Below are 68,210 nucleotides of genomic sequence, written 5' to 3'. Positions count from 1 at the left end.
TGTTGGCGACTGTGATTGTCAGTGATCTCATAGTTGCATTAATTTTCAAACTATGATGAGATGCTTGGCTCGTTGATAATGACATCACTACCCAGTAATATATAACTTAAGTTCAACCTTCAAATCATGTTATAGCATAGGAAGATGAATATATAATTCATATATATTAGCATCATAATTTGGAAGTGACCGTCACTTCCATCAAGGTGGCAACCGTTAGTCCTATTGCTCTAAAAGTTCCTCTATTCTTAATAGTTAATACCAGATTGGCCAAGTGATACAGAATAAAATCTCATGAAAAAAAATATTATTCTGTAATTTTGAATATAGACCACAAATCATGCCCCAGTTCCAGATATACAAAACTCAGCAATTTGTTCTCAATTTCCCATCACTTTAATGCATGCTATTCATATAGCATTCTCCAGCACTAATGCATTCTGTTTCAGATTTGTTATTGCTTTTTCCGTCTACTGCCCAATATTAGCTAGCGCACGTTGATTGATCTGATTTCACGTTTTCAGTTATCAGTACAAATGTTTCTATTGAAGGAAAGTGAAGTTGAGTCTCCAGAAAGCAAACACAGGCGTGAGAGCGTGCTTATTTTTCTTGGGAAAATGCTGTACAAATGCAATGAACTCCTTGTAGAACAATAGAACTGCATGTGAATATATTAAAAAAACTGATGTATTTCTTATACGAATTTAAAGGTAATCTTGCAGTTACAAGGAATGAGATGTAGGATTTGAAGGGAAAAATGTAGAGTAAATGTATTCCTCCTTCAGAACTTTGCATTGTTAATTTAAATATTCATTAAACACAAAAGGCGTTCTTCCCAATTTAGGAAACGTTGCCGCTAATTAAAGTTAGCAGTTAGCACTAACAATCAGGTTGAGGAATGCGCGTGCATTTTAACCTGTACAAATCTTGGCTCTAGAACTTATTATGTTGCACCGAAAAATGTTAAACGTGCATCCCATTTTGGGGTAGATTGGAGGTAGAAAAGATACAAAGAGATAAAAGATAAAAGCAGAGAGATAAAATGATAAACATGATGTGATGTGATGGGAAAGGTTGAGAGAAATAACAGGAAAAATGATAGATAACTTTGTCCTTTAATTATGTGATCATAGAATGAATTTTAGTATCTCAAAAGATTAATGGCTGATTCTCAATAGGATCTTGGATTCACCCAAAATTATATTAAGCTCAAACTGCAAAAATAGTCTAGTTCTGTTTCAGTGGTAATTTTTTTTACAAGTTGTGAATATTCTCACATTTTGTCTTTTTATTCTAACCTTGGCATAACAGAAGAGTGGTCCTGTTGCATAAAGAGGCTTGTTGTATCAAGGGTTGTGGGTCGAAAGGAGTAACTACCTAACTCAAATGAGCACATAGCGTGCGTGTTTTCACTGTAATAGAAAAAGTAACAGCTCATGTGATGAAAACATCGAGTGGCACCGGACAAGTTCATTGCGTTGTGGTAGCATTATTTATGGCTCCATAAAGAAGCTAGAGGGGTTGAACACCCCACGGTAACGTGTGCATGCTTCCTCATAGCTACCATGCTATGTGAGTGCCCTTTATTATCTAGCTGTGATGGCATTACACATTTGCACATGCATATCAGAAAGTTTAACTATTGCTTATGCTAACCACTTTTCAATTCATCTCTATGATGAAAGGAGATTCACGTTAGGGTATCAACCACCCTGTCATTTTACTGATTAAGCACAACTGAGAGAGAGAGAGAGGGGTAGTAACTACAGTTTTTAGGGTCAATTGCTTAGGGTCTTTGGCTTGGTTGGACAATCTTGGCCTAACTTTTTGCCTTGTCCAAATTTTGATGCATGACTCTGACAGATATCTCCCACTGCCCACTGCTTAACAGTCTCAAGGGAAAAATATCACAGTATTCAAAACTTCGGTTTTGCAACCTTGAGAAATTAAGTTGCAGGCTGATATTGGATCACAAACCTAGTAGCATTAGTTTCTAACTTAAAGTCTTTCCTCTATTGTCTGCTACTTAATTTGCCAACTTTTCTCTCAACCTGGATTTTGTGGGTTCTTTTCGTTTATGAAAAAGAGGAAATCATGGTCCTATAGCATGTATCTATCAATTAAAACTTTGTGCACGCTATAATTAGCACTACCAGCGTTTCAGTTAGTTATTCATGATTGATAATAGTTGACAATAATACGAACAAGTCAAGTTCGGTATTCCTAGTATTAGGGTGTATTTAGCTAAACATAAATATAAGATAGGAGATGAAAAGTGGTTAGCACAAGCATTAGTTAAACTTGATATGCATGTGGAAATCACTTTTATTTATTAAGTGACGATCAAGGTTCGATTTCTTATTTTCTGATTTAGATATTTAGTTGCAACTAAAAGTATTATTTTATTTTTATAAGAGTCAATCTAATAAAAATGAGTTATACTTCTTGAATAACCAAAAACAAAACTAATAATAAAAGACAAATAATTAATTTTTTATTTTATTTTTTAAGGTGTAAATAAGTTCGTGTATTAAATAAGTTTATTTTAACTAAATTTTTCATTTTCTTATCAACCTTGCTCTTATTCAATTAGTGAAGTTTTTTAATGTAACTAGCTAAAAATAATAGTAATAAAGTTTATATCACTAGTACAAAAATAGGCTTTTACGTCACCTAATTTACGTTGAAAACACGAAAACCCGACGTTATAAAAGTGCGGTGGCATGTAGCGTAATTTTGTTGAATTATTTATGTCGGTCCTAATTGGGTCCGACGTAAATTTTAACATCTACGTCGGTTAGGCATTGTGTCCGACGTAGATGTTAAAATTTATGTCGGACCCAATTAGGACCGACGTAAATAACCCCCATAAGCTGTTAAAAGGTGAGGCGCACTAGTTAAATTTCAAAATTTTCATGGTTGTTCCTTCTCCCGCGCCTCCTCCTCCTTCTTCTATTTTTCTTCCTTCTCCTGCGCCTCCTCCTTCATGGCGTTCATCTGCACCTTCTTCTGTTTCTTCTTCGCGTGGTCATGGGCTTCTCCCGCACCTTCTCCTTCATGGCGTTCTATGAGGTAGCATCTTCCATCAAGATTGTGTTTTTTGTGATGTTTTTTTCTTTATAATACGCATATTTTGTGGGTATAAGTTATTGTGATGTTTTTTTCTGGGAGGTTCGAGTTTTTGAAGCTGTAGAAGGAGAAGGAAGTGATGAAGTTCAGTTTCGCAGAACGCACTCCTGGGATTATCAAGCAGAACGGGCCGTTCTCCAAGCAGAACGGGCTGTTCTGCTGCACTTGTTTTTTTTTATTTATTTATATTTTGTATGACTTTTTACGCCGGACCTTGGCATGTTTGACGTAAATTTACATCGATTTTCGTGCCCCGACGTAAAATTTACGTCTCCCGCTTCTACGTCGCAAGTTTTTCTGACGTAAAAACCCCTAAATAACCGACGTAAAATGCTTATTGTGTACTAGTGTATGTTGAGTGTGGTAATTTGAAATTGATATTTCTTAAACAAGTTTTTGATATAGCGACTAATTGTTTGGTGTTTTTATTTATCCACTGAAATCCAACTTAGTATTAGGAAATGTATACAATTCAATAGTGTGATGAATCACTAAAGTCAACTTAGTGGTAAAAGTTGGAATAGTATTCACAAAGTCTTAAATTCAAACTCTTATGGTACCTATCATTATAATTTTGATGGATAAAAATATCTGACATTGTGATAGATCACATAATTTATTGCTTTGAGATTTTATTTAAGTTTAAATATATTTTTAGTCCATCAAATTTTTGGATACATTTTTTATCCCTTAATCCTTATAATTTTTAAAAAAATATTATTTTTCTCTCTCAAATTTAAAACTTGTAACTAACTCTTAAAATATATATAAAAAAATTATTTTAATCCATCTCACATTGTCATTGATATTAGTAACTAAATATTTTTTGAAATAAAAAAGATTAAAAAAATAAATTTTAAACTTGAGGATCAAAATAATGAATTTTATATTTTGGAGATTAAAATCATAATTACATCTTTTATTTAATATACCTATGTTTAATTAAAATAACAATAAGAATTGAATTTGTTAATGGAAGAGCAAAGAGTCTTATTAAGCATAAGAATAACTACTTATTCTAATATATTTGTCTATAATATATGCAACTTAAATAACTTTTATAATATATTATTAATTCTAAATTATATATTTAATAATATAATATCTATGTAGATATTACATATATTATTTTGTAATATCAATTGTAAGCATATTATATATATATATATACATATTATTTATATTTTAAATTTGTATTAATATACAGTTTAACATATAATTTTTTTTATATATTTCTTTATACAAAATAAAAATAAAGATAATTTTAAATAAGATGAAAACTGAAATTTAAAATAAAATATAAATTTATTAAAATTTATAAATATAAAATATATTTAACATGAATATTTTTTTAAAAAATTAATAAAAAAAATAAGTCATGCAATTTAATTAATAACCTATCGATTCAACTTTTAACCCGTTAATTCTATACCTTAACCGATTTGATAACCCGTCTAGTTTTTAAAACTATGGAGACATCCACAACAAACAGACCAATAATCAATTTGAGAAGTTTCCATTGGAAAAGTTAAATCGTGAATGATAAGAGAGATGGGTTTACTTTCTTTGATACCAAAAGTTAAACTCTGTCGGTTCGGGTCAGGTGTATGGTGATTGGTTGGGAGAATTTGTCAAAGGAACAAATAACCTTTTCAAATAAATAAAAATAAAAATCTCACACGTCTGTTTTATTTTTTGTGGGAGGTTGCTAGAGCCTTCCTAATGAGATTCGAGACACAGGGCTAAACAAAATACACCTCCAATTTTTTATAAACACACTTCTAATCTTTTCATTTATTTTAAATAAAATTTCTAAAATATTTTTCTAACTAAATTTTTATTTTAAGTTTATTTTTAAACTTGTTTTTTATTCACCCCTTCTTTTATCATTTTTCTTATTTCTTTTTCTTTTTATCATTCTCCTTTTTCATTATTCTAGTCATTTTTTTGATGACTTTATATTTTTTCATTTTTATTCTTGATTTTTCTTCTTTTACAATCAACATAATTATATTTTATATTTTGATTATCAAAAAAAATTATATTTTATATTTTTATCTTTTAAATTCTATTTTTCACTTTCTATTCTATTCTTTCTTAAACCCTAATTTTTCATTCAATCTTCACTATTCTCTACATTTAATACAAGGTACAAATTAATATATTAACTTACATTCTATATTTATTTTTTTAACTTATTTAACATTATTTATGGACAACAGGAATATATAATTAACCTACTTCGATCGTAGACGATGGTGGTGGACGACGGAAATAAAGAAACACGTAAGTTAAATTTGTCATACTTCTGGAAAATAAAATTTGAAATGTTAATTTTAGCATTTCGAAAAGTATGGTGGTGGACGACGGAGATAAAGAAATACGTAAATTAAATTTGTCATACTTCTAGAAAATAAAATTTGAAATATTAATTTTAGCATTCCGGAAAGTACTTTCCGGAATAGTAAAATTATTGTTCCGGAAAACATTTTTTGGAAGTGTGTTTCTTATATAATTCCGGAAAGAACTTTCCGAAACAATAACTTTAGTATTCTGGAAAATACTTTTTCAGAATTATGTAACAAAACATTTCCAGAAAATACTTTATGGAATAAGAATTTACTATTATGGAAAGTATTTTCTGAAACAAAAGCTTTATTATTCCGGAAAGTACTTTTTAGGACAAAAACTTTACTATTTCAGAAAGTACTTTCCGGAACAAAACAAAAAAGGAAGAAGATATTGCAAAAATTGAAAAGGGTAGAAAATGAGGTAGAGAGGTCGGAGAAGAAAGTGACAAAGAAAAGAAGAAGAAAGGGATGGAAAAGAAAAAAGAAGGGAAGTGTGAGAAAAAAAAAACAAGAGAGGTACAAATCTGAAAATTATAAGTTCCAAAAAATATTAAGGATAATTTAAAGATTTAATATATTAAAAAAAAAAGAGTGTTTATATAAAAATGGAGCTGTAGCCAACAACCAATCCATTGCAGTGTGAACAGTACAACACTAGCCCAGAAAAAATTAAGAAAGAAAGGCTTATATTGTAGTAATGGGTTTCTTAGGTCCACATCAAATAGTAGAGGGCTAACTCGGTCCAAACGTTTATTTGGACTCATCTCAATGTTTTCTTCGTCTTTTCCCATTTACACCCCTCCACATTTGCTAAGTGCACTTCCCCTTCCCCTATTCTTGTTTGAATTTACCTTAATAACTTTCTATTTCCCTTCTTGAAAAAAAAAAAAAAAAACCTTTGTACGGTTCACATTCCCCTCTCTCTTGCAATCCATAGTCCATACTCCACCGTCGTCTTAAAACATTTGCAGTATTTTCTCAAAGATCCTTCACTTTTAGGGAAAAATATTTTTTTGGAACACTAGTTTACTTTTACTAACCCTACTTTCTTGATGTTAACAAATCTTTTCTTGAAAATAAGTTAACAAAAACAAGTCAAATATTCCATAAAGTGCTTTGAAGTAGTGACAACTCATCAAATCATGCAAAAAAAAAAACATAAATTTAAATACTTAAAATTAATATACAAACAGTTCTTAAATATACATACACTAATATATATATATATATATATATATATAAATAAACAATTGAAAAACATAAAAATTCTTTAATAAAATTACATTATAATCCTACACATACATCTAAATAAATCATTTAATTAATAAATTTAAATAAATGACAATTTGCAACACAATGTTACAATAATGATAGTTTTTCTTTTAATTATGAAAATCAAATTTAATATCAAATAAATTTATAATAACTCATGCATCCTATTCAACTAAATGAGTTAAATTTTTTTTTTAATATAACTTAGATTATTTAAAAAAATATATAAATATATTTTTAAAAAGTACATAGAAATTGCTTCTTTAAAAAGTTGAAAATTATTTATTAAAAAGAAACTAGACAAATGAAAACAATTTAAACAAACGATCCCTATATTATATTCCAAAAGTAAAATACTTTCATATATAATTAATGTCAAGGACTAAATCTCATACAAAATTAATGTTAGAGTATTTTCTTTGTATAAATTATTTATCACTTCAAAACGAAAGTTTGATGATTTGCATACGTGTGAAGCATCATAGGACAAAGTTAGTTCGCAAACAAATATCTTCATGAGTTATGTTAAGGTTATCCGTTGAAGTACACTTTTTCTTTTTTTGTTTCGATTCTATATTATTAGAATTTTATTTTCATTAGATGCAGACAGATGTGCATGTTGCCGTGTACGTACCATCGAATTAATTGATATAATAATGACATCCAACGCACACGTCGACATAATACAGGTTTAGAAGTTTATATCAAAATGTATATTAAATTAATTGTTTAATAATAGATGCAAAAAGACTAGACCATAAAATTATTTAGTTTGTTTATAATATATTTAAAAATAAATAATGTAAATTCAAATATAATATGCTAAGTTAAAAAACATTATTTATATACTGTCAAAAAATATTATTTATATATGAATGTTTAAAAATATGAATATTAAATTGGATTGAAAAGGCTTAAAATGTAGTCCGAATTTATCTTCAAGATTATGAAATTAAAGTTTTTAAAATGGATAAAATACCTTTTTAATTTTAATAATTATACTTATTTTATCTTTTAGTATATATATAGTTTAAAATGTTTTTTTAATTCTTTTTAGTCGTTGTAGTTTAATATAGATTTTTTAATCTTTATATTTGTAATTTTATAATTATTTTAGTTCATGTCGTTAATTTTTTTTATAACCTTGACTCTTTCATATTGACATGCAAGAAATATTAATTCAACTTTTTTTGTTTTTTAATCATTTTAGTATCTAATATTAACTTTTTTGTAATGTTGTTTTTTTTTGTATTAACGTGAAAGAAGTATTAATTGAACTTTTTGTACATGATGTTGAATTTATTTTGTTGTAATTAGTAATGATTTTATAGTTCTATACAATTTACAAATCGACAACTAGCAACGAAAAACATAAATATAACAACCTAGGTTAACATGCAACACAATTCTTGGACATACATACAATAATATATAAATATGTTTATAAACTTCATGTACTGAAATCATTAGGAAGTTTCTCGGTAGGACTACATCTATTAGATATACAATAATCCAAAACTGAAAGTGTAAACCTAAGTTGTCAATCAAGTAACAATTACCAAGCTAACTACACTAGGGTAGCCCAAAATCAACACCACCATTATCCAGCATGTCTCCCAAACTATACTCTTCCTCCAACCTATCCTTGTCTTACTCTCATGCCAAGTATGATAATTGTAATCTAACCACAAGGAAACATGCAACGGTAAGCTTATAAAAAAGCAATATAAAAAGTATAAAAGAAAACTACAACTGTACTACCAATGTCAAGCATATCCTCTTATCAATATTTCCTACTTTCAACAACAATCCATCATAACCCTACCAAGCAATTATCTTCAACTCAACTTAGCATATAAGCCACTCAACACACCAACAAGCTTCTGAGGTGACAACTTAACAACATATATCAACACATCAACATATACAACTTTACAACACAACTATGCAACTCATCAATAATTCAGTATAGCATATGAACAATATAGTGCAATCAACACATTATATGCACAACACAACAAAACATTGTCACACATTTAACTAAGAAATTTATTATAACATAAGTAGTTTAAGTGACTTGACCTTACTGAACTAACTTAAAACGTGACATTTTTGGGCTAGCTAAATCAACAACTAATTTAAATAAAAATCCACAACACAATATGGTTTCTTGGATTTCGTCACTTAAATTAGGAAAGTCTTAATATACCTATTAGGATATAATAATTTGGGTGTGAGTCTATCACAACCTTGACATTCATAACTAAGCCTCCACAAAATTAGTCCATTGACTACCCTTCAAACACTATGTTCCTTCTAGTACTTAGTTATGGACTTTGACCTCGACCCTGTATCTTACTTGATTTTGGTCACTTTGTACATGTATGGCTCAACCTCACTCCCATATGGATCAACATTTGGATGCTTATAGATAATATGGCTAAACTTGGTCCCTATATTGCATCAACTAAGGTCTTAGAGGAGACTCAACACTCCACTTCCAGAGTCAACTTCTCAAGAAGGATTTTCAACAACTAGGCTCATAGAGCAACACAACATTATATCCTCACAATGGGATATTCAGTTTTTAAAACAACCTCTCATCTAATCTTAAGTCAATCAAACAATTCAATGTCATGCCTTAAGCCTTATCAACACAACTACTTAATACTACACACATACAACTCTTACTACATTTCAACATTTTACAACTTACAACTTGCAACAAGTTAATATCCATATATATCATTCTAATTTCATATACAAGGCATTAGAATCATATAGCAACATACAACATGTGAAGGATACAACTATCATGTACATATTCAACACTTAGTCAATTAAACATGTTTTCAATTAGCAATTCACGTTAACGTGACCCTTCTCGTGCCTAGCATAATTGAGACAAAGTCTCTAGCTCACCCATGCCCAACGTGAATGAGATAGAAAGCCTTTGTGGTAATCACACCTAGCGTAGTAAAACCTACGCCAAACCCCATTTTAGGCAAAGAGTTTTTGCTTGACCCACGCTTGACATCACAAAATTGGCGCTCAGCGTCGCCTAAGTAGAGAACTTCTATCTTGACCTATGCCGCCATTCAACTAGGATTTGACATCACCAAGTCAGAGAGCTTCAAAGGCACTAACGCATGGTGTCATTCAACTCACGTTTAATGTGACCAAGTCAAAGAGCTCTCCTCTAACTTACGCTCAATGCTACCAATCTTGCGCTTGGTGTCAATGAGGTAGAGAGCCTTTGGCCTACATCTTGCTCGACGCTATAAATTTATGCCCAACATGATGATGAATTATGCACTTAGCAGAATCATGATTTTGCTCAATTTACTTGAAACTTAAATTCACCAAATAACACTTATACATCACCACAATTCCATTTTCATTGATAGAAACAACAAGTATATAAATCAGATTCACCAAGTCATCTTCAAAAATATCGAAAACACTTTAAGAATAAGGACATAATTCTCAAATAAAACAACTCAGTCAATTTATGAATGAATCAAGTGAAAAACAACACCTACAACATGAAATCAACAAGATACAAGCGTCCCTTACCTCTACATCACCCATAGTCAATGTAGAAGAAGAAGACGAGAGCTTTTAGAGAACTTCGCACGATAATCCAAAGATTCTTATTCAAAGCTCTCTAAGCTTGAATCTCTACACAATAGTTGAACTACTCTAGGAAAGATCTTAGGATACTTTCTAGTAGACTTAGAGAAGAAGAAATAAATCATAGCCCCAGAACTTATCTCTCTTGAATATCTCCTAAGTTTTTTTAAGAATAAAATTATGAAGCTCAAGTTTTAAAGAAAACCTTATTTATTTTTCTAGAAGTGGTCAATCTGATCTTTGCTCAAAATGACCTCCTAAATGACTAAAACTCATAAGAATTATTAAATTTATAGAGTTTCTCAACAACTAAACAATAAATCACAATATATAATTTAATAAAATAATGAATACATAGTGTTACATAATTACTCTAAAATTAGGTCTCTCGACGCTACATATCTTTATTGTACCCTCACATACAACTCCCATCATTAAAATATCATTTTTTTTATTCTAAAAAATTAAAGACTTCTATCACAATAACACAAAATAGATAATATTAAAAAAATTAATGATAGGAACTAAAAAATTATAAAAATACAAATAAAAAAGATTTATCTTAGATTATAAAGATTAAAAATACTAAAAATATATATGTATAAAATTTTAAAATTATTTTTAATTATGAAAACTAAAAAATAAAGTAAATAAACATATAAAGAAAAAATATTTTAACCTTTGAAAACTGAAACTCACGGAATCCATCAAGACGGGTCAATCGTAGGAAACAAAAGCGTTGAAAAGTGGGGTTCTTTCCCTACCGACATCAACGTACTAATTGTTTCTTCCAAATAACGATACACGCTTTTACACTTTTTTTCAAATTAAAAAAAAAACTTTTTTGAGATCCGCGCTAGCTAACTAATTTAATTTAATTATGGGGTTATCAATTAGTATGTATGAACTATTTTATACCGTTATATAAAGGTGATATTTTTTTAATAACTGTTTTAATTTTTATTTTTATATGAATTATTTTGTTTTTTTTTTTATTTATAAAATTGATTGTTTTTCAATTTCTTTTTCTTAATTTTTTATTTTCTTTAAATAATTGTTTAAGTAACTACTTATTACATAATTTATTTTGTTTATTCTTAATTTATTTAGAGAGACACAAAGTAATTTTTTTTCTAATATTTATAAAGATCAAATATGTTTTTAACTTTGATCAATTTTTACTATTAGTTATTATTTGATTTTAATTTTTAAATTTTCTTACATGAACAAATAATTTTGATGCAAAAAATTAAAAATATTAATGTGAATAATATTTTATAGACTAAAATTGAAAATTAATAAAAAATTTAGAAATTAAAACTAATAAAGTTAAATGGTAAAAATCGCCAAAACTTTAAAAATAAAAGATATATTTAAATTTTTTATACATAAAGTTTAATTGATATGTATTATAATTTTTCCACTGTTAACTAATACAAAATTATTATTAATATAACTTTTAAAATAATTATGTTAAAAATTATTTTTATTTATAATTAAAAATATTAAATATAATATATTTTGTTATTCTCTCGGTGTGCAAAGCGTGGACTCTCTCTGGTTATTAATAATAACATATCTTGTAACTTTTGTTGTTTTTAGTGTTTTATTCTGTTTGAGTAGAATAATATATCTTGTTATATAACCTTTTTTAAAGGCTTTTTGACCAAAGTAGGGTCGTTGACCAAGTTATTTACCTAAATGGGGCTGTTTTGAATTTATTTACGCCTTTGGGGCTGTTTACAACGGTGTCGCTATGGGCCATAGCGACACCAATGCCACGTGGCTTTTGTTGTTTTTAGTGTTTTTTTTATATATGTGCGCTTTAGGCTACAACGACTTTATTGAAGCTGTTTTGTGGCGCTATAGGCTGTAGCGACACTATTAATATGGCTTTCATGGCTTTCCTGAAGTGTAAAAAAGGCCACGTGGCATAGGTGTCGCTATGGCCCATAGCGACACCGTTGTAAACAGCCCCAAAGGCGTAAATAAATTCAAAACAGCCCCATTTAGGTAAATAACTTGGTCAACGACCCCACTTTGGTCAAAAAGCTTTTTTTAAAAGATAACTTATGTGAGACCCTTTTTTTTCTTTTCCTTTTCTTCCAGAACACTTAACTTTCTACTCACTCACTTCTCACTTGCACTTCTCTGTGGCTGATTTTGTGCTCTTTTGCTGGTGCTCCATTTGAAATTAAGGTGCTGATTGAATGTTTGATTTCTGGTTGAAAACGTGTGGAGCCTCTTCCTTCATCTTCTTCTCCAACTTCTTCTCCGTTTTTCGCCTTCCGTTTCCCGGAGCTCGGAATCTTTGCCCGAGGTAAGGGAAGTTAGATTTCTTGATGCATGTTTGGTTGGGATGAGTCAAGGAACTCATTTGGTGGCTCATGATAGTTGATTTCTGGTTGAGAATGCTGAAATGGAGTTTTTGGGGTTGTAGGGGTTATGAGAGAAAATTTGGGGATTTTCTTATTTTATTGTTTGCATGTGTAAAAAGGTAATATTTTTGAACTCTTGGATGAAAATGTGGTTTTTGGTTGGATTGCATGTGCTGGAAAGTGGGTTTTTTTTTGCAGGTTTTTGGGCAAATTTTTGAACTTGGTAAGGTTGCTGCTGAGCTTCGCGTTGAGCGCTGTTCATCGCGCTGGGCGCGTGGCCACCAGGGGACCCCATTTGGCCAAGCTCGCCGGGCGCAATGATGAGTGCGCTGGGCACGCTTGAGAATGTGGGTCTCTGGCTGGCCCGCGCTGGGCGTGACTTGGACCGCGCTGGGCGCGATACCAGTTGTAGCATGATTTTGGGTTCCTGACTCTGCGCTGAGCGCGGCCCTTGTCGCGCTGGGCGTGAGACTCCTTGGGAGTCTCTGCCTTGTGGGCGCTGGGTGCAATTTGAATTGCGCTGGGAGCGAGACCAGGGGGGAGGTCTCTGCCTTCCCTGCGCTGGGCGCAGGTTTGTCCCTGCCGGGCGCATGAGACTCCTTAGAGTCTCTACCTGGCAGGCGCTAGGCGCAAGTGGTATTGCGCCAGGCGCATGAGAGCCTTGGGCTCACGGGTTGGGTCACGCCGGGCGCAGGCATGCTTGCGCTGGGCGCGCTGGCCCCCTGGTGCTCTCTGGTTGTACTGCGTTGGGCGCAACTACGAGGGCGCCGGGCGCAGAGATGAGAATTTACTATGTACTGAATTATGTTGTTTTATGTTGAGTTGATTTGAAATGGACGAGTATAATGTGATGACTAGTAGATAATGTTGGTTGATTGATGTTGAGTTGTATCAGGTGTATATTGTTGTAAGTGGATATGTTTAGCTGTAAAGTTGTGTTGTGTTGTATGTTGATATGTTGAGTTGTAAAGTTGAGTTGTGTTGTAAGTTGATATGTTGAGTTGTAAAGTTGAGCTGTGTTGTAAGTTGATATGTTGAGTTGTAAAAGTTGTGTTGTATGTTGATATGCGTTGTTGTAGGCCATAAAGGTTGAGTTGTTGTAGGCCATAAGGGCTGAGTTGTTGTAGGAGATCTCCGAGGTGATATGCGTGACGACACATTATTTTCTAATTGCTGGTTTGTTGTGTAACGATAGATGTAGACTGACGATGTGTTGATAGTTGAAGTTGTTTCTGATTACTTAAATCTTGCTATACGTTGTCCTTTTTATACTAGCTTACCCTTTGTTGTTTCCTTGTAGTTGGACTGCTATGGTCGTACTATGTACGGGAGCAGAGCAGGGATAGGTGTGTGGCTTGTGGTGAGTCTGCAGCTGGCAGGCGGAGCTGATCTTAGTTGCTGTTGTATTGTTTCAGCTACTTGGTGTAGCGGTTGATGATGTATTTTGTTTTGTTTGGTTGTTTTGGCACACTCTAGCTCTGGTCGGATTTAGACTTTGTATATATTTATATTCTAGATCCTATATTTATATACTCGTCTTTTCTGTCTAGTATTTCCGGTATACCGTGGTGTGTGTAGTGACCAGTCGGGTCGTTACAACTTATTTCATCATTATTTGATAATGTATCCTCACTCACTCTGAAAAAATCTCAATAATGGCCTCCCAACCACAAATGTTAATTTTGCATCATCAAATTTTATTTTATTTTTCCGCATTGAATCGTGGATGAGTTTAGAATAATCTCCTTTATCATCAGAACTATTAGTACTCGTTAACATTTTTCCAGACAAGACTAACACTGTTATCATCAATTCATGATAAGTCAACCTACATTATAATTTGTTGGATATTTAATAGCTCATTTTGCACCTCGAAGCCATTTTTACCTCTTCCATCATATACCATTTATAATTTTTTTTTATTAACGAGATATAATTCCTTTTTTATTAGGTTGGATTTTATAGAAATAGTAAAATGGTATCTTTTGATCGTGATTTCATAATCAATTTAAATTTTGAATCTTAATCTTTATATATATAAAAAATATAAATGTGATTTTGATATATAATTTACATATAATACTTCACTACAATTGAGCAATTTTTCAACAAATTATTAGATTCAGTAGACATTTTCGCAACACAATAAAATAGGGTGGTTGATATCAAGTAAGCAACTCTCTCACTGAAGTAGTTGATATACACAAAATGACTAAAACACGTGTAACTTTGATCTTTTAGGCATAATATATATATATATATATATAAAAAGGAGGGATTAGCTTATTTTAAAAATAAATTTTGGTAAATTTATTTTACTTAATAATTCATATTCTACATTAAATTTTAATAATCTAATCATTAAATTAAAAAAATTTAATGTATAAAACAAGTATACAAATTTTTAAAGAAATTAAAAATTATATGATACTTCATTATATAGATTTAAATAAATGTATAAAATATTTTTATGATTATTTATTAATTTAAATTAATAAAATAAATTTTAAACTTTTAAAAAATTATAAATTTAATTTATGCATTAAGAACTTTTAATTCAATGGTCAAATCGTTAAATTTTGACAAAAAATATTAGTTATTGAATAGAATACGTCTACCAAGATTTACTTTTAGAGTAAGTGGACTCCTTCTTTTTCTCTCTCTCTCTCTATATATATGTGTGTGTATAGTGATCTAAAGATAAATAATTTGTGATTTCTAAGGACAAAATTGTGTATTGACTAAGTATCTAAAAGCATCTCCAATACAAAGTGCTTGTAGTGTATTTTATTAATAAGTAATAGTACTTATTAATAACTTTTATTGAAGTGTGATGACATGACATATAAAACTGCTTGAAAATAAGCAATGACTATTAAATAAATAATGTTGCTTATAAATAAAAATAATATTTTTTAGTCTTGATTCTTTCAAAGAACAAAAAAAAATATAAATTACTCTCACAAATAAAAAAAAAATAACCCTACATCATCAATCCTTCATCACCTACAAATCAAAAGCTAGTCATCTATCAATGTTATATATTTCTCATGGTTATTTAATTTCCTCACTCTTGATATTTAATATTTTTATACGTATTAAATTAATTATGTATATTTTTATTATTAATTTTTATATGTTAAAATATTATTTATTATGTTCAATTAAATTAATATTTAATTATAATAATTACATTAATTTTTTAAGTTTTCAAAAAGTGAAGTGTAAACAAAAAAAAAGTATAAAAGTATGAATTACTTATAGGATCCCACCATTAAAGTAAAATTTGTAAAATTATAGTGTGAGTTACTTAAAAATGATATGCACATTGGATCTCATTTAAATGCTCTAACGTGATTTGATAATACATATGCATTTTTTTTTATGCATTCAATACATATGCATCTAACTTGTCACATAAATAACTTAGGGGATTGTGATAGTAATCACAGTCCCAAGACTATTAGACACCTTTTTCTTTGAAATTAATGAAAGAGATGATGCATTAGAGCTACAAGGTAATTTTCTAGTAGAATGAAATTCCATCATCATATTCTTTGGGACTATAGACCAATTTTATTAATAGGAAACATTTATAGAATAATTGCTAAAGTTTTGGCTACAAGGTGTCATCTTGTGATGCCTAATATCATAAAGGAGACTAAATATGCATTTATTGGAGGGCGAAACATTTTAGATAGTGTTTCTATAGTGACTAAGGTGATTCATGAGGCTAAAAGTTGGGACAAACCTCCATTATTATTCAAGGTCAACTTTGAAAAAATGTATAATAATGAGTTATTCTTTTTTGTTTTATATGCTGAATAGGAAGGAATTTAGGTCAAAGTGAATCTCTTAGGTTAAGGGGTGTTTAGAGTCAACTTCTATTCCTATACCTTTGTAAATGGGTGTGCTACTATAGAGTTTTCAATTGAGAATGGTATAAGGTAAAGAGATTCAATGGCTCCCTTATTGTTTTTGATTGTTGCTGAAGGACTTGGTGGATTGGTGAAGGAGACAAGGAATTTAAAATTGTTGTCTAGTATACTTGTTAGTAAAGATAATTTGCATGTTTGTCTCCAACAATTCGTAGATGATACCCTTATCTTTTTAGAGCTTAAAATTGAAAATGTAATTATTGAGAAAAACATTTTAAGGTGGTTTGAAATTTTAGCAGGTTTTCGAGTTAATTTTCATAAGTGCTCATTAGGATCCATTGGTGTTCAAGATGGATTTGTGATTAGTTTTGCTAGACTCTTGACTTGTGGTTGTTTTCGTGTTCCTTTTGTTTACCTTGGGGTGCTTGTTGGAGTGAATGCACATAGAGAAGGGATTTGGAATCTTGTTTTGGTGAAACTATGAAAGAAACTCTTGCTTTGGAAGCAAAAAAGTTTATCTATTAGGAATTAAGTGACTCTAATAAATTCAACTTATCTTTAATCCTCTCTATTTTTCTTATCATTCTACAAGTTACCTAAAAGAGTGGCAAGAAAGATTGTCAAAATTCAACGAGACTTTCTATGAGGTTCTACAGTTGTTGATAAATCTACAGCTTTGATCAAATGAGATCAAGTATGTAGAAGCAAGGATTTTGGTGGACTTGGAATTCAAAATATATATAAATTCAACATTGCACTCATTGTAAAGTGGAGGTGGATATCTTTAAATGAAGGTAATGTCACATGAGTTAAAATTCCTAAATTGAAATATGGTTCCCTACACTTGTCATTTAGCTTATGTGGAAAGACTAAGCTATCCCAATGGTGGTTTGATATGATTAACTTGACTAGTGAAAATCTTGAAGATGATTGGTTTAATAGACAATTGTCTTGTTCTTTAGGCAACAAGTGGATGTTTAGATTTTGGAAGGATAAATGGTCTTTTGAAATTAAAACATCCCATATTATTTTCCTGATGTTTAAAGGAAAAAGGTATTAGTTGCGGACATGGAAAAATGGGAAGGTTCTAACTAGACTTGAAGCATACCATGGAGAAGGAAATTGTTAGATAGGAAAGCTGAATTGGTTGACTTGTTGATATTGCTCAAAATAAACTAGGAATTGATGGGATCGATAAGTGGGTGTGATGATGTGATGACGTGGGTTCCTACTCAGTGAAACATGATTATTCTTTATTGCAAAATGTTCATGGTAAATATGGTATTGAAGCATTTAAGTTGTTATGGAAGATTAAAGTTGCCTAAAAAATGTTGATCCATATTTGACATGTTTTCCTTAATTGTATTTAAACCTGTGATTAATTGTTTTGTTGTAGGATTTTAACAGATGTTGTTACTCTTGCTTGTCCATTTTGTGGTTTGGAACTTAAGACAACTGAGCATCTATTATTTGATGCCCCTTTTCATATCATGTTTGGCAAAAATGTTGTCGTTGGTGGGATTTGTATTCTATTTTGCCTCTAGATAGTATGACAAACTTCCTACAACATGTTGGAATCATAAGAGGTTACAAGTTAAAAAAAAAAAAATCATTACTGATTTGGTGCTTTGTCTTGTGGTCACTATGATTGTATAGAAATCAATGCATCCTTAAAAATACAAGTCCTTGTATTGAGAAGGTGTTCAAGGATGTGAAACAAAGATGTTGAGGCTAGATAAGAACAAAATTATAAGAGCTAATTTATTGTTCTATCAATTGAATGAGCAATCTAACTTGTGCTTGGAAGAATTACAATAATTCTAACATTTTTAGCTTACTTAGTTTTGATGTTGCATTTTTGCATTTTAGGAAGAGATTGAATCCAAACATTCTATTTTGTTTCTTCAATTTTGTTTCTCATATTAATAATTTATTCAAATCGTGTCACTAATGTAACTAATGGACATTAAATAGAGGATTAACAAAAATAACTTCAAAATTTAGAAACTAAATTGAAGAAAGACATACACAGAAAGACCGGACTAAAGATAAACAACTTGCTATATTTATTTTGGGACAAAACTATATATCAACTCTTACTCAATTTTGTCAGCTTATTAAAAATGTTTTTGAAAAACAAAATTTTGTTTCTTTAAAATTAAACTCAGCTAAGTCTTTCGAAATATTTGTTACTGATTAAGTCTTTTTGACAAATTAAATATAATGACATATTTGCAAATTAATTTTTTTATAAATTATTTTTGAAGAAAATTTACATTAAATATTGTGCATATATATATATATATATATATATATATATATATATATATAATTTTTGTGTAAATAAGAATACTTTTAGAAAATATTCTTTATCAAAAGTACTTTTATGAGCATCAACGTGAAAATTTCTAAGGATTTTCTTACTCTTTTATTTCACTCAATGTATCATTTCATTTTTATTTTTAAATTGTATTTCAATAATTTTAAAATAAAATATCAATATTTAAAAATAATTTTGTATCACAATATAAATTATTTATAATAAATTTTAAATATAGATTTATATATTAAGAATTATTATTTATGATGAAACATAATTTATATATTTAAAATACTTATTTACTATTTATTATAGTTTCAATTATAAAAAAGATAATTATCATGTACATTGCACAAGTTATATTAATTAGTAATAAAATAACATTTTGTCTTTAAAACATTTTTTTTTATATATTTGACTTACACTTATGAATAACTCATGAACAAAATATGTGCTGAATATTGTTTAAAACAAGATTGAAAAATTCAATTTTTTTTGTAAAGTTAGTCTAAGGATTTTTTAAAGCTATAAAATCTCATTAACAAAAGTTTACTTAGTTTCTAATTAATTTTAAAAAAAAATACATCAACATGCATAGTGTTTAACAAAAGAAAAAGGGAGAAAATCAGGCATCAATATAAGGAAATACTATTTGACTAGTTAAACATCTCATTAAATATCTTTTATCGGAGTTTTTTTTTATATTTTTTTTATCGATATTGATAATGGATTTTTTTATTTATTGACATATTGATAATATATTCACACTCGTGGTTGTAGTCGCATGCGAATTACCATTTTTAACACGCACAGCACACGCGCAAATAAATTAGACGTGTTAAGAAAGACGGTCCGAATTTTACTAAATTTAGTTAATTTATTTGTTATATTGTCGTGTATCAATGATCATCGACCTCTTTCTTATATTTCCATCGATTTAAAACACATTTCCCGGTCTTATATATTAATAAAATATTTATTCTCTCAATTAAAAAAAATGTCTTAGATAAATTGTTTATAACTATGTGCATAATGTTTTAGATTCTAATTTATATGTGTTTCTTTTTAAAAACTAGTTTTTTAACCCTAAATCATTGATCAAATTGCATTTTATTTTAACTCTACTTTTTACAAAAATATTTTGTTTTTGTTAGAGACACTCATCATCTACGTGAATATATTTAGTATAACTACATATTCAACCCTCTAAACTTCCTTAAACTTAGAAATTATTGACAATGTTGTGCTAGTAGATCTAGCAGTACATCTAATTTTAATTTAAAAATTAAAATATGAAGTTACTCCTCTCTTTTTTTCAATTAATCTTGAAAAGAACACGTAAAAAATTGTAAGTTGTAAGCGGGAGAGAAAAATAAAATGGAACACATCTAGAAGAAGTCAAGTGAAGGAGACGATTGTGCGTCCCACAAACACGAAGCGATTAGATTACCATGTTGTCCAATAATAATGTGAAAAGGTGGAAATAGTTGAATTCGTATGCATGTTTTCGCTTCCCTTGTTATAAGGAGACACTTCTCACTCACCTCCATTGTCACTGCTCCTTTCTCGGATCTCTCTCACACCCTTTCTCTCTTTTCTTCTTCTCCATCGCTTTCCCTTCACAAGTTAGTATCTTCACTCTTCTCTCTCTTTCCTCGCGCACTCTTCCTATTTCCGCCATTTCTGTTCTGAAACATCCTTGTTCTATTCTCATCCGTTTTGATCCACCCCGTCATCTGATTCTGATCTAGCTCTTTCATATCTCAAAGCTTGCATCTTTGTGTGTCATAAACTTTAGTTCCGCCTGATTTTTTTTTCTGGGTGCTTTTGCTGGTGTTTTTTTTTCTCTTCATGTTTATGTGATCTGGGTTGTGTGAATTTATGTTGCAGGTGAGAGATGGCGCAAATTCTGCTTCATGGGACTCTCCACGCCACCATCTTTGAGGTCGATAAGCTCAATGCTGGTGGTGGTGGCAATTTTTTCAGCAAGGTACGGTTATAGACCTTTTTGGATCTTGTTGAATCTGGTGATTTAATTTTTTATTTTGGGTTGCAGTTTTTTGGATTTTTAAGTATTTGTGGTTCCATTTGTGTTGACAATTCTTAAATCAAGGAAATCTCTTTGTGGTGTTGGTTCAGTGGATTTGAGCTTACAGTGTACCATGCCTCCTTTGAACGATCCGGGATTTGTTTGACTTTTAGTATTAGTATTACATATAATAATAAATTAATAATAAAAGAAACTACTCCTGGTATTGTTTTGTGTGATGCATCTGAAGGATAAGGGGAATTGAAGTTGATGTAATTGTGAGATTGTATGTGAACCTCGGTGCAAATGATTCATCGATTTAAATTTGTGATCCGGTTTCAACTTTTGTGGCAACGAGTGTTTTTCTAGTACTGCCAATTGTTGGCGAACCTGTCTGTAAATTCTATCTGGAAGTGAATTATGCTGCTATTTAGGAGCTTTTGTTGTTAAAATGTGAATGATGTTAATCTATGTTAGTATTTGTAGAGCCTTTTTCTGAAAATTTTTCATAAGCATTTCTAGGAAAAAAAATTGAACAAACTTCTCTATAAGCAAAATTTAACTTATACATAAGTTAAAAAAATATGTTTTTGGACAAACTAAGATGAAAAGTTTTCACAAATTAACTTATACATAAGTTAATTTTAACTTTTGGAGAAACTTGTTTTATTTTTCATTTTTATTTTCTTCTCCAGTTCGTGTTTATAGAAAAGTTTATCTAAATAGACTCATAGTCAAGGCTTTTGAAACAAATCTTAACTACAAATTGTGCTTTAGTTGTTTATTTCACATGCTTTATTAAATTTAAAATTTGACTGCTAGATTCTTAGTTTGGACTTTGCTTGGTAAAGAGTGACTTAACTTCATACTTGCCTTTTACCAAAAAATAAAAAGAAAGAAACTTCATGCTTGCCAAATCTGGATTGAGTCTTTGTGTGAACCAAAATGTGTCGCATTATCTATTATTTACTTTTTGGCAAGCCTCATTCATTCAATTGTGGAGCTTTACCCCCCATCCCTTCATCTCTGTATCACTACAGCCATGTTATTTTCATTGATTATTCATGAATATTAACAAATATATGTGTATGTGTCAAAAGAGAGAAATAGAATATTCAATTGATTTACATTTGCTCCTTTATTTTCCTAGTTACTATGATTCACTCATTTAATGCTTATTCTGCTACAGCTGAAGCAAAACCTTGAGGAGACTGTTGGTATTGGAAAGGGAGTTACTAAACTCTATGCAACCATTGATTTGGAGAAGGCAAGAGTGGGAAGGACTAGAATTATAGAAAATGAACATACTAATCCCAGATGGTACGAGTCTTTTCACATTTATTGTGCCCATATGGCTTCAAATATAATATTCACCGTGAAAGATGATAATCCTATTGGGGCAACTTTAATTGGAAGAGCATATGTACCTGTTTCGGAGGTGTTGGATGGTGAGGAAATAGATAGGTGGGTTGAAATCTTGGACAATGATAAAAATCCAATACAAGAGGGTTCAAAGATCCATGTGAAGCTGCAATATTTTGATGTCACAAAAGACCGCAACTGGGCTCGAGGCATTAGAAGTCCTAAATTCCCTGGAGTTCCCTATACTTTCTACTCACAGAGGCAAGGATGTAAGGTATCTCTGTACCAAGATGCTCATGTTCCTGATAATTTTGTACCTAAAATACCTCTTGCTGGAGGCCAGACTTATGAGGCTCATAGGTGTTGGGAGGATATTTTTGATGCAATCACTGATGCAAAACACTTGGTATACATTACTGGTTGGTCTGTTTATACTGAAATTTCCTTGGTAAGGGATTCTAGGAGACCAAAGCCTGGTGGAGACCAAACACTTGGTGAGCTTCTCAAGAAAAAGGCAAGTGAAGGTGTTAAGGTTTTGATTCTTATTTGGGATGATAGAACATCAGTTAGTTTGTTGAAAAAAGATGGACTGATGGCGACTCATGATGAAGAAACCGCACAGTTCTTCAATGGCACTGATGTGCACTGTGTTTTATGCCCCCGCAATCCTGATGATGGTGGGAGCATTGTTCAGGATTTACAAATTTCTACCATGTTTACACATCATCAGAAGATTGTGGTGGTTGACAGTGCAATGCCAGGTGGAGGGTCAGATAGGCGAAGAATTGTGAGTTTCGTTGGGGGTATTGACCTCTGCGACGGAAGATATGACACTGCTTTCCACTCACTTTTCAGAACCCTTGACACGGCACACCATGATGATTTTCATCAGCCTAACTTCCCTGGTGCTGCAATCACAAAAGGTGGCCCCAGGGAACCTTGGCATGACATCCATTCCCGGCTTGAAGGACCCATAGCTTGGGATGTTCTGTTTAACTTTGAGCAGAGATGGAGAAAGCAAGGTGGGAAGGATTTACTTGTTCCACTGAGAGAGCTTGAAGATGTCATTATTCCCCCATCCCCAGTAATGTATCCTGACGATCATGAGACATGGAACGTTCAGTTGTTTAGATCTATCGATGGTGGTGCTGCTTTTGGGTTCCCGGATACTCCTGAAGATGCTGCCAGAGCTGGGCTTATTAGTGGGAAGGATAATATCATTGATCGTAGCATTCAAGATGCTTACATTAATGCTATTCGACGTGCAAAGAATTTCATCTATATTGAAAACCAGTATTTCCTTGGAAGCTCTTATGCCTGGAGTGCTGAGGGTATTAAGCCTGAAGAGATTGGTGCTTTGCATGTAATCCCAAAGGAACTTTCACTTAAGATTGTTAGTAAGATTGAAGCTGGGGAAAGGTTCACCGTATATGTTGTGGTCCCAATGTGGCCAGAGGGTGTCCCAGAAAGTGCATCAGTTCAGGCAATATTGGACTGGCAGAGGAGAACAATGGAGATGATGTACAAGGATGTTGTTCAGGCGCTGAAGGCTAAAGGACTCGATGATGATCCCCGAAACTATTTGACATTCTTCTGCCTTGGTAATCGGGAAGTCAAGAAATCGGGAGAATATGAGCCTTCTGAACAACCAGATGATGATTCAGATTATAAGAAAGCCCAAGAGGCCCGGCGTTTCATGATTTATGTTCATACCAAGATGATGATAGGTAAGTTGAAAAATTATGCTGCCAAGGTTCATGAATTACATATTCAAGTGTCATAATATTGGATGCTTCTATCATTATTGTGATGATTATATATGTTTTTTCACTTGCAGTTGATGACGAATACATAATCATTGGATCTGCCAACATCAACCAAAGGTCAATGGATGGTTCTAGGGACTCTGAGATTGCCATGGGTGCTTATCAGCCCTATCATTTGGCTAACAGACAGCCGGCGCGAGGCCAGATCCACGGTTTCCGCATGTCATTGTGGTATGAGCATCTTGGCATGCTTCATGACTCCTTCCTCAGGCCAGAAAGTGAAGAATGCATTAGTAAGGTGAACCAGATTGCTGACAAATATTGGGATCTGTATTCTAATGAGTCACTTGAGCATGACCTTCCCGGTCATCTGCTCCGCTACCCGATTGGCGTTGCCAGCGAAGGAGATGTCACTGAGCTGCCAGGATTTGAATTCTTCCCTGACACCAAGGCTCGCATTCTTGGTGCCAAAGCTGACTACATGCCCCCTATCCTCACCACTTAGTTTGTTTGATTCTACTTTGTTACAAATTTGTGATTGCTTACATCCTAATCTGTGTTTTCATTACTACTTAGTAATAATCTTAATATAGTCTGTGATGTCTTGTGGAGATGTTTTTTTCTTCTTCCTGTTTTTCTGAAGATGTCAATGACGGACTTTAGTTATCTGATGTTGGCTTATATGGCTTTAACTGGTTTCTAATCAGTGCTCCCTTTCTTCCACAATGTCATTTATGTTTTTGTACCTGCTTTCTGGTTTAAGTTTTTCTGAACAAGCCTACCTGTCTTCAGCTATATTGCCTAACAAAAATTATCATATCCAGATCTTTTTTGGGGAACGTTTGGTTAAGTGAAATTTTCAAGTCTTCAATACGCAATCAATCTTTTATTTAGGTGGTAGTGGGGACAATTGTTTCAAACTGTGGAAACAACGGACCGCAACTGTGTGGTTCTCTTAAGCCACCTCCATTGTATCCATTAAGATATTATATTAGAGTTTCATCTTATTAAGAACTTGTTAAATACCATGTACTTATACAAGAACTGATACTATGTTTATTGTGGCATGGAATCTAGTTTTTATCGAATAAAAAAAATATTAAAGTTGGTGGCGACTAATGGTGATGAAATATAAGGATTTATAGTTAGTTATTTAATATTCTCTCCTGTCTTTTTTATTATTCTCAAACCAGGAGTGTTGTTTGATTATATTTATAAAAACAAATTTAAAATGTCTCTTGTATTAATTATTTTTATTATAAGAAATACTCTTAGTTGTAATTATTTTTCTTAATTCAATAGGTAACTGGTACAGGTTTTTACTAAAGTTATAATAATCTTGAAAAGAATATAAATTTATAATAAATTTAATATTATTAATTAAATTAATTATTTTTTAAAATTATAATGTATTGGATAATTGAGTCTTATAAAAAGAGTGAATGATCAACGATTGTTCGTTCAACTAGAATTATAATTGAGATCCTTAAGTCACAAGATTTTGAATTTGAGTTTTAAGTTTGACAAAAAAATGATACCAGAAAGGATAATCTTAATGTCGTTAAGATGTTGAGAGAGTAGTTTCTCATGGAAATCATAGATATTTTTGTCAATACATGACATAAAAATAGTAATAAATAAATACAAAGAGTGAATTCTTTGAAGTTGTTGGACTGGAGAGAAAAAAATGTTTGAAGTTAAAAAAAGTATAAATGAATTATGATGGATGTTTGTCAACAAGGATGGCTCGAGCTCGTAACAACTAATAAGTATGATTAAGCTGACCGCTGCAGGTTAAAGAAAAGCGCACAAGTTGTTTACTAGGAAATTGTCATTGTCATGTCACTGTATTTTTCCTTTCTCTTAAGCTTCTAAGATACTCAACAACTAATTTCGAATAATATATTAGTAATTTGAAACTTTAGCAGATAAAATAATGTTTTCAAGACCAGTGTTATGGACTTTGGAACTGTACTCGGAATCTTCATTTCATTTTCTAAAAGAAAAAGGCCTTAAGCAGCTTGTTTGCGTTGAAATGGACTAAATCATAGTGCATATTAATTTACGAAGAATAGAGAGTGTAATTTTAAAATAAGCAAAAAGGTGTAGTGCAGTTTAAATATTTATCAAGAAGGGAATATAGTTTGGTTTATCAACAATTGTGAAAGAGATGTGCTGAGATTGAGAACATGGTTTATCTAAAAACAGCACCATATTCTAAAAGAAACTATGTCCCAAAATCGGAATCCAAAATTCCAAATGAATAAAATGCCGGCACTAAAAATAGATTTCACCCAGTAATAAAATAAAATAAACACTAAGAAACTTAGGGGGTGTATTGGTTTAGGATTTCGTAGGATTTTAAAATATATTTTTTGAGTAAAAAAGTTCATTAGTATTCAATCAGGATTTTATGTCACTTAAAAACAATCCAGTGGTATTCAATCTGGATTTTCAAGATTTTTTAAAGAGTCCATTAAAATCCACTGGTATTCATTTGAAATTTTTTACAACTTAAAAACAATCCATTGGTATTCAAAAATATAAGGATTTTAAAGGATTGTTGTGTGAGAGGGATTTTGAAGGACTTTCTAGTGTTATCTATAAATACCAGATTCATAACACAATCCCATCCAAACCCAACGGATTTTGAAGGATTGTTTGAAGTGATTTTTCAAGTGTTTCAATAATTTTCAAGTGAGTTTTTCATCTTTTTTTTCTATACTCCTGTCTTCTCCATTTTTTATCTACTAATAATACTACACTATTGTTCATTGCTCATATATAATATTGTAGTACTGTTCTCATCCCATTCTCCTATTTTGTGAAACTCTAATATGTAAATGATAGTGTCATTGACTTGCTATATTTTTCTGTTCGTTCTCTTTAATTGACTTGCTTTATTTTATTCTATGTAGTTGAATTTGTTCCTTTATATAACAAAAAAAATGCTTGAAATTTCAACTTTTAAGTGGTAATTTTTTTATAACACATGTCAAGAAAAGAAAAAGGTTTCAACTTTCTGTGAGTAGAATGAGATGAAAATGGATCTTAGTTGGGGGAAGAACCTTCTCAGCATAAAAACTGCGAACTCTCTCATTCCCTTGAATTTGTTAATCTTATCCCTCCTTTTATGACTTAACAATTATTTTATTTTTTTTACTATGAATTTTTCTTTTTATTTTTATATTGTGAAATTAAGATTTTTTTATATTTTTAAAAAAGAAAATTAACATAAGACATAACAGTATCTAATTTTTTAGGGTTTAAGATTTATGCCTTCATTAGCTTATTTTTTAAAAAATGAAATATTTTTAAAATATTTGTTAGAATAATTTACATTTATAAATATCGTTAAAAATTATCATATAATATATAACTAAAATAATATATATATATATATATATATATATATATATATATATATATATATTCTCTATATCTAAATACTTCTGTTTATATAAAAAGATTATATATCTAAATATTTTCTCAGTATCGAATATACTGATTTTTTTTATATAAAAAATTATCTTTTGTTTCTATATTTTCGTTTTTACATTTTTTTTATAATGATTGAGTTATTTGATCCATTTGGATAGCCAAGATATATTCGATCTTGTATAATTGGTGTGCTTCTAAAAATAATAATATAATTTTATTGATTTTGTCTCTTATCCATAATTATTTATATAACTAGTTTTCAACATATATTGTTTTAGTAATTCAAATGGGAGATTCACATGGAAATAATAAAGAAAAAGGAAAAGAGAAAAAAACTATGAAGCTTGGATCAAGGAGGATTCCGATGAATTGTTATAATTGATAGTGGATGCTATAAAAAGATGATAGAATATTAAGGTGAATTATTATTATTATTTATCTAGACATTATTGTTTTTTTTATTATTTTTATCTTTGACTCTTTTTAAATTTGAATGTATGAATTTTTTTTTAAATCTTATCAAATGTCAAAACTCTACAGAATCCATTAAAATCCTGATTTAAAAGTTTTGTAGATTCCATTAAAATTCTGATTTTAAATCTTTTAGAATTCTGCAAAATCTTAAAAGTCATGAAAATCCTGCAAAGTCTTTTAAAATCCGCAGGATTTTTTTTCACTAAAAAAGTCCTTTAAAATCCTAATTCAATACACCCCCTTAGTGTTGGGATGCAAGTAAAGTCTCACATACATGATAGGTTTTGAGTTTTTTTCAATACACTCTCTCACGTCCAGTACTATTGAGTTTGATATGTGGATAAATGATAGGTGAATCTTTTTTAATGACCCATTTTTTTAAGAATCTAGAATAGATTTGATACCATCTTAGAATAGTGGATTTGAGCTAGCTTGGAAGGTGAGGGTTGTTTTCCACTTATATGATATTTAATTGTCTAATTTCTGGTCGATATGAGACTTGAATTTTTCCAATAAAAACTATGAAAACTAAGCCCAAAATGGACAATATCTTACCGACATAAAAACATGTATATAATAACCCTCGTTATATAACACGATATATTTGTATTGTTCAAGTAGGGTTGGTCAATTTTGTTGAACTGCCATAGTGTTCCTTTCAATTCAACAAAGTCCGAATAATTGTACTAGTGTACGCTTCCTTAATCTTTTGTTTCGTTTTGTTCGTATATTTTTCTTTCTTTTCTATATATAACACAACTTATTATACACCAGTACAGGTGGAGGCACTTCATCAGTTCATTCCTCTTGATTTTTTTAAAAGATTAAAATAAAAAATAAAATAATGAAGTACATAATTATTAAAAAAGTGTGAAAAAAGTTTTTGATTCATTAATTTTTTTTTTAAAAGAGAATAAATGTAAAGTAGGTATTTATTTAAAGAGTATGAATAACTTATTAATTGTGTGGGAAAAGACGATAGAAAAACTCTTAATTTTTTAAATTTTTTTTCTAAGTAATTGAAAAATGTAATGGCTTAATTAAAACTATAGATAAAAGACGTTTACTAAAAAATGATATCTCCTTTATGATAAAAATATAAATATCATTTTTTTTTCTTTTTCCAGCTTAAATATTTTTCTTTGTTTCACATCATTCTTCACGTGATTGTCTTTTATGCACTAAATTACTCTAACAGGTTTCATTTTTTTTATCACTAATAGAATTGAAAGAAAGAAAAAAAGTCAAATATTTTCACCCTTGACTACTCAGAAACATTAATTGGACAGGATTAAGATCCTTTGCAGTTTCTTTTCAAACTGCATGCATCTTAACTCTTGAAATTAATAATATCTTAATTTTTTTTTCTTTTCCTTTTATCAACACACTATAATATATTCTTTTAAATATATTTTTAATTGGTAAAATTTATTAAAAACACAAAAATTTAATGAGTTACATACTTTATTTAATGATTTTCTTTTCAAATTTTATAATTTTAAAAAATTTAACTAATGAGAATAAATGTCTAGAGTACTATCAGGAATATTCAACTAATTTAATTTTATCATCTCTAAAATATCAATCGAGATTTTATTTTTAATAACTTTTTTATTTTGTAACGCTTTTTAGTTAATATAAATATGTTTTCTTACTTAAATATGAGACCAAAAACATGTATATAATAAATTTACTGATTAATATAATTATTTTAAAAAAGCATATTTAATTAGACGCTTATTATACAATAATTACCACGCCTGATTAAGAAGAGATTAAGGTTAACTCAAGTGTTACCCATCTCCCAAGACTGAAGGCCCATCAGGCCCAATTGTGTCACTATAAATACACAGGTGATGTGACATAAATGAAGTACGTTATTATCCAATATAAAAGCACTTATTGTTCTATACCGAATACTCACTTGATCGTTAGAGTGCCTTTGCAGGTACCCTCCCCACCTCTCGGGACAGTATTCAGTCTACACGAAGACTCAGAAGACCAAGAAAGAAGAACGACAAGAGGAGTATTTCTACGCAGGAAGAATTTTAAAAAAGCATATTTAATTTGATGTTTTTGATGAAGAGATAATGTAAAAAATTTACATTCCACAAAATAAACCATGAAATTATCTATTGTGAACATTAAAAATGAAAAATGAAAAAAAAATAATAAAAAAAAACAGAAAAGGAAGATGAACAGGTTGCAATGAAGAATTTCTCCCCCGTTCCAAGTTCCAAGAACAGAGAGAATCTACATGAAGAAGAGTGGTGCGATCAGTGACAGCACGCCATCCTCTGCACCCTATCTCTCAAAATCCCATTATACAGAGCAACTCGGTTGGCTGGCATTTCACGATTTTCGGCAACTTCATTAATGCACTCGCTCCTCGATACTCTGTTTCGCTTCCCCTGTTTTTCTCTGTTTCCATCGTTACAATCAGTTTCTTCTTCCTTTACCATCACATTTTCCGCAAATTTCACTTTCTTCTTCCCCCTCCTCTCCCTTTTCTTCTCCTCTACAAGAGGTAAAAAATGAAGTGGGTACCTCAAAACTCAAAAGTGACGAGTAAGAAAAGAACAATAATAATAAGAGAGGGGTTTACCTGAGTATATGCAAGAACGAAGGAGTTGTTTGTTGGAGTGGGGGGAAGTCTTTTGCCTAGAGAATGCAAAGTAAAGGAGGGTGGAGGAGAAGAGCATGGCAGTGGTGAAGACGAGACCTTGGGAAATGGAAGCCATGTTGTGGGAACAGAACAAAGCGTTGGTTGTCTTATAAGGAGAAGGAGAAGCAGAGGACTTGTGTTGACCATAAAAGGAAGAGACGTATAAATATTGAATGTCATGTGTGAATGGCTGTACCTTTTCACTTTTCACGAAGCTTCCTTCCACCTTATTGTGCCAAAATCTATCTCTATAACATACAAAGGGGATGCAATGCAATACCCCCACCTCTTTTTTATTTTCACTTTTTATCTTCAAATATTTTAATTTTTTTCTTTTTATTTCTCGCTTTTTTAAGTCAATTTTTATTTATTTATTTCTAATTTTCATTTTTTTAAATAATATTATTTGTCCTATTATTAATTATATTATTACATTTTATATTTAATTTTTAATTAATTTATTCATGATAATTGAAAAAATGAAAAAGGTATATCAGAAAACATTAAAATCATTAATAAAATTTAGTACAATTCTTACATTAGATAAGATGGAGTTTTAGATGATAATATATATAAATGTATATTAATAATATTAATGTAAAATTCTAAATTTGATTAAAAAATAATACTAATTATATCTAATTTTTTGTCTTAAAATTATTCGGTAGAAAATAAGAAAATTTAATACATTTTTTTCTATATAAAATAAAAAGGAATGAAGAAAGTTTTTTTTTATAAGATAAGACACTTTTTAAAAAATATATATATAAGAAATAAAAATTAAGGATTAAAAAATAAATATAAAATCTAAAAATATTTATTTTAAATATAAGGACTAAAAGATAAAATAAGTAAAATTACATAAACTAAAAAAGTATATTAACATTTTATTTGTAATATACACATCTTCTCTCTGTCACAAAAATAACAAAGAAAATATTATCTACAAACTGATTTTTTTAGAGCTACAAAATTGTGTTAATATATTTATTTAATGAAGAGGAATCCAATTATCTTAAGATTTGATAGTTTAAGATTTATTTTATTTAATAATTTATATTTTATATTAAATTTTAATGATTTAATTATTGAATTAAAATTTCTTAATGTATATATCAAGTTGATAAATTTTTTTAAAAAGTTTGAAAATTATAATATATTTTATTATATAAATTTAAATGAACATATAATTTTTTTTATGATTATTCTTCAATTTGAATTAATGAAACAAAATATCAAGTAATTTTTATATTTTTTTAAAATTTGTAAACTTAATTTATACATTAAAAAAATTTAATTTAATAATTATATTTTTAAAATTTAATATAAAATATAATTAATATATTAAAATTTATTCTTAAAATAACTGCATCCCTCTTTTATTTAGTATTAATTGTGATACTGTTTAATTTTAATACTCGTTCAATCATAGTTGACCTTAAATCAATACTTCAATCTTTGTTTTCATGATAGTCTTATTTGGTTGGGAAAAATATTGTTTTAACTGTAAGATATACGTTTTTTTTTATAAATATAAGTTGTGTTTAATTATTTCTAATTATCAGCGATATTTTCATAGTTTTTCTTCTCTTCTTTTTTACTGAGTGCATCTAACTCAATAATTATCGACTAGCTTTCCACATTATTTTGATTAGTGGAGTAGAATTACCAAGTCTCTATATAATTTGTAAAAAAAAAAAGTGGTGTAGAAAAGTAGTGACTCATAATTATTTATTGTGAAAAATAAAATGAAAAAATATTAATTAAAAAACGGTTATACAGGTAGTAAAATTTTTTAGTTATAAAGATAAACAGTTTAGAATTTTTTTTATAAGATAAACAGGACAAAATTTTTTACATGAAAATAAAAACCAAAATGATATTCTCTTTGGTATAGATTCCAAGCCTTTTTTGACACGTTTTACAAGAGCGAGATCAACTGATTTTCGTATCTGTGCAAAGGAATGGAACACGTGTACACGAGAACACGTCCACGATACGTAAATATAATTAGTCCATAAATTAGAACGTGAACGCTTAAAATTCCTACATAGGAGATGGTACTCTATTATGTAAAGAAACACTAAACTACTAAACAAATAGTAATGTTTTAAATTTATCATACTAAACAATAAACCAAAGATTAAGTAAATTTTCAGGTTGCCAAACATGTAATTTACTTTTATTTTATGTAAACTATATTATTCTATTTAAATAAATATTATAATAGATGGACCATTCAATTATTGGAAATCGATGATATTTGTTCAACAACCTCAGACATCAAGACACTTTCACAAGTCCTGACATGCTCATCCGACAGTCTTGAACACTGAGACACCCTCTGTGAGTCCAAGTATCCTTGTTTAGCAACTTTGGACACCGAGACACTCTCATAAATTTAGGTATGCTCGTTCGACAGCCTTGAACACTAAGGTACTCTCGTGAGTCCAAGTACATTCGTTTGGCAATCTCAGACAACAAAGTACCTTCGCGAGCCCAAGAACACTCGATCGACAGCATACACTAAGGCACCACTCTTGCAAGTCCAGGCATGTGTCCCTAAAAATACATTCGCTCGACGTCCACAATTGTCGATTGCCTATAACACTGAATGTGATAGATAATTCCTCATTTTATGTAAAAGGCAATCAAGGTGATTAAAGTCTAATCATTGTACAAAGCAAATTACCAACATATTACCTAATTGTTAATCTTAAGTTTAGGTCCATCATAGTTAGTATAAATAGTATTACATTTCGAGGTAAATTCACTATTCACAATATACTCACATTTATTATACTGAATAAGTTACTTACTTGAGTGTCGAAATATCTTTTGCAAGTACATATCCTTGATTTAGCAAGGTAACCACTCAAGTGAAGAGAAGAGAAATCATCAAAGCAAAAAAGACAAAATTCCTTGATACATGTACAAATATTAAATAGTTTGAATGATATCGAGTAGATTAATAATATATTACCCTAAATGATGAATATCCCATAAACATTAAAAAGTTGTACCTAATTTTTATATGGGTACAAAATATAAAATATGTTCAATATCAACAACAGTTTTTAAAAAAAGTTATGTAGCTCTTTAAGTAATTATGTATCTAAAAATAATATTTTTACTCATCAATTAATGATTGTACAACCTAAAATTTCTTTCTCTCACATCATAATAAGTATATTCAACAACACAATATTGAATTCTATCAAATATTTTGCTAAGTTGTGCTAAATTTAATTGATATTTCCTGTAATTTGATTTATTATTTTTTGAATGAATTCTTAGGGTTCTAAACTGAAAACAAGAAAAGAGCTTATGAATGAACAAATTAAAAAATGCAAAAACAATAATATTTAACAAAAATGTAAAACGTAAATGCAGGGAAAAAATGTTACAGTAAATGAATAAGATTCAAAGAAGATAACACAACATATTTATGTGATTTAGTCAATTTGGTTTACATCCACAGGAAAAAAGCAAAATTTATTATTTGTAAACAAGACCGATTCTTTACAATAGAGTAATTTTTTTTTTTTGTTTTTTTTCAAAAAATCATTGATCTCTCTAACAAGTTCTAATTTTCTCTCTATGTACTTTTTCACAACTTTTGCACATATGTTATCATTTTTTCATGCTTACATTTAACACTTTACTCTCACGTTCTTTCTCTATCACTTTGTCTTTTAGAAAAATATCTCAAGCATACATACATACACACCTAAGGATCTACGATATTAAGACTAAATCTTATAAAGTAAGACATACTAAGAGATTGTCCCTCTTGTAGAAACTGGTCTCCACATTTTGAGAGATTGTCCTTTCGCAACTCAAGTTTGGTTCAAATTGGGAATCTATTCCTCTAACACTTTTTTCCAACTCAAAGAGGTGCAACAATGGATTTCCTACAATGCTAAACATGTCATAATCATCACTCATAGGGTTGAATTATTACTTTTTTTTACCACCGTTTACAATCTGTAGTCAAGTAGAAATAAAATGGTGTTCCAAAATTTCTACTCCTCCCCTGTTTTTATCTTCAGGCAATCTCTTTTAGAGTCTAACACTATCTCTAAGGCCTTTAATGTAAAAGTTCATTCTTGACGTCCCACTTCATCCTATTACACTACCCATGTTTGTTGGGATAAACCCCATCCTCCTTGGATCAAGTGTAATGTTGATGACTATGTGAAAAAGGAAACTTAGAGAACCTCGTGCGCTGGTGTTTTTCATGATAACCTTGAAAATTAGGAGTATGGAATTTTCCAAATCCTTGGATTGTTTGATGTCCTCACGATGGAGCTTTAGAGAATTCTCTCTACGCTTCATATTGTGTGGAATAAGGGTCATCACATGCTTTTGTTTGAGAGTGACTCTAAAGTTGATGTACATTTGGTCCTTCATTATCAAAATCTCCATCACCCTTGTTGGAGTATGATTTCTAGTATCAAAGATTGGCTAACTAATGATTAGGAGATTCGTCTTTACCATATCTTTAGGGGGCTAATGTTGTGGCTAATTGGCTTGCTAATTGGGATCATTCCCTTGCTCTAAGTACCATTGAGTGTCCTCTACCTCTTGGAGGGGTCTATCTTCCTTTACTTTATGATATGTTGGGAGTTAAATCTCTTTGTTTAATTTTGTTCTAATTTTAGGACATGCTCCTCGCTTAGAACAACAAAAACAAATAGAGGACCAAATTGAACATTTTAAAAATAGTGAGAACAAATTAAATATTTTGAAAGTAGTGATTAAATTGAATAAAATTTATCTAACATTTTTCTCTAGATAAATTTTAATTTTCTTTTACTTACTTTAATACAATCATAAATGACAACAAATTAAGTATTTAGAATTAAAAAATTGATAACAAAATGAAGAAGTTATCTAATAAATTAAATAGGTGAAAGAAAATTCAAATTTATCTAGACAAAAATAATGTTAGATAAATTTTGTTCAATTTAGTCTTTCTATTTTTGAGATGTTCAATTTTGTCTCACTATTTTTAAATGATTCAATTTAGTTATCTAATTTTTAAAAGATATTTAATGTTGTCCCTCTATATGATTTCATTATTGTCAATTTGGACGAAAGGATAATATTAAATATTTTTAAAAATTTAAAGGACTGCATTAACCCATTTAATAATAGTTGAATCAATTTGAATCTTAAAGATAAAAAGAGAGACAAAAAATATAATTTAAAAACAAATATTTTTTCAAACTTACCTACATTAGTGCAAGAAAAAAATAGTTGACAATTTTTTATATTATATTTTGATAAGAAAATGTTTATTTGTTTTTTTTTTCTATGAATATAGTCTCCGTAATATTTCAAAATTGATAATTAAAGACTAATATGCGCTTAGAATAATGCAGGTAAGTTTAAAAAAATAAAAGCAAAGTAAAAAATAATAAATGGTGTAAAAGAAAACTTAAAATTAATAAATTAAAATATACATAAAAAAAACACTAATGTGACATAGTATAAAAAATATACATTTTATTTATTTCCCATGATATAAGACTATCTTCATTTACGCGTATCTATTTTGTAACATTTGTGAACCATCGAATTGGTTTAGTGAAGAGAGTATTAAATAATATGTACATCATTATAATTTGTTGTTATCATTATAAGTTTAATAATTAAAAAATAGTAATCTTTGTTAATTAATCTATAAACAAGAATTTGAATAAAAAATAATATAATAATTTTTTTTTATTTTCTAAGTTAGTTTTAAAAAATAAATTCAACTCAACTTATTATTTTTTAAATTATTTCATATTAGTGTTTTAAAGTTTCACTTTAAATTAATTTAACTCGATCGAAAAATAAGTAAAATTTAACTAAATTTAATTTATTAAATATAATTAAAAAAATACTCTTTAAATAACTATTATTGTTACTTGTATAATTCATTAAAACAATATTGACTCTTTTTTATCAATAACAATTAGTAATATTTTTCTTTAAGAATTAAAATAACAATAATAAAATTTAAATATAAGATGCTAACATATTAGCTAACTCTTCACTATAAATCGTAAATTTTATTTTAAGACATATAAATTGCATTAGAAATAAAAAACAATATAATAATTTAGTAGATATGCGATTAATCGAACCCAAAATAATCCGTCAATTAATTAAATCACCACTAGTAACAATTAAAAGACTTTGTTAATAGCCTCTTTGGCCAAAAATATGAACTAGAAAAGGCAAGTACACAAAAATCTAACTAGTAAGAATTATCCAATATATATATTGGGTACTACTCAATGTACTCATAATGCAATATACACAATAGCAAAACCCCCAACCACTTTATCAGTTTATTGTATTCAAATGAACCATAATTAACATCAAACATGCTTCAATTATTATTCATTATAATAATATCGACAGTGATATTACTTTGAGATAAAATTATATATATAAAAAATCCAATTTGCACTAATTTGTAAAACTTTTATTTAAAAACATCTCTAATTTGGAATTCCATTTTAGTTTTTAATTCAATATTTTATAATTTTTGTTTTACAATTTCTCATAATATTATATTAGCTTTTAATTTAACGTTTTTTTAAAATATTATATCGTTTTTATTACTTTAAGTAATGTCAAAGAACTTCCATTGTTCTATTTATTAGTATCTATTAACCTAACATTTAAAATGATTCTCACATTTTAACTTTGAAGAAGATCACTCTTTATTTGAGATGGTCTATGAAAAAATAAATTAAGTAACCAACAAAGCTCTTACTTTAATTTGTATATTTTCATTATTATTAATGATTGATTTATCATTCATTAAACGCTTTTAGAAATAATTTTTTCATGACAATGTTTAAAGAATTAAATATTTAATATAATACTAAAAAGGAATTAAAAATGAAAATATTAAAAATATAATTTTTTAAAGTAAAAATATAATGTTGCAAAAAATATAGGTAAAAAAAATTAATAGTTAATCTTATCACTCTTTAATTTTTGAAACATTATCTTTTGAATGATATAAATTGTATTTTAAATTTATAAATTTATTAAACATTTATTAAACAGCACGATGGATGAAAATATAAAAATATAAAAAATATTGTTGCTTAAAATAATCGACTCTTTCGATATTGATCAATTTGTTTTTTTTTTTCAATCGTGAGAGAGAAGAAGAGGACGACGACGAACAAGAATCCAAGAGCAATCCCATCTGTGTGAACTTTGCACATCAGAAGGGAGGGCTATCAAACTCAAAGGTTTTTTTTTTTCTTTTCTTTTTTTTCTTTTTTTTTTGCATTTTTCTCTTTCCTTTTCTTTCAATTTTTTTTTTTTTTATTTTAATCTTTGCGTTTTGAATTGTTAGGATTGCTGTGGAATCGGTTTCGTCTTCTTCGTTTTTCTGCGAATTCCTCGTGACAGATCTAATCTAATCGAGTTTTTGGGGGTGTTTCAGACATTGCATGCATATGGGGTATGTTTTCTGAATCCAACCATAGCTGAAAAAAAGTTACCTCCTTTTTGCCCTTTTACCTTCAATTAGCCTTTATACTTTTATGGGTATCAATCTTTTTACCCTTATTGATTGATAATCATGTGCTAGGATGATGACCCTGAAAGTTATTTCCCTTTTCCCTCTCGTTTTACACGGTTCTCTAGGAAATTGATGAAAAGGTTTTAAGCTAGGTTATGGATTTCAATGCCAGCATTTCTTCTTTGGGAGTAGGGGATGTATATGTATTTTGGATGAATTTGTCAATCATTTGCCCAAGGATTGTTAATTTTCGGAATTAAAGTGACTTGATTGCAGTGTGTAAATCAATTTGCATTTTATGGTGGTTCAAACAGGATTGCCTCTCGAAAAGGATACTTGTGGGTTCTTACAAAAAAAATTCAATTTGTGGCAATGAAATTGAAGTGTCTGAAATATGATGGCTGTTTTAGACAATCATGTGATGATAATGTGGTGCATAACCGAAATTAGTGTTATTGTAACAGAGCAGTGGTTGTGTTGGATGCTGTAAAAGACCTACATTGAGTACTACAGTAGATGCGCCATCAAAAGAGGTGGCAACACAAGGTATCACAGTGAGGAAACCTAGTTCATCAGAGGATTTCTGGACCACAAGCACGCATGATATGGACAACAGTGCTGTCCAGTCACAGGGGAGCATCTCTTCAGCCAGTCTAACAAACCAAGCTGTGGTTCCTCATGTTGGTTCTTCCAAAACCAGTACCAACCCCACTGAATTTGTAAATCACGGTAATATTCATCGAATCATCGTTTATGTTGTGCAAATATTTTACTAAATAAGTATTTCATTGTTTGGTATGGTTTTCTTGTAATTAAACTGAAATGAAAAAAAATATAAATGGTATGCCTTACACGGTGGAAGCCAAAAGCTCCACTGCCTATTGATGGGTTGATCAACTTTATCTTCAACAAGACTACAGCTAACACATGGTGTGAGTTTGTTTGTTCATGGCAGGTTATATAAAGATAAATTCATAACATTAACGTAGAGATATCTGCTCATTTAAGAAATGTGGTTTCAGTGACATGGTAGTTTGATTTAGTCTATTGAATTATTAAAAAATATCTTTTTTTGGTTTGACTAGCATTGTCCGTATACTTTGCTTTTGGGTCATCTACTCATTTATGAAACACTTTTAATTCGCATATTTTCCTATTGGTATGCTTTTTCCCACTGAAATTTTCCGAACAAATGTTTTGTTGCAATCATATTTTATTGGAAGTGAATTTATGAAAATATTTTTGGTTTCAGGCTTAATTCTTTGGAATCAGACTCGGCAACGTTGGGTCGGAAATAAGAAGCCTGAGAACCGAACACAACAACAACAATTACGAGAACCTAAATTGAGGTATAAATTACATTGTTGAATTATTTTTTGGTAACTTCTTAATTTTTTTATAATTTTGTGTGTTAGGATTCCCGCGTTTCCATTTTTCTGCAAGTTAGTATTACTTCTTACTTCTTGTCTGAGTTTCATATACAAGTTGAGATTGTGGTTGAACTGTTGTAGTCTTACAGATTTAATGGAAGGTACCTGCTTTTCCACCTTACAAGTATTACTAAGGTGGAAAAGCCAATTTATTCCATTTTAAAGGTCATAGGCTCATAGCTAAATACTAATTAGAAAGCCAGTGGTAGCCTTGAAAGAAATGTGTAAATGACTTGCCTAAAATTGAAATCCATGGCATGTAGCTATGTCCTTGCTGTTACATTATAACAAGGGCCATGTCATAAGAAGCTAAGCTTATTTTTAAATTCTGGCATGGTAAGTTCTATAATCTTTCATGTTGGTATGGTGTAATAGCAAATCTGTTTGAATAGGGCATCGGACAATAAGATTTACATACACTGCCGATGAACTTGTTTTATGTCAGTAATTATGAATTTGTTTCATTTTTTCCCCTATCTTGTCAGAACTTATTGTCTGTGCCTTGCCAAAATTTATTGGCTTTGCAGTTGGAATGCAACATATGAAAGTTTACTTGGGAGCAATAAGCCATTCCGTCAGCCTATCCCTCTTGCTGTAAACATCTACTTCTAAATAATTGAATAATCATGCACTTTTTAAGTAAAAAAATAATGATTTTCTGATGGTGTGTACTCATGTCAATTCTGATAGGAAATGGTAGACTTTCTTGTGGACATCTGGGAGCAGGATGGCCTATATGACTGATCTGTTGACGCTTGAGGAAGTTCCTGTTGAATTGATCCATGAAAATAATTCTAGTTCTTGCTTCTGTAGAAAGGACTAATGGGCATATGCTGTAGTTTGTATATCATCAATTGTCACATGCCTATGAATATGATGAGGAAAATTTCTCTCTTGAGAACTTGAGATAATTGTATTATACTTTATTTAATTGATTGCCTTGGCTGCCTCTATTATCTGAACTCTGAAGAGGCAAGTTTTGAAAAACTCTCTTTGTTGACAGCACGCTGCATCAGTGGCTGCCACTTTCTTTTGCTCTGCCTTTACGTTAAATTGGATCAAAATTATGCTGTATAAATGGTCAATATTCGATATAGCTTATTTAGTTTCATGTTCATTAAACTTGAAGTTTTAAAAATCACCCGTTTCTTGGTGGAAATCCTTAACTTTGTCTCAATAATAATAATAATATTAAGTCATTGAATTAATTTTGGTCAAACGTTGAATATTTTCCTAATGGAAGTTGCTTGTTTAATTTTGGTTTCTCGTTCAGTTATTTTAAATTGGGTGTTGCTACATATAGATAAAGTTTTCTCCTATCTTATCATTGTCCATTTACTTTTATATTTGTTTTTGTTCACATATTCTATATTAAGAAGTTATTCCTTTAATTTTTCAGTAATGACATTTTCTTACAAATCATCCTCCTATTTTATATATATACTTTTTATATAGAAAGTATTGATTAAAAATTAAATATATTTATTAAAGAAAATATAAAAATACATTCTATATTTATTAAAGAAAGCATAGTGATGGAGATCAGGAAGAGTTTTTTAAATCTTAGTTTTCATTATGATGCAATCAGAAACGAGACTGCGAAAGGTGTAATAACAACAGCATATAGGCTTATTTTGGAAGAAAAAATTTAGTGCCAATCAAATCCTTCTCTGGCATAACTAATCACGATTCCTTCCTTTAGTGGTTGGGATTTTATTTCACTGGTGTTAAGACAATTTTTTTTTTTCCTCCTTACCTGCTTTTAAGGCAATACTTTAATCAGTCTGAATTTGGACCTGGCCCAGCACGCTTGTTTTCGTGGACCGGGCTTTAATTCTTCAAGGCCGGAACGGGACCACGAGAAAAAAAAAACTGAGACATTGGGAAGATGCTCACAGTTGTTTCCTCTGGAACACTCTTGTGAATCGTATCATTTCATGTCTGAGAAAGACCGAGAAGTCTCCATTAATATCACTATTCTCAAATTTAATGTGCATCCACTCTCACCCTCACAACCTAGAATCTCTTGGACACTTCTCTAAGCATCCAAAAGCCAAGTAACCAACACCAACCCCATATATATATACTTAAGTTGTCTTGGTTAAATATCAGCAAAAGCAAACAAAGAGAAACAAACAGTAGTTCAGCATCAAGCTAATCACATGGCTTTGGCACGTTTGGCATTGAAAAATTTGCAGCACAAGGTGTACACTTCCTCTTCCTTGATTGGCCATGATGGTGTGCATAAGCCGAGGTGGAGCAATGAGTTGCTCAGAAGGTTTGCTAGTGCTGCAGCCGGTGATAAGGGAAAATCTGAAGGCAGTGAAGTTGCTGTGACAGAAGGGAAAAAGTCCAATAGGTTGTCCCCTACGAGAAGGGGCAGAAGATGGGGTTGGAGAAATGATGATCGTGATTTCCCTCCTGCTCTTTATGGTAATCTCTCCCTCCTACATAGCAATTTTAATTCAATAATAGTACTATCACTACATATATTATTTATTCTTTATACTATTAGTTAGAGGAACTGATCATCAAATCTTGACTGGTTTTAGATATTTATATTTGAATCTAACTTGATAGATAATAAGTCGTATGAATTTACGTGAAGTTGCATGAAACAGAAGCTTACACATTGTGTTTGGTGTCAGAATTCTTTCCCTCAGGGCTTGGGAATGCACTGATGCAGGCAACTGAGAACATAAACAGGTTGTTTGAGGACATGAAGCTGACACCATGGTCTCTGAGTGGGCGTGTGAAAGAAAAGGATGACCATTACAAACTGCGGTACGAGATGCCAGGGATTGCCAAAGAGGATGTGAAGATCACCATTGATGATGGGGTGCTGACAATAAAGGGAGAGCACAAGGAAGAGAAGGAAGAAAGGGATGATGATGAGTATTGGTCTTCAAGTAGTTATGGATACTATAACACAAGCCTCGTTTTGCCTGATGATGCCAAGCCTGATGAAATTAAGGCAGAGTTGAAGGACGGTGTCCTTACTGTAATTGTTCCTAGGACTCAGAAGCCCCAAAAGGATGTCAAGCATGTCACAGTACAATGATGTATTTATAGGGGTGTGCTGTGGTTATCAACTTTGTGACTTTTGTGTGTGATTTTGGACCCAAGAGAAATAACTAAATAAAATTTCAGACCTGTTCTGTGAAAATTCCAATATCTTATATTTTTCTGTTGTGGATTTGATACTGATTTGAAAATTCCATTTTTTTTTCTTCATTATCTCTCTCCCTCTATTACAAGGGTTTCATTAGATAAATAATAATAAAAATTTAGTTAATGAAATATACTTTTACCTTTAGAACTATCTTATTGCATGTGAATAAGATAGTAATCCTAGTAGTATTCCTTTTATTTTAATTTTTTATGTTGCTAATTATGGATATCTTTTTATTTTCATTATTTTTATTTTTTAACTTAAATATTCGTGAACATAAATCAGTAACTTTATATGTTAAATAGTTTATCTTACCAATGTTTATATGTTAAAGAGTTCATCCTACCAATGGTAGGAACATGTTAGAAATATGATGTTTTATTTAAAGATTAAATGGTATGTTAGGAACATGATGTTTTATTTAAGGTTAAATTGTATGTTCGATTCTTCATAATGTCTAATTTATAATTATTATTTTTCAATTTTTAATTCAATAATTTTAATCTTTTAATTATGTAAGATTTATAATTTTAGTCTATTTCACTAAATATTCATCTATTAATTTTAAAGTTAGGCATAATCTAATAATTAATATATAATAATACTTATATTAAATTACAAATTTAAGAATTAGAAAACTAAAATCACGAATTGGATATTATACATTATTAAAAACATAATTCAGCCTTTATTTTAACAATGCCAATTTTTTCCACTTTTTTTTTTTTTTCGCTTTGTATTTTCTTTCTCAAAACAACCGAAGTTTATGTATTCATCTATTGTTTATGTGTGGATTAGAGATATGGGCTCCTCGCCGATGGATCTAGAGCCCAGTGGATCTCGTTTCAAAGTCCCTTAAAAAAACACTTCGTATTGGATTAACTCATAGTAGATATAGTGCTACAGAATTTATGTATTCTCTTGTAAAGAGGTTCGAGTATTGATACATTGTTTTTCTGACAGTATGTCCCAACCCCAATACACGGAAGGACAAATGAAAATACATTATAGTTATTTAAAAAAATAAATTCAAAGAAAAAAACACTTCGTATTGGATTAACTCATAGTAGATATAGTGCTACAGAATTGTTAAAATTTTAATTTTTTAATACTTAGAAATGTTAGTATTGTACCATTTTAAACATACTCTTTATTATCTACTTAATTTTAGTAACAATCAGCAATTTTTATGAATTCCATTGTTATTTAACGAGTCTATCATGATTTTATATTTTTAATAAATTTTAGCCACCAAAAAAAGCATGTCAGTTCTAAACATGGTATGATTTATTTTAGAGATCAAAAGTATTTATTCAAATAAAGTAGAATTAATGATGAAAATTTTCATCCAAACAGTTAATGTAATTATATATCTATGTTGTACTCAACAATAATATGATATGCACTTAAAATTAAGAAACATTTTTTTGTTTATACAAATTATTTGTTTTTGTTGTGATATACTGTATTTTGTTTGGGGTCCTTTTGAGAAACTTTGCCTCGAAATCCGGGATATGTTGTATTGGGCCCAGTGGGCCACTCCGGTAAAAGAATGGTGACAAGTAGCATAGAAAATAAAAAGAATTGTACCATTATGGAATGAAAAGACTGGACAATGAAAAGAGGAGAAGTGAGATGTGTGTGTACGGTGATTCATGACGTCATTATCCTCATCTCTACAGTTACGTGCACTGCACCTTCTTTATCCGTACACCTCTTCACTCCTGTCCGTTCGATCTCCTTGTGATTCGTGATCCTGCTCCTCCCATCTTTTCGGACTTCGTGCATCGCACTCGCACTCGCACTCGCACTCGCACTCGCACTCGCACTCGCACTCCAACTCTTCAATTTTTTTTACATACTTTTTTTATTTATTTAAATTTAAATATAATATCATGAGGCGCTGGAATCAAATAATTCGTCAAGTAGCTGTTGCTTGACCCGCTACTTGTCTACTACCAACTCTAGGTGTGCCACAAGTAAAACAAAAGGCAAACATTTCTCGATTATTGACTTTTTTAATTGTTAAATAAATGTGGTCCCACCCAGAGTGTATGAACTATGAAGTAATGAAAAAAGTGTCAGTGAGTTGCCTAGTCAACAGTATTTAGAAATAAGAAAATTGGTTTAGAAGGAAAAAAACAAAGGGTGGGTACACGAGCAGCACTATTCTGCAATAGTATTAGTCTTGGGGAAAGGGTTTTTAAAAGTTGTTGAATTTATTACGTTACCTTGGTTTGTTCAACGGAGGAGACACTGAAAAAGTTGGAAACTGGAAAGAATGGGGTAAAAACTGAAAATGGATACTACCCCTATGGCCCTATCCCATATTCAGCAACAACAGTAAATCTTAACACCCTGTCTGTCAGATCTAGAAGGAATTCGTATTTTCAGACCACTAATTCTTAACAATATATATTTCTTTTTAAGTATGTTTAGTTAATTAACCGTATGATTTAGTTGCACAGGTTATTAACAGCCATTTTGGGGTAAAAACTGAAAATGGATACTATAAATAATATATATATATATATATAATATGATCTAAAAATTACAAGAAAAAATTTAAGTCATCAATCAAACAAAGTAATCACAATATAAAAGAAATCTCCTGTCACATCGTTATCTAATATAACCAATAAAATCGTCAACTTTTAAAATTTGTCCGTATGTTAAAATATAAACATAATTATTTAGTCCAATCACAAAAAATATGTAAAAATAAATTAAATATAAAAAAATAATCATATAATAAGTATAAAAATAAAAATATTTATGCTAATAACAACATTAACATATAAAACCATATACATAACATCTCAAGATGGTATCCAATACCATATGAAGAAAAACAATTTTCATCCATACACCAACAAGTGTGTCATTCAACCATATGATCAAAAAAACATATGAACAATCATCAAATCACATCACATTATATGAATATACTTTAATTAATGCATCATCATGTATTTATCAACAATAATCTTATATAACCAAGTAAACAATTTAAGTAACTTAATGCTATCGAACCAACAGATTTTTCTAACACCCTACATGCCTATTAGATCAGTTGCTAATTAGGAAATCAATTCCTACACATTATTTCTCGAAGGTCGCCACTCAGATAAGGAAAGTTCAATACTAACGTTAGGTATAATATAGCTTAGGTGTAGGCTTACCACGATATTGACATGCATTAATCAAATACCATATAAATTATAGTCCAACTAACTATTCTCACGATACAACACATCTATCTAATAATCAGTTAAAAGTTGTAGCATCAATTTCATATCTTACTCCAAAAGTTAACGCCTACTAAAGGAGAATTTTTCAAAAATTAGGCTCATAGAACACCATACCAATATTCACAATAGGATATCCAACTTCCAAAAACACAATCTCCTCTAATCATAGGCCAATTAAGATGCCTAAATGTTTATAACATTGAATATATCAACATCTCAACAAGGCAACAAACCATGCCTAAATGCCTTAAAGCATTCTTAATGTCACATCTCAAGAACATTCAACTATATGCATTACCCCAGGTTAATGGATATATAAATCTAACAACATTCATAAATCTCAACACAAATACACTTCAACACATTTCAACATATAATCATCTACATATATTATCCCATATCAATATACACAAAACAAACATCACCAACCAATTTGCAACATGCAATAAATTCTCCTAACCTATCCATGATCACCAATTAATCATACAAACAACACATTTTTATAAGATAATTTGCGCTCTGCACTATCCAACCCATGTCTAGTGCCATTAAGACAGGAAGCTCTCTGCCTTACCCACGTTTGTCGCTTCAAAATCTGTGTCCAACATGGGTGAGGTAGAAACCCCTAGACCCTCACACCTAGTGTGACAAAGTTTACATCCAACCCCAAACAAGGCAGAGATGAGTCTCTTTCCTTACTTCTAGTGTCACTCCTTTGGCATCCAATGTCAATCTAACTCGAGATAATCATCTCGTCTCACGCTCGATCACCATTCAAATCTTGTTTGATGGGATTTCAACATAAGACAATTACTCTTTTCACGTTTGACGTCATCAATCATGCTTTCCAACACAAGCAAGATAAAGGTCCCCTATTGAAGTTACACCTAACACTTTGAAGGCGCGTTCGATGCGACGGTTAGTTTTGCACTTAGTAAATCACAAATTTGCTCTCGTCACACTTAAAAATAAAAAAAAAACCCAAGCATGCAACATAACAAACCATATATACTCATTGTGAATAACTCGTCCACTCTTAAAATCAATAAGCAACATGCATTTAGATGTATAAAAAAAAAATACCAAATACATTCCACAATGTTTCACAAGCAACCAACTTGATTTCACTCATCTAATTCTAAATCAATCAATGTAACATTTTAAGTTCTCAGTTGCAAACTTTTACACTTCGTAAATAAAATGTTATTTAATCATGTTATTATGAGTTGATAATTATTTTTCTTAATAATAAAATATTATATAAGTATTTTGGGTTTCTAATAAATAAATAAATAAATACAAATTTATATAAACGGTATAACAATATTTTTATTTAGAAATAGTATAATATATGTATATGTATAGTAGTATAATATATACATACATATAATAGTAGTTTTATATATGTATATAAATAATGTATAATTATCTTACGAGAAAAAAAAAATAAAAATGAAAGTGGACGAAGGAAAGAAAAAGAATGAAAAGGGACCATGATTGAAATTGAATAATAAAATATAAGTTAATGAAAGTGGAAATTTGACTGTGTTAGCCCATTTGCGAGATATAAGTTAAATTGGCACGAGTTGTTTGGTTGAAAATGGAATAAAATGTGGAATCTAGTGTAATCATACCAGTGTTGCAGGTAGTACAATAGGTAGCTAATTTGCAACATGATCTCATCCGAAAACAGACACACATATGCGTAAACCACCTGAAGCCTATAAATGGAAAAGGGGTACGCACACATCTCACTTCCCTTGTTTGTTCTACTTAAAAGAAAGTTAGAGAGAGTATACAAATATTAATCTAGAAAACAACAAACATTTGACTTGCAATTTTTAAGATAGGGAAGGAAATATCTATTTTATTTTTAAAATAAAATATAATTATAGTTATTTATTGGAGTATTTTTAATCTCATATAATTTATTTATTTTCTTTTACTTAATTAATGTTGTTATATTATTTAACCTTTTATTTCTTTAATATTTTATATGCGTTGTTGGTATGTCATTCAACTTATTTTAATAAGTTATTTTTTATTTACACATATTTTATTTAAAATTTTGTTTCTAAATACTGAAAATGAAGTCAAAATCATTTAGATTATTATTACATTATAACTGATTAGTTTTTTTTTATATGCTTAATAATAGATATAATTATTTTTTTTCTCCTTTCTTTATCCTTCCGAGACTTGTAATTATTATATATAAAAATAAAAATATACAGCTTAATAATAAAAATAATAATACAGTAACATATGTTATTAAAATGTTTTAAAATTCATTGTAATCATAAGATGTTATAAAGGTATTTATTTATTTATTTATTAATATGATCATGTATGGGTAAATAAAAATTAAATTCATTTGTAATTTAAAACTTGACTTTAAAGATTTAAATGAGTATATATTTGATTAAGGTGAGATATATTTTATTAATAAATCATGATAAAAATTCATTTATTTTGACTAGTTATTACAAATTTATAACTAATATCTTTTCATGGAGTAGAATAAAAAAAACAGAAAACTCGTAATTAAAATGCATAAGTAATATGTAATTATATGTATGCGTGCATGTGTATTTTATTTTTGTTTAAATACTTGATTTACATGGTATATGTACTCACTTCTTTTGGTCCATTTCATAATTAAAACTCGTACATGCGGTGTTTTTAGGACTTCAATGGACCATCGACACAAAATAACACAATTACTTTCAAGGGGCAAGGATCTCCTATGATATCACTTACATATGTGTCCACACCAATAGGGATTTGTGATCACTACCTTTGCATTTCTTCCCACCAACCATATCAACCCTCTTTATAATATATAATATCTATGATGACTTGTAACCTCGTAAATATATGTAAATGGATAAACTTGTCTTTCTTTATCTTCAATTACTTCGGTATTGGAGGTTGCTTAAGTAATGAAAAATAACAATACCTTATAGTTATTTCATTTTTTTATTTATTTAAATGAGTAATTAAATAATTAAAAATCAAAGTTAGAAAATAAAATAGAAAAAGGGTGTCACAGTCAATACAACACGATTATAAGTGAAACACAAGTCACATTCAACTTCATTCAATCAATTAATTAAAATATATTATAGCTTCTCTTACCTCGAATCCGTAAAAATTCAGGAAGAAGAAGCGAACGTTGAGTTCCAAACAACAAGAAGCTCTACACTACATGACAACCTTGATTCTTAGCAAAGAGCTTTGAATCAACATCTGTCATAAATTAAAGATGATCTCTTACACCTTTGGGGAGACTATAAAGGATGAGAAAATATTCTTAGATTTTAAAGTGTTTCTCTCTAACTTATTTCTCTAAGTTTCCGAGGAACAAGCTCATGAAACTAAATTCTTAATATATAAATTTTATATACTTCTCTCTTTAGGGTCAAATTGGACCGTTAGTCAAAGAAATTCTCTAAAACATCTAAAGACTTCTCAAAAACTTGTTAACTCTCAAAATCTCTAAATATTATACCACCTCAAGATAACTTAATACATAATTATCGATAAAAATACAATAATTAGTATAAACTTGCAGTGTTACAATATGTTATGTGAGAGTGATTAGGTTACATGGTGAAAAATTGCTAATATTATGTTTGGTGGAGAGTATATAAATAAAAGAACGAGAAAAGAAAAGACAAGAGGAAAAATGAGTAAGAAATTAAAGTTGTTTGACAAAAAAAAAATAAAAATAAAAGAGAAGTGAAGAAAAGATAAATCTTTTAATTAAATAAAAATCTAAATTGATAAATTTTAACATATTAAATATTTTTATTATTCATTATTTTATTTTTAATCGGTTATATCTTCTTCACACTTTCTTCGGTATTTGCATAGAAGAAAAATATATAAAACTTATCAAGAATTTTAACATGAAGCAGTATGAAAAGTGGTACATCAATGAAGCACCATTTTTAACCGTTAGATTTAATAATAAAATAATCAAAGGTTCATATTTGTTACCAATAACTTGTTTATGAAAATTTTTGTATTTTGCATATTAGTCCCTATTTAGGGTTACTGTTTTGGTTGCCGGCGAGTGGTGAGGACAAAGAAGACGCAGTGAGTGTGATGGTGAGGCCGTCGAGGGCGAACCAAGGGTGGGGAGGGCTGGATTTGGAGGTGACGAGGTTTAGGGTTTAGGAGAGGCCCTGAGAGAGTTGAATGCCACGGACGACGGAGAGGGGGAGGTAGCGTCAGAGGAGGGACATGAGGTCGGTGGCGCCGAGGAGGAGGAGCTCGTGCCTCCGCTGTCATCGCGCGAAGAAGGAGGCCGTGCCTCCGCTGTCTTCGCGTGAATGAAGTCATGCTTCTGATGCCACTGCGCGAAGGAACCCGTGCCTCCGCGTTGCCACTGCGCGAAGGAGATTGTGCCTCCGCTGCCACAATGCGAACGAAGTCACACCTTCCCAGCCACCACCGTGGAAGGAGACGACCTCTGCTGCCACCGTGCCTCCACCGCCAACGCGTCTTCACAGTACCTCCACATATAATATAAGGACTATTTTGCAATTTTAAACAAGTTGCAAAACCTGCTATTACAAGTTATTTAATTTAATGACTCATGGATGAGACATTTCTTTCTATACTTCATGTTAGAACGGTTCAAAACTTATATGGTCTTCCTTCATTTCTGCACATTTTCGCCGCCCCAACCTACTTCCTACAATAAACATCATCTCTATTCCGGGATCCTCCGCGGCACCAAGCAATCTGTGAGTAATTTAACATGGTCCACATAATATGTCATGCTGGCCAACTTCTTTTCATGATTTAAAAAAAAAAACGATTTTAGTGTCCCCCACATCACGTCATGTGAGATCTAAACCATTTACAAAATATAATAAATCCATTGTTTATTATTTCTTAAGAGACTGTAAAATTGTATTCAACTTACAATTTGTACGTATGCTTTTAACTATGTTAGAATTATTTACTAGATGTGATGTTTGATGTTGAAAAAATTTGTATATTTCATAATTTATTTTAATACTTATAGTTTCTCTTTTAAAAAAATTAAAAATGTATTCATTTAAACCGAACTAGAAAGAATAAATTTAAATAATTTTGTTTTAAAATATCAAAATGAACCTTCATATACTAATAAGTTGTTGATTCCATTGATACTAATCTTGATTTCTTTAAGTAAGATCTTAAATTTGATTTTTGTGTATGATAAAATGTAATCAAAAGAAGAAATTTCACTAAAAGTAGTCAACGACAAAATTAATAAATATTTTATATGAATAATATGATTTAAATATATACTTTTATATGTTTTGGTCACCAATATACTTAATAACCTATTTAAAATGAAGGAAAAAAGTAGGAAGGCCAGAAAAAAATTAAATTTAAATAAATAATTGAAGAATAAAAAAGTTTAATTTTATTATCTTTGTGAAGTCAATTTTTTTTTTATCTAAATAAAGAAATTAAATTCTTATTCTTGTTTTCTTTCTATTCTACCAAACAAAGCGTAAAGGTAGCTGTGAATAGGTTCACTTACTAATAATAGACCATAGACTTTCATGATTGATAATCTAACGTACAGTTGTAAATGGGGTTATATATATATATATATATATATATATATGAACGAGATTATCTCCAAGTTTTAGGGGATAGGACCAAAATACTAGGAACTGGAAGGAGGATAAAAAATCTAGCTAGAACATTCTCAGGGTTAGAATCTCTTGAATATATATACCAGTCATAGTTCTATCTATTAACCAAAACACAAACCAATTGAATGACTAAAGAACAAGATCAGAGCGATTGAATTAGATAACTAATTTTGTCTTACAATCTATTCAATTAGATAATATATGAGGTTTTAGTTTTAACAGTTATTTTAATTCATGAACAGTATAAAAAAATTTATACAAGATGAAAAGAACTAGATTGGTGGCGTGGGCGTGAATTAATTTAAGGGCAGGTAGGTAATTTGATTGGAAGTATTAGAAAGGAAGGTGTGATAAATCCTGGGGTGGTGGGGGTCACATTCAGATTTGTTCATGAACTCCTGAGTCAGTCAATATTCAATATTCAATATTCAATATTCATTATGAATCCAAAATCTCTGTTCCCCAAATTCCCAAAAAGACCGAAGCAACCCATTCTCACTCTCAATCTCATTTTCATTGGTGAACAAGCCATGGAATCAGACCACTGTCTCTCCCACAGGAAACATCCCTCAACTTTGTCCAACACATTTAAAATCTATGATCTATCACGACAATAACAATAATAATATTTCATTTCATACACACACCACAAGTCACTTTCACTGCTTCATTCTTGCCTTCCCCATTCTTTCTCAAACACTTCTTCACTGTGACTTGCATCAATAGTTAAGCTCCGTCACTGATGGCTCCACCTGCTACATCCTATCCTCTACATGGTCTCAAACTTCCAATCACTGTGCTTTTCATCTTTTTCCTCTCCCTCCTACCTTCCAAATCTGGTAAAAAAGCACCCTCCACCACACCACACCACACCACACAACCCTCTATTTAAGTTAAAAACTGTTGATAGCTATACGCATCATTTTCATGATATCACATGGTTTTTCCTTTTTCGGCTCTTTAATGCTAAAATATAACTATTTATATATCTTTTTTCTTCTTTCTTGTGAGTGCTTGTGTCTCTTTGGTCTAGCTACCTTTATATACGCGTGTGTAGGGTACCCTTTTGAGTTTTAATGAAGCGTACTACGTTTGGCTGAGCAGGTGGATCATCACCGATGTGGGACACAAGGGAGCGTTTGGAGCAAAGTAGTAAAATAGTGATAGGGTCAAAGCCTCCTGCATGTGTGAACAAGTGCAAGAATTGTAGGCCTTGCATGGCTACTCTGGTCGTTCCGAATCACCAAAAGAGGAACAAGGGTTTCAAAGTGGCATCTCGTGGGGACGACGATACTTATTACCTCCTTTCATGGAAATGCAAATGTGGTGATAAGCTCTTTCAACCATGATTCATTTCAACATCTACTGACTAGTACTATATATCAAATAAGTTACCATTAATTTATGTATATGTACAAAAAAGAGACCAGAAAATCCAACTTTAGTTGTTGGAGCCTCCGTTTGGCAATTAATCTGTCTTCAATCTTCATGTTCAAAATTAGTGGAGGTGCTAAGTTTAACAGTCTTGTATTCATCTCTATATATCCTTCGAGATGTAATCCAATTAATTATATATTATTAATCAGTGTTGGGAGTTCATTGTTTCAATTAGTTTTATTTCGTTCCATGCCGAAATTTAACTTTTTTTGGTTAGATGGAATCTCGGCTACTTGTTTCTGAAGTCTGAACTACTAGTAATCTGCTGCTTAATTATTATACAAGAAATTATTTATTTGTCTTTTTGATGTACAACACATGAAAAGAATACAAACTGGGTAGTCTTTTTGATGTTAAATGATGTAAGTGGTAGGTGTGACTGTGGGCTCAGGCGAAGACCGATGGCGGATGCACATGCACTCGGATTCCCTGATTCGCGCACTGATGCACACCCTGTTCCTCACCCTCATAATAATTAAGTGTGGATCGTCCATGTATTTAGATTCATTTTTTCGAAATTAAAAAATAATTAAGCTTCTTCACGCAGTGAAATAATATTAATAACAGATTAACTTTTCGTCTAATTAATGATGTGTAAAAAGTTTTACATGTACCCAAAAACAAGTTTTATGCAGTAGAAACTCAATCAACACCATTAATGCATTCCAACACGAAAAGGCAAAGGTTAAAAAGAAAAATTCGGTACAACATAATGGAGGCTTCCGAAATCTTAAACAATCAAAATAGTTTAAACCGTTGATCTCGCATGAGAGATGAAATTGAATTATATATCTACATTTCTTAAACCATCTTACTATACCAAAAAGCGATTCAATATCTATACTTTTCCATCGATCAGTTCGATTATTAATTTGGAAATAAAGTTGCAATTAAAATTTTCATTTTATCTTTATCTTTATAAAATTCCATTCAAAAAAAAAAATACAATTTTATTAAAAAAAAAACTCAAATAAACATAATAAAGTTAGTGAAATACATAAAAAATAAAGAAATTACAGACGAGTTATAAATTTTGAATCGACATAAAGTTGGAGTAGCAAAGCCGAGTTGGGCCAGAGAACGGAGCCCAATATTTGATCCATTGGGGTGGGTAGAGTTAGCCCAATAAGGCAGCATATAAGAGAAGAGTGGTATGAAAAAATGGAACATTGGTTTTGGTTAAACTTGAAATGCCTGTTGTCTCAGTAAGCACCGCAAATTCCTCCAACTTCCTTCTCTTATGCACTCTCTCTCGTTCTCCCGTTCTATCCTTCTCTCACCACCGTCCATTTCAGCCACTCACTTTTTCCTCCGCCGTCCTCCGCCTTCCACGCTGCCGCGCCGCCTCCCCCGGTCCTCCGCTCCCGCCTTCCGGAAATGACTCAAAGCACCTTAAAGGTTTCATCCTATCAACTTTTCCATGTTTAATTCCATAAGTTAGGTTTCTTTCATGTCTTGGCTTCAATTTGTTTAGGGGTTTAGTTTTGGTCCATGGAATAATTTCTCTTTTTTCAATCTCATGATAATTGTCACAGTTAGGGATACAAAGGAACTTAGCTATTCATGAATTGTTGAACCTCAACCTGTTAATTGATCAATCAAACTCTTTTTCTAGTTGAAGTTTGACTTGATTATTTAATGGAGTCAAGCTAAACCTTTTTTATTGTCTTGACAATAATAGTTCGCAATAAGGTTGTGTATATATGCATTATCTAGGCTAGAGTATTGTAATTTTAGGTTTAAATATCTTTTTGGTTTATTTAGTTTCATGAACTTCACTTTTTAGTCACTATAATTAAAAACATTCCATTTGAGTTCCTATGCATACTGTTTTTATTTCCTTTTATTCTCTATGAATTTTACTTTTTGAGTCCCTATAGCAACATATGACAAGGATTAAAAGAAAACAAAAAATGGTATGCATAGAGACTAAAATAGAACATTTCTAAGATAAAATTTATGAAACTATAGGGACTTAACATGTATTTAAACATTAATTTTATTTTCTTTGTTGACATGGAGACTTGTAATTTTATTTATTATTTTATTTTATATGTACCTGTTACTTAACTTCAAATTTCAAGAGTCACATTTAAAATGGCCTCAACATTCTTCTGAAAATTCTTTCATCTCCATCATCAAAGATTAGATTTCTATTCTTAAATCATCTTTATGAATACAAGTTAAATTTATTTTTATTTGTAGTTTATCTTCTATCACTAAGATGTTTTATAAATGCCAAATTAATAAACATAGCCAGCGATTCAAGGACAAATTTGATATAGGAAAAAATAATCTAGTCATAGTAAGCAAAGTAAACAAGCTAAACTCGTGTTGTAAATTTGGCTCAGTTAAATAGGTGGACTAAGCTTCAACAATTTGTTTTTCCTACAAGTTATGCCAGGAATTCAAATATTGAGCTGGCGCATCTCACATGAATCTCTAGTAAAAAACATTGAAAAAAACTCGATCTTTCCCTCCTTACCTTGTCATTTCTTAGTCACACTGTTTTTGGGCCACTGCTACGACCATTATGCTTGGTATTTGATGATAAACCCGTCTTTATTAAAATTTTACTAACTTACCATCTTGTTACCATCAATTCTAACCAATTCTTTCATTCTTCTTTTCATATGACATTAATTTTCAAGTTTTGTATTGCCAAATCTTCAGTCACACTGTTTACTTTACTGAAAATAGTTTTAGAAGTTCTCTGGGGTGGGTTTTTGGGGGAGGGGGGGGGGGGGAATAGGTTTAGGAAAATCTGAGTAATGTTTGTTCTTTTTGTGAATAAGTTTTTGGCTCATAAAGGGATAGTCAAATTCATTCCAGAAAATTATATAAACTTCTGAAAGTGCCTAGTTAACCATATAAACCTTTAGATGCAAACTAAACTAATTAACTAAGATAAAGTCACTCAATGATGCCAAAATTTTGTTTGAAATGATCTGTTGCCTGGTGTAGCATTGAATTATGTTACATATGGTTAGTTTTCATGGTTCTCATACAAGAGCTACGTTATTTTTTGTCAACTATATTTGCATTTGTTGAGTGTTGATTTTTATTCCACAGCATTTTGTTTTGTAGTCTAGACTCAGAACACGCATGCTATGTGCTTTGCATTATAAAAGCTTGTTTTTGCACATTTACTCAATGATTTATATATATATATATATATATATATATATATATATATCATATGCTCAATTTCTATCATTTATGTTCTGAGTTGGCGTTTATGCTTTAGCATGATGCAGCTTTTGGTATTGACAATACCTTATTTTTTCCAGGAGCAGATGTTGCTACATCTTTATCCAATATTCAAGATAGAATACAGATCTTCTTTGCTGTTCTTTTCTGGATGTCTCTATTCTTTTGGGCTTCTGCCTGGGATGGGAGGAATAGACCAAACAAGGGATCAGGATTTAGAAAATAAAATAGTAAGCATTTAATTTGTATATATCGAATATATAACTTGGGGGAACAGAATTATACAGCAACAAAAAAAACCATGCAACTGTCTCAAATAAGTATTATTCTCCTCAAAATTTCTGCTTTAGAATTTCACGTGCTAAGTTTCTCGTATCAGAAGTAGCTTATAAATAATTCATTTTCCTTCGTAATGCTTTATCTGGTGACAAGATGTCTAAACTTGAAATATCTTCAAATTTTGAATTTCTTGAATCCCTACTGAAGTTTGGAGTTCATTTAGAAGAGGAAATTTAGCAATCTATTCCTGAAGTGTTTGCATTAAAGTTTCCTAGCTTGTTTATAAATAGGAGTGACAACTCAATCCACTTCTTCAGTAACCATCCAATTTATTCATGTATAAATTCAACCAATCTTTTCAATTATAAAATAAAAATTATTCTTTATATATCGTTTTGTTGTTTTGGCTACCCAGCTGGTATGGTCTGTGGAAAAGAAAGTACCTTTTCTAGAGTGAACATAATTCATTGATGGATGGATTAAGCGTCAGTTTTATGAGTTTCAAGGAGTTGATATTATTTTCGCCTAGACCGGCTGATTCGTATAGATTATGTGTTTTGGTTAGCAATCTTTCATGTTATGGGTTAACTTCTCAGCAAAGGTGATCGAATACGACATATTTTGTTGCTTTTCTTTCCTAACCTCAGCAATAAACATCAGACGGAAATGGAGAATTGGAGATGACTAATAGGGTCAGGGATGAGTCATTACTTCAAAATTTAATCTTCATTTTTTTCGTAAAAAGCCTATATATTTTCATTTCGGCTTGACACGTAATTGTAGTTTTCATTGTTTAGATTTTTGTGGAGTTGTTTCTGAGAGCTTCGGGAAATGATCTCACTACGGATGGTACTGTCGCTGTCTGTTTTTCGGTGTTTCTCTACTTACCGTAGTATTATATCCCATGTTATCATGTTCGCATATTTCTGTACTTCTCAATTCTATTGGACACTTACATGAAGTGTCAATGTTACAATAAATGGATCTATGGTTCTATGCTCTCTTCCGTTTCTGGTTTTGAAGACCAGAACATGAAAAACAACGATTGAATTTACCAAGGTTTCGAAAACTGTACCATTTACCTAAGTACTGTATCAAGTAACAACATCAAAACAAAATGTAACTAATTTCCACATCTGTTTCGCACTTCAATTAGCATATTTATGTTTTTAGTACTAAAAATAATTTGTTTATGTATAACAAAAAGTTGATGTAAGTTCACCGTTCACGTGATGATTGCGACACATATTATGTAATGCATGCAGTATAAAAGTCTCTAGTTATAGAAGTTTTCTACATTATTAGCAAAGGCAGATGGAAACAAAATTGGGCATGGTTGCAGAAGCAGGTGTTGTAAGATGGTTGGTCTGAGTTAAGGCAAGATGGCGATGCAAAAGTGTTTTCTGGCCGTTCACTTACAGCAAAACAAAAATGGCGGCTTGGGCCCCCCCAGTTCGTGTCATGTAATCCACAGTCAAACGTGTCTGTACGGCATAGGTTCTACTCTCCCACTTGCTAAATTGCTAGCCCCCCATTGGACATCACATTTCCTCTAAGTAATTATGTCTTGTCTAGCGTTAATTCTTATATAAGACTATTCTTTCTTTCATTCTATTCCATGTCTCGGTATAAGAAGTTTCGCTTATATCACTTTAGATCAATTTGTTTTCCACTGTTTCTCTTTCCTTTCCTTTCTAGTTGAGTACTTTTCTTTCACTTTTCAGTTCTTAGCTGGCTTCAATGCTGGTTTCAACTTGCATTGCTAGCTTTCATATTACCTCAACTCCTTGATTTTCTTATTGTTTTTCTGACTTGTACAAGATGTTACTTAGAAGCTCCTCCGCACCAATTCTAACTTCATTGATACTCTATTCCAAAGATTGTTCTCCTGAACCAGAACACATTTTTCAGCTTCCTAAAACTACATCTGCTTTAAATCTAAGCCAGAACTTGGTGGAGATAGACCGTAAAAACTCATCAAGTCCCAAGAGAAAAAACCGTGTGCCAATTAGTTGTAATGTTCCTAAAAATCAACAGAGTATAAAAATCAAAGAAATAGATGAAGGGAAAGATCCACAACAAAAGACTTGCATGAAAACAATACCATCGATTGAGGAACTGTTTTCATGTTTGGATTTAGATAAGGGAGTCCTGGATCATGAAGAGTGTGGTGTGGGGAAAAAAGATAGCAAGTTACAGACTTCGGTGATGGGTGGTGGAATGGGGAGCAGTGGTGGTTGGATTTGTGGTGGTTGTAATGGTAGTGGAAAAGGCTCAGATGGTGGACATGGAAGAGGGTGGGGTTTCCATGAAGGAAATGACCATGGTAGAGATAGGACGGATGCTTATTACCAGAACATGATTGAAGCAAACCCCAGTGATGCTCTTTTGCTAGGAAATTATGCAAAGTTTTTGAAAGAGGTAATTAAATTTGTTTGAATAGCTTCTTGAGCTTGATCAAGTTCTCTTTCTCTAAAGATTGAAAATTTCAGAAATGATGTAAAATTATCAACTATGGTTAGATTTTGTAACTTGTTGATACAAAAAAAATGCAAGGTAAAGTGTATCTTTCTTCTATCTAACTATATAGAAATGGTTTGTTCTGATATTATTATGTTTCCAAATAGGTTTGTGGAGAATATCCTAAAGCAATGGAGTATCTCCAAAGGGCGATTTTGGCTAATCCTGATGATGGTCATAATCTGTCCCTCTATGCGGAGTTAATATGGCAAACAGAGAAGGACGCTGATCGAGCTGAAGGATATTTTGATCAAGCCATTAAAAGTGCCCCAGATGATAGGTAAAATATATGATCAACAATTCCTCGTTGATTTCAATTTTCTATACATTTTTCTAGCTGTTTACAGAAACTGAAGCATGCGTTAACCTGTTTCTTTGGTTCCCTCGGTTCCTAAACTGTTAGAAAAATGTACAGAAAGAACATTCTGCTTTATATTATCCCTCTCTTGTTGATAATGTAAACTAATGTATAAATCTCAACTGTTGGTAGCTTTGTCATAGCTTCATATGCTAAATTCCTTTGGGATACCGAAGAGGATGAGGAAGATAAAGACTGCCAAAATAAATCAGATCACAGCCGTACAAATCAAACTGATCTCTTTCATGGAACTAACCATCACCTTCATTTAACTGCAGCCTCAAAAGCCTTACCACTGTTTCTTAATTGAAGGTGACCAGTTGGTAACTTTTATGACAAATGTAAGTTAATGGTCTCAAACAGTAATTCATGCCCCTTTTGGAAGTAGTTACAGGAAAGGAAAGGGTTGGTTTAATTGAGATGACTACCTACTACTGTGAATAGCTTAAACTATAATAAGAGAGCAACTTTCAGTTCCTATTGTGCTAATAAGTGCCAGCAAGGCTTCTATGTATCTTTGAGAATGTTTTGTATGCAGACACTAAGGAGTAATGAGTAACCCTATATCATATTCCTTTAATTGTATACGTTAACTTGAAGTCAATATCCAAAGAATTCCAACCACCCGCGTTCAATGATATATAAATATATAGATAATTTGTGACTCATTCATATTGGCATTAAATTTTTTCCCTGTAATAAAGACTGTTGAAAAAAAGGTGACAAATAGTATACTGATAGCATTCTTCTACTCTTAAATTGCTTTGAGCCTAAAATTTATAGCCTCAAAGGTTGATTTAAATAGCCAAAGTGGTGGTTGAAACCATTTGAAACATGAGACATTGCAATAACACAACTAGCGTAAAATTAAAATACAATATCATGGTTTAAAATAATTCAACATAGCTTGTTAACCATTTTTTGAAATGTTTTAACACGAGAGGAAAGAAAAAGACAAAAGAGCAGAGCATCTGCATGGAGCCATAGACAAGAGCATGTGCATTTATGGATACATATATTCCAACAGATGAAAGTGGAAACATATGGCTCCTTCGTCAGCTATCGTATGTATGGGTAATGGGTTTCTTGTCTTTTTCACCTGTCAGACTCGGAGATAAGGTGGTAAGTGTTTGAGAGTTCGTCTTTTTCAATTTTCTTGTCATTGTCCGGGGTGCAGTTGATGGGAATGAGGGTTGCTATAATTAATAATTTAGCCACAACTTGTTTGTTCATTATTGAAATTGGTAAAGTTTGCATTATTTAACGAACATACTAATCATTAATTTCGCATTTTCTCCTTTGTTTAAATAAGAATCTTGTTTATCTTCACCATAGTAATCATAGATTACACTGATTTTTTACTAAGTTCAAAATTATGTTTTTGCGGCAGAACCTAAACTTCTGAATGAAAATATTTTTGTGTGTGCACTGCTGCTGGAATCCTCTGCAGCAGGATCTCAGCCGTTGATTTAAATTTAATCCAGCAGCTAAGAGATTAACTTGGATAGTATTGAATTAATCCAATGGTTGAAATTCTGTTGAAGATGGACATGATAGAATTGTTGTAGAGGATCCAAATTCGTCTCTGCTGTACTTGTAGGCTGGTAGCATAACAAGATTGAATTGTGATAAGCTGATAGTGTTCTGCCCATTTATTATGTTTTGTAAATTATCTGAGATTATACTCATTTTGTTGGACAATTTTGTCTCTATCACCACCTTTCAAACCACTCTCTCTATCCACTATTTTTCAAAAACACTATCCTTACAACTATTTTTTCACACTAGTTAGCATTAAAGGGAAAAGATATATAGAAGAAAAGAAAGCCAAAAAAAAAAAAAAAAGTCTTTCTTTTCGGTGCATTAATACAATACATCCTTAAATGAGCCCAAATAATGGCTTGGATAGTTGTCAGAGGTAAGGGCCCATTATGCCTTTGCAGTGACATCCCTCCAATTAATTTGAAGGTTCACAATCGCATCGCATGCTCTTACAATTACAAACAATAAATTATCTCATGCGAAATGCTAACACCATTAATAAATTATTACATTAAAGGAGAAATGGCTCGAGTAGTTGTTAGCGGTTTGGGCCCATCAACTTTTGGAGTTTGGTGTGGCATCCCTTCATTATCACTGAAAATGGTAGTAAAAAAATCTCTATTTCTTTAATTGTATTTTTTTTAATTATTGATTCAAAATTATTATGCTTTATACAAGTATATATGGTTCCTTTTCAATTAAATGAGTATCACTCATAATTTTATAAATTTAAATTATTACAACTAATGTATCAAAATAATATTGCCAATTCTTTTCATTTTCTCATTCATGATCGATATTCACAACTTCATGAAATAAACTATGAGTTTACTTAAATATATTTTTCTATAAACACTTTTATAAAAGAAGAATAAGAAAAAAAAATTAAAATAATTTTTTTCATAAATTAAAATCAACTTATACGTGTTAAAAATAAGATTTTGGATAAACTAATAATAAAGAGTTTTTACAAAATAATTTATGAATAAGTTATTCTTTACTCATAGAAAAACATATTTTATTTCTCCTTCCTATTTTTCTCTCTTGAAGTGCTTTTAGATAAGTTTACTCAAACAAGCCATAATTAATTATAAAAATCTTATTAATCTTTTTTTTATTAAATTTCAATTAGTAATAAAAGTTTATTAAAACAATATTATTTGTACTTTCATTTTCTCATTCTTGTTTGATCTTCAAAAAATCATGATATAGATTAAGAGTCTATTTGAACACAGGTTTAGAAATGTTTTTGAAAGTTTTTTCTATTAAAAATAAGAAGTTTTTTACTCACAAAAAACATCTAATATGTATCCATAAAAAAATTTCAATACTAATTTTTATAATTAATTTTAAACATGGATTTTCTTTTCATAAAAACTTAGTATTTTTATAGATGTTTAGTTTTTTTCGAGGAAGAGGGAGAGAGGAGATAAATGTTTCATTTCAATAAATATTCTCTAATTTAATAAATTCTTAAAATAAATGCAACATAATGATAAACTATTATACTCAAAGAGAGTTTTTCAATAACTGGGCTTATAGAGCATCACAACACATTCACACCACCACACATTCACATAATTAGACATTTCAACTTTTAAAAACAACACTTATCTTCTAATTCCAAGTTAACAATACAACCCAACTTCATGCATAATACATTTACAACCCAACTTCACACAACAACATGCCAATTGCATAACTCAACACAACACAACTTTATTCAACATTATACAACTTTTCATTCTACAACTTCAACTAATAACCAACTTTCAACTCATCTTAAAACATCATCATATATCAATACATAATGAACTTAGATTAAATCATCATCATGCATCATGTAATCAATCAACTCATCAAGATATGTTAAGAAGGTTACTAGATCAAATGGGAAATGGGCACTTCATGAGCCCTAGAGTTAGCTTTGAGCAAGCTTAGATAGGGAGCACCCTAGGAGTCATAATTTCCTCGCTTAAGCAAGTAAACCCTTTCTCTAAGTAGATGAAATTCGCTCAAAGAGCTCTAGAATTTTCTTCAAGCAAGCCAAGTTAGAGATCAACCCTAAATGGTAGTGTCATCTTGCTCTAAGACACTGAAATTCACTCTAAGCGATCAAAATTTTCTTTGAGCGAGCTAAGTCAAAGAACACTTTTGAAATGGTTGCACCAACTTGCTCTAAGCGAGTGAGTTCTTGCTTTAAGCAAGTCAACCTAGAAAACATACATTCTTCAAGAACAAGTTCAACAACTCAGAAGTACCAACTTACAACTCCAACTTTTCTCTTTCAACTACAAGATTCATGCTTGCAACTTAGGAATAATCATCTATTATCAACATACAACTCAAATTTTGAAAGAGAAACAACATGCAACAATAAAAGCACCATAAGATCATCAATTTCTATCTTCAAAAAGAAACTCCAAGCAAACTAAGAACACCAAGTTCTATCTTCAAATTAAACTGAAATGCTAACCAAAACAAGAATTAACGAAGAAAATTTGACATTCACAACTTAGAAGATCAAACAAGTTTTCCTTACCTTGAAATCTCTCAAAAGAGGCAAAGGAGGAAGAGCACAGTCCTCCGAGGTACTTTGCATGACAACTTCTATATATACTCTTATTCTCAGCCCTCCAAGCTTTAAATCCTTTAATCTCTCAACACAACTTAGTTGTAAGGAAATGTAGATGCGGTCTATGAAGTCAGAAGGAAGAATAAATCTCCTTTAGCTCTAGAGTTTTTCTCTGTAACTTCCCTCTAAGTTTCTTTAGGAAATGAACTTATGAAGTTCAAATCTTAAGAAAAATCTTATATAGAGAGAAAAACACTCCACAACTCTATGTTTAAAAAATAAAAGGAAGAGAAAAAATAAAATTGTAATTATGCTTACCAAAAATATCATAAAACATTGCTTCAAATTATGTTAAAAATACAAGTGTTTCTACACTGAAGCAGTGAACTAAGTGCCTCATCAATAAGGTAGTAAATTTATAACTTTTCACTATACAAATTATTTTATAATAAGATTAAAATATAATTTAATATTTTTAAGTTTTATTTTATTTTATATCAAATATAGTTGATGTAATCGTTGAAATAATGTTTTGCCTGAAAAATCATATTAACAGAGATTTTTTATATCAAATAACAGAAATCAAAGATTGATTGCTTAACCATGTTATGGTCTACCTTCAATGCCGAATTAGATTAATAGAGCTCCAACAAAGGCTAATCTTTAGTGGTTGTGCCAAGAAGCAATGCTTCTAGTGATGATGGAGACATATATGAGGTGGGGAAGGTTGCCCCAAGGCAGTGATGTTGGAGATGAGGTCGACGACATAATGACGAAAATCGATGGGGAGAAGTTGCCATAGGTGGGGAACGCTGTGGTGGTGGGAATGAGGGATCTTGTTGGTGGTTATGTCAAGGTCGCAATAGACTTGCATTTCGTTGGAGTTGATGATTTTGGAGAAAGGGAATAGGGTGATGAAGTTGGTGGAGTGGTGGGACTTGTTGGAGTTGGTGGCACCCATGACGACCATGCCTCCTAGGGGTACTCTCTATTTGAACTCACTTAAAGTGAGCTATGAGCACTTAGAGCGAATTTTGCTTGCTTAAAGCATGCTCTTTGTGAATTGAATCACATGTTTCCTTTGAAATTTGTAATCTTCTAAGTCATATCTTGTTGCATTGGTTGTTTACATGCATGAAGATTGACGACGATTGGACCCAATTCATAATATGTTAGTTTATGATGATGTATGATGAAGATGTAAGTTGTTTTAAAGTTGAAGGAAACTTGTTGTTTGAAGTTGTAAGATGTTAAGTGGGGATACAGATGTGAGACATGTTGTTGTGTTGTGTTGTGATATGCATGAGGTATCTTGTTGTGAAAAGTTATGTTGTGAATGCTTAATTCATGATGCTGAACTATGTTGTGAACTTAGGACTAGAGGAGAGGTCTTGTTTTAAAAGTTGAAATATTTCATTGTGCGAATATGTGTTGTGGTACTCTAAGAGTCCTATTGTTGAAAAATCCTTTTTGAGTATTGTTGTGCCTTGAAGTGGAGTGTTGAGTCTCCTTTAAGTCCTTATTGATACCGTATGACTAGATTGAGCCATACTAGTTTATAAGTGTGAAAAAAATTGAGTAAGATATAAAGTCGATAGGTAAAATCCTTAATTGATTATTAGAAAGGTTTGTGAAATCATGAGGATAATTAGTGGACTATTCCCATAGGTGAATTGGTCAATGCATGCCAATGTCATAGCCCACACCCAAGCTATACTATTCTTGACAATGAATACTAAACTTTTATAATGTAAGTGACAAAATTTGAGAAATCAAGTTGTGTTATGGATTGATATCCAACTACGTTATTGATCTAGCAAGCCAAAAAGATTATATTGTTGTTAATTTGATAGGATCAAACCACTTACACTGCTCACATGTATTATAAAAGATCTCTCGGGTGAAATGTGTGACAACTCATAAAATTGTTGTGTTGAAAAGTTATGTTGTTCATATGTTGAAATGTTGCTAAGTTGGAGTCTATATTCCAAAACCATTTTTTTTTTCTCATGATCAACTGCATTAGGCATGACAATCTAACCCACCCTCGTGGGTACCTACCTGAACCCGCCTTGATTTAGACGGGAAAAATCCATGTTTACCAGGTTCGGGTTCGGGTTTTACTTGATTGATAAAATCGGAGACAGGGACGGGGACGAGATGTTAATACCCACCCCTGCCTCGCTTAATAAAATAATTAAAAAATTATTTATATATATATGTATAAACCAAAATTAGAAATATTTATATGTAAAAATTTATATTATTTTATTTTATTTTATTTAAATTTTGTTCATATTTATTTAAAAGAAAAAAAAGATAAAAAAATGTAGGAGCGGGGGCGGGGTGGAAAAACTCGAACCCGTCGAGAACAAGGATGGGTACCCAGATTTTACCCCCAGCAAGTATCAGAGGCAGGGACGGGGGTGGGGGTGGGGAACGTAAAACCTGCCCCCATTCCGCCCCGTTGTCATGCCTAAACTACATATTTATGTAGCAATTTCAAGAATTACATTGAAGAGTGATTTTTTTTTGTTACTAATAATTAAGATGAATATTCAAATATATGTTCTAATATTGTTTACAAATAAGTTTTTAATATTTGATAATAAATTAGTGTATATTTATTTTAATTATATAATTATTTAAATATCAAACCATCTAATATATCAAAATAAATCATGCATCAATGATATATTTAATAATAAATAAGGAAGACACTATATGATCCATATGGTTAATTAATAAAGTATCAACTTGAAACTTAACGATCATCAAACAACACATAATGATTGACATGATATATGTGAAATATGTTTACAAATTATTTATGATTTTGCTACACTTGAAAGACAAAGTAACAAAACGAGGCAAACTTTAGGAACAATATGATTTATTTTGAGAAAAATAACTAAATGTCTGAACATTACATATTTCTTAGGTTTTTATATTTATGTCACTTTTTTTTTAGTAGTTAGCAAAAATTTAAGGTTTAGTCATAAATGTGAAACCTTATAAAAGTCTTATTTTTATAGTGGCATACACCCTCATCGAGGATGAGAACAGAGGGATGGACGTTTGCAGTGACTTATGACCAACCTACATTCTTTATTAGGGTTGAAACAATATGTTTAATGTTAAATAACTTGTACGCATCTAAGTGAGTGCGATAAATAAATTTAAGGTATTGCAAAGTTCCTCATATTGTATGTGAAGGAGTACGTGTTAAAATGCTTCCTGTAGCCTGTCATAACTTAAGCTCAAACAATTTAGGCCAATTGAAAATTTTATCCCTTGCATGGTTATATTGATTTTGTCTTTTAGTACTTCGATCAATTAACCTTCTTGCTTCATTTGTGCATGAAAGTATCAGTACTAATGATTTTTGTTTCCTTTGTCCAGCTTCTTACTCTTGTTGTATGGATCCAAAACTACATAACTATATGCTGTGATCAGTTTGTTTTAAAATGAAAATAAAAATTATGAGCGTAACTTTTATGTATTATAAGTGTAAATGTCAATTAATCAAAAACTAATTTATGGAAATATTTGTTGTAAAATTAATAAATTTATCATATATGTCAACTTGTAAGTTGATAATATTATCAAATTAAATATCTACTTTGTTTACTACATTTTAATAGTCATGGTTACTCTTTATTATCCAACTTAGCAACCTATCTTGTTGATGGTTTACACAATAAGAGGTTTATTTTCAATATTCAAATATTCTGAATCATTAAATAAACACAAATGCACACCTATCAACTCATTTAGGTGCTTGAATAAACCACATCGGGTGGCTGGTTACGTCTTTCTTTAGACGCATTAAAGTGATCTAAAAAAATAGGATTTTTTGTATGAGAATTGACTAATTACTTGTCAAGCTTTGGTTTTTCAATATCTTTGACTTGAGGTAGCTTTACAACGGTAATAATCTTGAGTTGAATTGTTACTTGTCTAGTTAGTTGAATTCTGCAAAATATATATATATATATATATATATATATATATATATATATATATAAAATTATTTAATAAACTTATTTCACTTAATAATTTATTTTTATATCAATTTTTAATAATTTAATTATTAAATTAAAATTTATTAATATATATATTAAATCTACATTTTTCTTTTATATTGTAAATTTGATTTATATGTTTAAAACTTTTAATTTAAAAATTAAATTAATGAAATTTAATGTAGAACATTAATTATTGAGTGAAATAAATTTATCAAAATTTATTTTAAGAATAAGTAGATCTTTTCATATATATATATATATATATATATATATATATATAATTTTTTATTTGCATTTAATTAAGTCTTAGCTTGTCACTAAGATTGATAAAAGTTACTTAAGAGGTAAGATACAAATTACTCATATTGGATATAAGAGGTCTAATATGTACATATTTCAAATAAAAATTTAGAAATAGATTCACATTCGACATCGAGATTCTCTTTTTTAACATGAATTTGACTATCTAACATAAGAAACTACAAAAATTGATAGCCAAGATTGTGA

At 30.6% G+C, this 68,210-nt stretch overlaps 6 protein-coding genes and 1 long non-coding RNA gene across 10 annotated transcripts; 6 read left to right on the top strand and 1 right to left on the bottom strand.

Moving 5' to 3' along the window:
- The first annotated feature begins 20,444 nt into the window (after window positions 1–20,444).
- On the top strand, window positions 20,445–24,863 carry LOC109807569 (phospholipase D alpha 1). Of its 2 annotated transcripts, none has more exons than XM_020370114.3 (4): window positions 20,445–20,586; window positions 20,852–20,951; window positions 22,180–24,079; window positions 24,190–24,863. In XM_020370114.3, the coding sequence occupies exons 2-4, from the start codon at window positions 20,859–20,861 to the stop codon at window positions 24,621–24,623; spliced, it is 2,427 nt and encodes an 808-aa protein (XP_020225703.1). In that variant the 5' UTR covers window positions 20,445–20,586; window positions 20,852–20,858; the 3' UTR covers window positions 24,624–24,863. The 2 variants fall into 2 exon arrangements, with proteins under 2 accessions (XP_020225703.1, XP_029129327.1); XM_029273494.2 differs by lacking the exon at window positions 20,445–20,586 and adding an exon at window positions 20,593–20,741.
- A 5,216-nt stretch (window positions 24,864–30,079) lies between these two features.
- On the bottom strand, window positions 30,080–30,834 carry LOC109809172 (uncharacterized). The gene is made up of 2 exons (XM_020372410.3): window positions 30,639–30,834; window positions 30,080–30,551 (listed from the first exon to the last, which is right to left on the bottom strand). Exons 1-2 carry the CDS (start codon window positions 30,772–30,774, stop codon window positions 30,310–30,312), a joined length of 378 nt encoding a protein of 125 aa, XP_020227999.2. The 5' UTR covers window positions 30,775–30,834; the 3' UTR covers window positions 30,080–30,309.
- A 6,993-nt stretch (window positions 30,835–37,827) lies between these two features.
- LOC109808100 (uncharacterized) lies at window positions 37,828–40,655 on the top strand. Of its 3 annotated transcripts, none has more exons than XM_020370945.3 (6): window positions 37,832–37,963; window positions 38,071–38,178; window positions 38,708–38,967; window positions 39,491–39,587; window positions 40,154–40,262; window positions 40,359–40,655. In XM_020370945.3, the coding sequence occupies exons 2-6, from the start codon at window positions 38,168–38,170 to the stop codon at window positions 40,410–40,412; spliced, it is 531 nt and encodes a 176-aa protein (XP_020226534.1). In that variant the 5' UTR covers window positions 37,832–37,963; window positions 38,071–38,167; the 3' UTR covers window positions 40,413–40,655. The 3 variants fall into 3 exon arrangements, with proteins under 3 accessions (XP_082930841.1, XP_020226534.1, XP_020226531.1); XM_020370942.3 differs by having other exon boundaries at window positions 37,840–37,963; window positions 40,196–40,262; XM_083074715.1 differs by lacking the exons at window positions 40,154–40,262; window positions 40,359–40,655 and adding an exon at window positions 39,654–40,147 and having other exon boundaries at window positions 37,828–37,963.
- Window positions 40,656–41,725: 1,070 nt separating this feature from the next.
- On the top strand, window positions 41,726–42,834 carry LOC109809564 (HSP20-like chaperones superfamily protein). Its single transcript, XM_020372902.3, has 2 exons — window positions 41,726–42,101; window positions 42,317–42,834. The coding sequence occupies exons 1-2, from the start codon at window positions 41,831–41,833 to the stop codon at window positions 42,727–42,729; spliced, it is 684 nt and encodes a 227-aa protein (XP_020228491.1). The 5' UTR covers window positions 41,726–41,830; the 3' UTR covers window positions 42,730–42,834.
- Window positions 42,835–51,938: 9,104 nt separating this feature from the next.
- LOC109807572 (EPIDERMAL PATTERNING FACTOR-like protein 8) lies at window positions 51,939–53,365 on the top strand. Its single transcript, XM_020370116.3, has 2 exons — window positions 51,939–52,593; window positions 52,859–53,365. The coding sequence occupies exons 1-2, from the start codon at window positions 52,497–52,499 to the stop codon at window positions 53,101–53,103; spliced, it is 342 nt and encodes a 113-aa protein (XP_020225705.1). The 5' UTR covers window positions 51,939–52,496; the 3' UTR covers window positions 53,104–53,365.
- A 423-nt stretch (window positions 53,366–53,788) lies between these two features.
- Window positions 53,789–56,753, top strand: LOC114914921 (uncharacterized). Its single transcript, XR_014433816.1, has 2 exons — window positions 53,789–54,589; window positions 56,482–56,753. It is a non-coding gene; the product is annotated as an uncharacterized LOC114914921 (long non-coding RNA).
- Window positions 56,754–57,945: 1,192 nt separating this feature from the next.
- On the top strand, window positions 57,946–60,138 carry LOC109809325 (uncharacterized). Its single transcript, XM_029273456.2, has 3 exons — window positions 57,946–59,101; window positions 59,308–59,480; window positions 59,691–60,138. Exons 1-3 carry the CDS (start codon window positions 58,502–58,504, stop codon window positions 59,866–59,868), a joined length of 951 nt encoding a protein of 316 aa, XP_029129289.1. The 5' UTR covers window positions 57,946–58,501; the 3' UTR covers window positions 59,869–60,138.
- The last annotated feature ends 8,072 nt before the right edge of the window (window positions 60,139–68,210 follow it).

This window comes from Cajanus cajan, chromosome 5 (genome assembly GCF_000230855.2).
Source record: "Cajanus cajan strain Asha chromosome 5, NIPB_CcT2T_4, whole genome shotgun sequence".
Classification (NCBI taxonomy): Eukaryota; Viridiplantae; Streptophyta; class Magnoliopsida; order Fabales; family Fabaceae; genus Cajanus; species Cajanus cajan.
Note: the sequence above shows the minus strand (reverse complement) of the source record. Positions and strands in the feature narration are given on the sequence as shown.

Coding starts and splice junctions, on each gene's coding strand:
- LOC109809172 (XM_020372410.3), bottom strand. CDS start 30,774: ATGGCTTCCATTTCCCAAGGTCTCGTCTTCACCACTGCCATGCTCTTC. Junction 30,552..30,638: donor TCGTTCTTGCATATACTCAG/GTAAACCCCTCT, acceptor TACCTCTTGTAG/AGGAGAAGAAAAGGGAGAGG.
- LOC109807569 (XM_020370114.3), top strand. CDS start 20,859: ATGGCGCAAATTCTGCTTCATGGGACTCTCCACGCCACCATCTTTGAG. Junction 20,952..22,179: donor GTGGCAATTTTTTCAGCAAG/GTACGGTTATAG, acceptor ATTCTGCTACAG/CTGAAGCAAAACCTTGAGGA. Junction 24,080..24,189: donor TCATACCAAGATGATGATAG/GTAAGTTGAAAA, acceptor TTTCACTTGCAG/TTGATGACGAATACATAATC.
- LOC109808100 (XM_083074715.1), top strand. Junction 38,968..39,490: donor CACTGAATTTGTAAATCACG/GTAATATTCATC, acceptor TTTTGGTTTCAG/GCTTAATTCTTTGGAATCAG. Junction 39,588..39,653: donor TTACGAGAACCTAAATTGAG/GTATAAATTACA, acceptor TTTGTGTGTTAG/GATTCCCGCGTTTCCATTTT.
- LOC109809564 (XM_020372902.3), top strand. CDS start 41,831: ATGGCTTTGGCACGTTTGGCATTGAAAAATTTGCAGCACAAGGTGTAC. Junction 42,102..42,316: donor TTTCCCTCCTGCTCTTTATG/GTAATCTCTCCC, acceptor GTTTGGTGTCAG/AATTCTTTCCCTCAGGGCTT.
- LOC109807572 (XM_020370116.3), top strand. CDS start 52,497: ATGGCTCCACCTGCTACATCCTATCCTCTACATGGTCTCAAACTTCCA. Junction 52,594..52,858: donor CCTCCTACCTTCCAAATCTG/GTAAAAAAGCAC, acceptor TTGGCTGAGCAG/GTGGATCATCACCGATGTGG.
- LOC109809325 (XM_029273456.2), top strand. CDS start 58,502: ATGTTACTTAGAAGCTCCTCCGCACCAATTCTAACTTCATTGATACTC. Junction 59,102..59,307: donor ATGCAAAGTTTTTGAAAGAG/GTAATTAAATTT, acceptor GTTTCCAAATAG/GTTTGTGGAGAATATCCTAA. Junction 59,481..59,690: donor AAAAGTGCCCCAGATGATAG/GTAAAATATATG, acceptor AACTGTTGGTAG/CTTTGTCATAGCTTCATATG.